Source organism: Gobius niger, assembly GCF_951799975.1.
Source record: "Gobius niger genome assembly, chromosome: 10".
NCBI lineage: Eukaryota > Metazoa > Chordata > Actinopteri > Gobiiformes > Gobiidae > Gobius > Gobius niger.
This window is the reverse complement of record NC_136861.1, coordinates 18,102,378-18,158,598: the sequence shown is the minus strand read 5'-3', so window position 1 is coordinate 18,158,598 and position 56,221 is coordinate 18,102,378. Positions and strand designations below refer to the sequence as shown.

The following is a 56,221-nucleotide window of genomic DNA, read 5'->3' as shown; positions in this document are numbered from 1 at the left end:
ATAAATTATTGCTGTTTAGCCTACTTACAAGCAACCTTAACATCCACATTAGGCCTATACACCAAGCACATGTCTAGTTAGGATCTTTTTCAGTCATAGATAATCATTTCACTCCAGGTCTATCCATGTTTTCGAACTCGTATCGAACGTGTTTTTATCCCGCCCTGAACTTTCTCCATCCGCAGCGCATTGTAATATGCATGAAACCAGACTTTCACTGTTCAGAACATCAAAGGTAGATATTCGCCTGTGGGAGCTGTTTTTCTTTGTCTTACTGTGAGATCAGATATAATCCTAGAGGCTGTTTGAAAAATAAATAAGTCTCCTTTCCACTGGGAACGACTTAGCACAGAAAATCAAAGATGTAGAGAATCCACCTTGACCTGCTTATAGCAACTCAGAGCAAGCGGGCTGACAGATGGAGCATAGCCTGCTTTACTCTCAGCCTCGCTCTGTGTGGATGTACTTGAATCATTATTTGTTATCGCCAACTCCACTCAAAAGAGCCAACCGAGTCACTTTTGTCAAGCTCTCAGTCATACAGGAGTTTTCCATCGTAGAGGGGGTTGTTAAAGCTGTCATCTGCACTGGTTGTTGAGAGAAAGCTACTATATTTAAAGTGCATATAACACATTAGACACGATTTTTTCAAAACATAGTTAACACGATTATATTTAAGATTTTGCTAAAGATTGTACCCAGCTTTCTTTAGTTTGGCCATTTTTGGTGATGTTTATAGTTTCACTTCCTCATTGGACACCGTCAGGAAGTGACATGGAAGAAGGTAAACAAAATTTAGAGGGGGGGTATTATGCAAAATCGACTTTTTCAAGCTTTACATTATGTTATTAAGTCATTCCCTCATTAAAAACATGCCTGGAGTGTTGCCTTGGCACATTCACGTATTTTCGAGTAATCTGTAAAAACTCTGATGGCGGCCATTTTAGGGATAAAACGCCTGATTCCTTCAGGGAACGCCTCGACCTCCAGGATACGCCTCCAACCTTTCGTCACCAGCCGAGAACCCCCTCCCCGCAGTGTCAAGCCCTAAGATGTAAACAGAGTCATCATGGAGGATTAGCTTCATGTGTTGTGAACCGGAGCCACAGCAGACTTTTACAAAGACACACAACAGTGTTTCTGTTACCTAAACACCCAGGATTAAAACCGGTGACAAGAACACTTATTTCAGTGTCTGGTTCTGCGCTGGGCCGTGATGATGCACAGAGCCTCCGGAGAAAGCTAATGCTAAGCTAAACCTCGAGTCATCACGTGAAAACCGAGAAATATGCACACATAAAGTCAATAAAACCACCACACACATAAAGAACCGTTTAACAATGATCACACACGGAGCCTGGCTTGTTGATTTGGAAGTTTATTGCTCACATTTCATCTACAATGGGTCATAGCCGAGTGGCTTTCTCCCGGAGCTAACAAGCTAGCCGCGACAAGCTAACGGGAAAATTCACTGAATACAAGCAGCATATTATGCATTGAAAACGTCACTAAACAGACAACTGCTTGAAGCAGCCTTTATGATGATCACACACTGAGCCGAGCTTGTTGCTTTCGTAGTTTATTGCTCACATTTCATCTACAGTGAGTCGTAGCCGAGTGGTTTTCTCCTGGAGCTAAGGCACTATTAGCCGCGACAAGCTAACAACCTTCACCTTCACAACATTCATTGAAAACAGGCAGCATATTAAGCACAAATAACGTCAATAAAGCAGGCAACTACTCGAAGCAGCCTTTACACATTTGTGGTTTATTGCAGACTTTTCATCAACAATGAGCTGTAGTCGATTATAACAAGCTAACGGGGTAACCTCGAAAAAACATTGTCCACCTGCACAGATAATGTCCGTCTTTTGAGTCGTATGGGCTCCTGCAGATCCTGGTGTCGTCCATGGGGGTATAGTTAGAGATCCATAGGGCATGGCAGATGCAAAGAGAAGCCTCCAAACAGCAGTTATTTCTCAGGCAAGAGCCCCTTCCAAGCGTCCGGTGTGGAAGGTTCGTCTCCAAATAATATCCTGTGTGGCCATTGTTCACAAAGTGATAAACAGTAGCTCCTTTCCAACAATAAAAATTAAAATGCACCGATCGTAGTTTCAATACTGTTGAGACAACGAGTGGAGTGTTATGATGCCACAGACAGCGTGTGGAGGGGGCGTGTCAGAAAGGGTCAGAGGTTCTTAAAGTGACAGAGGCCTATTTCAAGTCATGTGCTACGGCCATTTTGAAAGAGCAATTTTATACAAGGCAGTTATTCTAATTTACTGCATTTACAGACCAACAGAAGGTTTCGTCATCATTGTAGTGTGCTATAGACTGGTGCTATGTGGCTGAAAAAAGCAAATACCCCCTCTTTAAACTGTTGTCGTGCCGACCATGTTAAGTCAAAGGAAAATGAGTCAAACTGCTTGTTAAGTGGTGACGTCACACACAGCTCTACTTCCGGGTCCCGATGGTCCCGAGATGTGCGAAAAACTACAAAAAACTCTTTAATAGCACAATCAATATTTCTGAAACTCAACAGGGAGTTACTGAACATACTTATTTATCAGGCCCATGAGCCAAAAATGCTGTACCTACTGCTATAAAAGTAATATTCACCAAGATCGGTACATCCAGGTTAGTGGAGAAAGATGCTAATGGCAGCAGCTACGCTAACCCCGGAAGTAGTGACTTTATATTACTTTTTTAGCAGCAGGTGCGGCATTTTTGGCTAATGAGTCTGAGAAATAAGTAGCTTCAGTAACTCTCCGTTGAGTTTCAGATATATTGAGGGTTGTTTTTAAGAGTTTTTTTGTTTTGTTTTGTTTTTCTCGCATATTTGCCGGTCTGCTAGTACCAGGAAGCAGAGGACGTCACACTTAACGTATGGAACGCTGCCTTCTTCTATGTCACTTCGTGTCAGTAGCTTAATAATTCAAATAAAAATAACATTACTGATGAAAACTGATGAACTTGATGTTATCCTTCTTAATAAGTCATTTTCAAAAGCATTAAAACCTGCACTTTTCACTACTAATCCATAACCATTTCTTTACTTTTTTTGCTCACTGACCAAACTTATTTTGTATTTTATTGTAATTCAGTTAATCAACCTGCTCACATCATGACTTTAATGAAAACACACTAACATACCATATAATAAAATCCAAATGGCCAAAGTGTCTAGAGAGAGTTAAACATCCAAGCCAAAGTCGGCGACTGTTAATACCTGGCCTTAACCTAAATAACCCAGTTCTTTGTTGAAGCACTGGTCGACCAGAAGCACTTAACAGAGGCTTTAGTGGCATTAGCTGAGGCTTAATTGCAGAAAGTAATTTGTTGTAATTTTGTTCATATTTTGATGCATTTGAAGAGAAACAGCACTCACTCTGGATCCAGTCTGCCATTGTGTACACTGTAACATGTCCATACAGCATTAATCCATTTTTTGAGTTTGGGGCAGTGCACTTTCACTAGATTTGAACAGATTAGTGTGTGCAATGAAAAGAGGCTAACTTGATTATTTTCAAACATTATTTTGAGGGAAAAGATTCTGCTTATTGCTTTAAGATGGCAGTTTTTCTTCTGAGTGACAACATTGGAAGAGTAGCCGGCTGCAAATGCACGTTCCAGCAGCCGTCTGGTGCTGTGAGGAGACAACAGTAGTCATTGTGAGAGGGGTTTTCTGGATGTGACCCGAGCAGCAACAAGACATGAAAGTGTGAAATCTGTTTGAAAGGTAGGCAGCTGATAAAGCCCCTCAACAAAAGCAATATTATTTCTCGTCACTTTTTGTCCCATCTCCTCCCATCTCTTACTTGCATTCATCTATTCAATAATCTAAGAAAATAAGTTTGGATGAAAGCTTTTATTTGTTGCATGTTTCAGACGTGTTCATTACTAATCAGTCAACTCCTTTCTCTTTTGAGTATAAAACAGTTACCTCGCTCATGTCTGTTGAATCTGTAAACGCTGCCATTCTCGTATGGTGCATACAATCATCCGGTCTCTGTTTTGTCCAATAGGGTGGCACTGCTTGAGCTGCATGACAAAGTAAAGATGAGCGGGTTGGGGAAATACTGGAAAGCCCCATTAACATGGGAAAGTGGGCACGAGGATGTCCTGCTGTGTCATGCCAAGGACGGCACCCGATCATGGCAAGCAACGGGAACCTGATCCCAAGACGCACACAGCAGGAGACTGAGGTGAGAGCACCATCCATTTTGAAATCCAACTCTAGCTATTGTTGTCCCGGGTGAGTTTGTCAGGACAGACGTGTGACAATAAGCAAGATATGTCTAGGATGGCTTTGAATTTAGAAGAGTTGTAAGAAGACCAGAAAGGAGATGTCACTTTAAATGTGATGCATTAGTTGGGAAGACAAAGCTCGAGGAGTCCATGTACAATTACTATTCCGAACATGTTCAGAGGCTGCTCAGGTCAAGTCTGGTTTAGGTTTGGTTTGGTCAAAAATCCACTCTCAGATCACAGGCTTTGAGATTTTGAGTTTGAGAGGTTTTAAATAATAGTAAATAAATAAATAATAATTATTATTATTACAAGTATAAAAGAGAGTTAGTTTAAAACAAAAATATATTTGTGCATGGGCATTGATAAGATTTACTTAATTTAATTGAAAACACATTTAAAGATTTTGGCTTCGATAAAAAGGTCATTATTGTACCTGGGCTTAGTACTATGTTTCATAGAGTTGTTTTGAGGAAGGGCTTCAAGAAGCCCAGGGCCTGAAAGATATTTTTTGGAGACAACCCACACAATTCTGGGATAAATAAAAGTGGTCAGTTTGTCTGCGGTTGGAAAAGGACAAGAGCGGATGCAGCATGTCAAAGCTGCTCCCCTACTGGGCGGCCCGTGAGCTGTCGATTTGCTGGTTTGATGTTGGATGGAATATATGAACCCCCACAACAAACTGAGGGCTGGAACAGAGAAAGAGGCTCGAAAGGGAAGAACCATCGACAGATGGACTCTGTAGTGATTAAAGATGGCGGCAGTCTTTACTGCAGACTACGAAGGACTCCACTCGATCCACAGAAAAGCACTGGGAGTTGTCTACCTTTCAGCACAACAAAACCGACAAACAGAGCGTAAGGTAAATCATCAGCTATAATCTGTGTAAACGCGACTCTGGTGATGAAGAACTCTGTTTTCAGTAACTTTCTATTGTACTCTATTGTAGCGCTCCTTTATGTCTGTTATCGTTTTGTCTCAGTGCCATACTGGCATTGTTACGTCTTCCCTTTCATCAGATCCAAACCACATCATTTGATTTGACCACTGGGTACTCATACCAAGACCAAACCAGAAAAAACAACCCAGAAAGAAATAAAAAATGAATTTACGTTTGTAAAAATGGTGACTGCCAGCCAATGCACTTCGTCACTCGGTACGGGGTTGGGTATGTTTCATAGCTATATCGTATCTTGTAAAACCACTCATTTTTTGTATAATTTTCATTCTTTTGGAGATAATGAGCCATGCAATCTTGAGAAAATAAACTTTTATGTGGAAATTGTTAAATCCACGGTGCATAATCCACTAAGTCTTGTTAGTCACATATATTCACTGGGACAAAGAGCACCAGCAGGAGTCCAGAATACATTTTCTGAAAGTCTTGGTCATTTTGCCAACGACCCAGAACATTCCTCTTATAATAGACATTTTCAAAACTATAAAATATCTTTAAATCTTTCCCAGCTCTACTCAATGTGCACTTTAAAAAAAAGTAATACCACTTTGTCCCCTATTGTCAAAGCAGATTTTTTTTGGAGGTTTTACTGAAGTGGTTTTATAGTGAGCGCTGAATCGCTGCTTTTATTCAAACAGTCTAATGGGCTATTGTTCATCAGAGTCTCCTTAGCCGAGATAAGCCTTTTTCAACAGAGGCCTACAAGAAAGTCTAAATCCACACTGACAGGTGGAACAAAGGACAGCTGAATACACCCAGTCTAGAAACATAAAGATGTCCTGTGGCAACACTTAATGCACTGAAACAGTTTTCTCACATTTCCTAAAATATATAGTATAGTATAGTAATAATATGTATAGTATTAACATCTATCAAGATTTTGTACACAAATACTCTTTTTGTGTACAGGTGTCTTCCAGAAAACATTGTTTGTTGTAAAAATGTGTTTCCCAAATCACAGTCTAGACTACTAATTGTATGTTGAGGTTTTCTAAACACATACTTATGCACATTCTAGCTGCATTGGTTTTGAGTCTGTCCTGTGCAAAAGCCACAGTGTGGTGATGTAGAATAATGGTTCCCAACCTTTTTTGTTTCATGTAAACTTGAGTTCTTAATGTGTACTCCTCCTGAGTACCTCTAAACTCAGATTTATCTATGATTTTTAGAGTATTGTGTTCAAAATGAAACCAAAATGCTCTCAAATTCAAACCTTACACAGAAAGCATCATTAAAATTTGCTATTATTTTTAAATACTACTCTCTTCTTTCTTTTTTAACAAGTAGCCCCTGCTAAGTGCTCAAGTCTGGGGGTCCCTGTACCCCAGGTTGGGAAACAATGATGTAGAATACCATTTTATGCTCAAATACGAAGCTTAGTCAAAAGAAAAGAAAAACATTACAAAAACATTACTTAGTGTGATGTATATTTGTAACAAATAAATAATAAACAATGGTAATAGTTACTGTATAAGAAATGTCACACTTTCTTTACACTGCCTTGATACACTGTATCATTGCTACTCAATTTAGTACAATATAGTTTGTTTGTAACAATATGTAATAAGTTGTACCTATGTAGTACATACACAATGGAATAATGTGTTACTTTTGAGGTTCATAATGTAATAAGGGTTAGGGCTTAAGGTTAATGTTAGAGTTGGTGTCTTACATCTTATTACGTCATTATTACCTCCAAAATACACATCCATCGTGTCTCTAATCTAGAAGGTACAAGTTATTACACATAGTTACACATTACATTATACTAAATTTAGCAGGTTAGTATCAAGGGTAGTGTAAAATAAAGTGTTACCTGAGAGGGTCACTGGGCGGCACTGTGGCACAGTGGTTAGTTCTTTCACCTGTCAGTATGACGCTTCTGGGTTCGATCCCCAATTCGGTTGGGGCCCTTCTGAGTGGAGTTTGGATGTTCTCCCCTTGCGAGCACAAGAGAAGCAGTGCCCTGTTTGTAAACACTGTTTTTGCCGGTCATGCAACTTTTATAGAAAAAACTTGATATTTGTGCATAATTGACCTTTTTGTGTATGAGTGGTCAGCATAACGCTCCAGGATCAATTGGTTTATCGGTTTTCTGAAAACCTTCCAAACAATTGACCCTGAAGCGCCCTAGAGACCGCTGTGATGGAAAGTAAAGGCACCATGCTGACCACTCATGCAGCTGCTGGGCTACTGAAAGGTCAAATACAAAAAAATATATATATATTATTGCATTGGAGTCACCACATGCACTTATCCATCTTTATTACTAAAAATTATGATGACTATTATTATTATTATTATTATTATTATTATTATTATTATTATTATTATTATTATTATTATTATTATTATTATTATTATTATTATTATTAATTTATTATTGTTTGTCTTGGTCTGTTTCAGGATATGAGGGCCGGTCGATCTCTCCATCTGGCTTCGGCCAAAATGACCCTCTCAACAGGACGGAGACTGCTATTAGAACTACTGCGGCCTGCCCTGCTAAATAAAGACGCTATGGAGTCGTCAGTGTTAGGGTGCACCGCTGGAGGATGCATGAGGACACAGCACGTCAAGGTAAGAAAGGCTGATTGGCATATAAATGGCTCTGCACTCAAATACCATGGATGGTATTTTTTGTGATTGTGTGATATTAAATACAATATTAAAAGTTTTATATCAATTGACGATGAATCACAAACATTGGAAACTACATCATACAAAATCAAAATTGAGGAAAAAAAACAGTCAAATAACACTAGCTATAGCTTTTTGCTGAGAGTCTTTGGAAACCGTCCATTTGAAAGTAGCCATGCAAAAAAACTGTCTCTTTTTGATATAAATTTATTTACCAACGTCTGCCTGATAACTCATATTATCTAAGACGTGATCGCTGACTGTCACACTTTTTATTTTGATCATCCAAAATTCCAATGGGACTGATTATGTTTTGGAAAACGTATGAGTGAATATAATCTTGTGGCACAATTATTGAAAAGAGGTATACAACTGTCCGATTAATCATTCACTTTCACTTGTGTTTCCTGCTCTGTTGGGCTGATTCCTGTTCAGGGTAGTTCTGGGTAAATTCATTCATGAGAAGATGATTGAAAAGATTACATTTTGATAATAAGACATGATCTGTATTTCTTGCTTTACCTACATTTTTGCCATTAAAAATACATTTGTCACCATGGGCTGTTACTATATTATACTATATACACACTATATATACTATTTGCTATCCAAAGCCGTTTTGCGTGGCAGCTGAAAGTGTTAACAGGCAGGTTATTTCTCTGCTCTGAATATCTTGCTGAGTATAGCATTCACACATTTCCAGATTTCTAGGCTGAGGATTCAATTATGATGCCACATTGTGTATGAAGTGCATCACCTTAGGAAAGTCTGGCACCCTCTGATGTAGTCACTTCATTAAATAATTGACACAGAGACTATACTACCGTCATTTCCAGAGTATAAGACAGCACTTTTTTCACATCCTTTGAACCCTGCGGCCTATATCACGATGCAGCCTTTTTGTGTCATGTTATCAATAATAATGTACCTACTTTTAATCATAGACAGAGTGCTACACATGATTTGATACGAGTGAGTCCCACAACATTCAGCTATTTCTAATGAAATCCTTTTGGACGTCCCCCTCATCTGCACAATAACTCGGACAGGTGGTAAACCCTATCACTGTCCTCCTCCAGCCCTGTCAGTGGCTACAGGATGCCCTCCGGTGCCTGTAACACTAGTATTACCAAGAAGTTTTGTTCAAAAGACATGGTCAAATTAGCAGGGATTAAAATGTTTCCCCCAAAGGAAACTTTAACACTTTAGGTCAGTGTTAGAGAAATAACAATGGTGTTCGAGAGGATAGATGAAAAATAGGCAGCAGTCTGGATGTCTTATACAGGAGAAGTTTATTTACCATTGGTATGGGACTCGGAGAAATGAACTCGAGACATTGCGCTAGTCCTACCTTTCAAGTCTGTCTATGCTTCCACAGAAAAGGGATAAATCCCCTCTCAGAGCGTCATACTGATACGCAAGCAAACATTCCGTAGCTGAGAGTCTGAGCAACACAGTCAAGGCTATGAGATAGTACGACTGTACAGCTTGACCCAGTTTGATAAATAGTTAATGTTATCCTCTAACACTCCTCTCTTTCAAAACTACAGCTTTCTAGTGGTTTTGACTGAGTGAAAAAAATAAATAAACATAAACCTGAATCAACTGCTTAAGTTTCAATTTAAGATTTAACATTTTCTACAATATCACCTTTCATGTGATTATAATTTAGCATGAAGGAATTGATAGTTTTCAGTGGCATCCTTTTGCAGTGCAATGCCTGTTTCCCTCCAGCTCTGACCTTGAGGCAAATACTGTCATTTAAATCTGCCCTTCAATAGAATGTGGAACATGCTGAGAATCAGTTTATATTGAGCCAGGCCAGATTTAGTTTTTCAATCTATTCTGCATAATGAAACAAGTGATATTTAATCATAAGATTCATAGGTTTAATCATATCATACTATTTAAAAACAATTGATTCAGCTTTATGAATAAAAAATCATTGCATCATCATCCTTCCTTTATGTGAAGCACCGGGACATCATTGTGGTACCTCGTTTTAGAAATGCCCCTAAAGTATCTGAAAAACAGGGTTTGATGCCACTACTCTAATGTATGCCCCCTATGCTATTTGCTAATCCAATTTATCTTCTATAATCAGACATTTTACATAATAATAGCTATCATTTGACAACAAAATAGAAGAAGTATAGATATAGTTCTGTAATATCATTTTTTTTTATATAATAAAAAAAAAATCTTAATATGACAAGGATTCGGCTGGTCGCACTGGTGCAACGAAGGAGAACATTTTAGCAAAAGGATTTTTTGCCACATGCATTAATTGTGCCCTTGAGTTGGTCTCACTCTGGAGCCCTGCATATTGATGATAACAAGTAATGTCTTCATTTACATTTCTGAAAATCTCTTTAAATTGTATACAGGCCTGCCCTCTGTAAAGCACTTTTTTTTTTGTCATTGGAGATTCTTTTGCTTACATAACAGAAGAATTGTTTTATATTTAAGAACAAACTAACAATATGAAATTACCCCTGAGTTCATTGAGTTCCTGTAAACTGGCATCATGTCCCATTGGATAAAAGCACAAGCTCAGATATTATCAGGGTACTGTTTTGTGGTGTTGTTGATGTGAAAACCTGCATACTTTGTCCACGTCTAACCCAGTCACTGTGTGTCTATTATCTTTAATGACATGGCATAAACATGTTTGCTCTTCAAAACAAACAAGAAGACTCTAGATTGTTGCTGCAGCAAACTGAAGCTAACAGAGTCTGTCTGAAGTGGATACATCCGCTGAGCCAAACGAGCAGGACCACTGGGTTAGACCTGCTTCATGATTTAATAAAGAAATCAATAGTAATCGACATAGCAGTATTGATGGCCTGTCACGGAAGTGGAAGTAATTTCAAATACATAGATAATGATGTTTGGCCTCACCTTCCCTAAGACGCAAACAAAATCAATCAACAAAAAAATGGTGTTGGCCTAAAACAAATGTATAAGTGTTTGAGCTATGTCTCTTCCTATCTGGCCCACCCCTACACTGTTGTTGTGTTCTTGGCCAAGACGCATCACCCGCCTTGTCTATGTCAATGTATTTGCGTGTTAGTGGTGCCATTGGCGCAGATTGGCAGCCATGTTTCCATCAATCAGACTCACGGCAGGTTGAGTCTTCAGTAGCACAGACACAAAGCAGTGATATAAAGCATATAAATGATACAAATTAAAATGCTTCACTGGGTTCACCTACTCTGTTCCATTAACATGCTTTACAGTGCACTTACCGGATTGACTTTTTAGAACAGTTCGAAGAATGATGTGTGATCCGTTTCTATTTGCTTTAGTGGCAAAATGACATATTGTGGGGCGTGCTTTTATGCCTGCTTTTAGGTCGCGCGTTTTGGAGCGTTGTATCAGAGAGAGAGAGAGATAGAAAGAGAGAGATGGAGATTATCACACGGACTTGTAATGTAAGTAGTGAACGGATGAGGCGCTGTTTAGCCGCCGCCGCCGCCGCTGCTGCTGCTGGGATCTAGCCTTGGATTCACAGACAGTGAGAGACAGCAGACACAGCCATGGAGAGCTGGAGAGCGGACTGATTTCTTTGTTATTTTTAAAGTGTCGCCGCTCGGAACGATGTCGCTGTTGGCCGTGACTTGTGCGTCTTCAAGCGTCCGGCGCACCGCAACGCATCAGGGATATACCCACGGGTGAAGTATTATGCACTTTTCTCATGTCAGCCTTCTCAGAGATTTGGGATTGCGGTATGGTCGGGAGATACTGTAGCCTGTGTGTGCCATCGCTAACTGTTTGTAAATGTGTTTCGCTTGAGCTGCCGCGGGATTCCCGGGGTCCCTTCCCACACGGCGCGGGGACTATCCGCTGTTTCGTGTTATCCGCGGAGTGCAGCGGCTGAAAGGATGAAAAGGCAGCGACGTTAGTGGGTGAAATACAGTGTGACAAAGTTGTGCACTTGTCGGTGGGCTGCTGAAAAGGCCCCGGCGGTGTGTGTCAGTGTGTGTGCGCGCACACGGAGAGTTTGTTTCCAGATCCCCTCCCCCATTCACCGCCGCTGTTCGGGCTCGTTCTGCAAAAGGCCAAGACATGAATGTGATGAAAGGCTCACTTCAGAAAAGCAGCAAATTGAGCCAACCGTGCCCGCCTGTGATTTATTTCAATGGCATTTTCTGAAAGCGGCGTGTTACAATCACGACCCCTAGCCTGCACCGCTAGCTGTCAGGGCGCACACCTGTGACTGTGACATAAAGGCTGAACGAGCATCCGCGTGGTGTCAACTTGGCCTCGGGTCTATTCGGATTCAGAGGTCAACAAACTGATCACATGATTTGGATTTGGAGAGTGTATTTTATATTAGCCCGCAAGTGCGTAAAGGGGAATAACCACGAGGCTATATTTAGTTGGATTTTTTTGTATTCTGGCTATTAAATCCGCCGCACATGTCACACAGCAATTAGGATATAGTAATAATGACGAAATTGTGTCTCTCAAACGCTACACCAATGTTATTTGGTATTAAAAGATTGAGTGTTTCTTTCATTGTCCACCCCCTGTAGCCTATCATGGCCTGGAATGTAGCAGGTACTAGGGTTATACCTTCTCTTATTGAGCTCTATGGGGAGACCGCCTCAGGTCACTGCATTCAGATGTGGCAGCGACACTGACAGCAAAGTGTTTACCAATGGTCTTGGTCACCAGCCTTGTGGAAATGGAAAGTCATTTCCTCAAAGATATGTCCATTCCAAGATTATATTCAAGAATCAAAGTGAAATTGTGTTTATTGTCTACTATTTATTTCTTATGTTGCAATCTAGGCTATGTTTTGACAGTGTTTGCACCAAGGGAATGTGCAATCCCTATAATGGCCTATAGGAAGATAGCCTCAGGTCATTCTCTGCATTAAGAGGTGACACATGACAGCTAACATATACGTCACTGCTCCACTGCTGGGTTGACGGATGTGGCCTTGTAATTATTGTGGCTTATCTGCTTAAGCTGTAGTGTACGGCGTCCGGTTATATGTTTCTAGAAAAGATTGAAAATCACCATAATGCTATACATGTTGGTACAGAAAAGATTGCCTTGCAGATGGAATTATCTCCAGATTAGTATCTTGTAATTGTCTCCCTGTGCACAATTGTACACACGTATTGAAGCTCTTTCTCTTGCAAAATTAATTTTCTACGCATAACCCCCATCATTATTATAAAGAATCAATTACTTACTTATGTTTTTGCATGTTCTCTGTGCTGTTTATGCTTCAGGAGAGGACTTAGATTAATGCCGAATTGGCTCTCGATCACATTATTGTTTTAGCCTGTATTGTTTATCACATGCATTGGATAAGACATGTGTGGGTGTATGGTGCACCCTTAAGCTTAAACAAGATTGACAGTTTCTGCAATAATGTTATTTAGAAAACAGGATGGAAAATATATTTCAATATACATAAATGTGGAAAAGAATCCTGCCCAGGTCAAATAGTGCATTCAAAACACTAGATTATGTTGTGACCATTTCGCCCCATTGCCTTTCCGGTTGTAATGAGATTGGCCGCTCCATATTATAAGCTATTCCTGTTTTCCGACATTCCATTTACTCTGTGATTTGAACACTGATACCGAGGCTGATACCCTTGTCCTTGAACAACATCCCACTCTGAAAATTCAGCTTCCAGCCGACATACGTACATACGGCAGGAGAGAAGAGAGCAGTGGGTCGATACAATAGGGCAGCCAGATTGATTGCAGTCTTATCAAAATTGTGTTTCAAATGGTTGCAATTAGAAAACCTCAAAAGCTACAATTATGGAGGTAATGTCCTCTGCAGAGAACTACTGTATATATACATTAGGTCATATGAAATTTGATCAGACTGTTCTGAAATGTATGAGATGCTTCATTATTTTATCTGTAGCTAAAAATCATATCTCGATATTCATTCAGCTTCACAATACAAATTTAGATTCTGTTCGGTCACATGATAAAACACCCAAGCATAACCAAAATCTTTATAGTCAAACCTCAAATGAACTTGGATCGGATCGAATAGTAATATAGTGATGTAGTAAGTCTAAGTAAGTCACGTAAGCAGGTCACATTTCATGAAGCCTTAACACTGAGACAGCGCTGCAGCTCTGACTCTTGACCTGGATTACTTTGAAAGAAATCTGGGACATTAAGGCGAAAACCAGAAGTGAAGGCAGTGTTACATTATGCCAAACCACATTACACATGGAATGCCTTTACGTGATCGCACTTTATACAGTCATTATGCATGTGTTGTTGTTGTGGTTGTTGAGGCAGGATGATTTGACAGATGCTGAGCTGGTCACTGTGGTCTGTCCATTTGGATTATTAGATTTTGTCTGGGAATGTTATTCCTTAATCAGTTTGTTCTTTGTTCTCTGCTATTGTCACTGCATAGAATGGGGCGGGCGATAAGACAATACCAAATGGTGATTTCACAGTTTGGAGAGATTGTTATATTGTGTTTCTGTGCCTTTCTGTCACATGCCATTTTACTTCTCCCACTCCTCACATCGGTTAGCCTCCATCATGCTTTGAGTAGAAGACTAGAGTCAACAAATCCCAGTGAAGTGTAAACTCTCATGAAGCAGATAGCTTTATTTACCTCTTATATGGCAATATTAACGGTGCACTAAGTAACTTTTTATGCGGGGGAAAAAAAAGACTTGATATTTGCGTGTATTTGACCTTTCATTGACTCAGTGGCTTTATGGGTGCAGCATGACACCTTTGCTTTCCCTCACAGTGGCCTTTATGACACTCAACAATCAATTGTTTTGGGGTTTCAGGTCAGTTTCTGGTACGAACCCCTAAAAACATTTGATCCTGGAGCATCATAGAGGCCACTGTGAGGGAAAACAAAGGTGCCATGCTGCATCCATAAAGCCACTGAGTCATTAAAAGGTCAAATGTGGGCAAATATTAAGATTTTCTTGCATAGTGCACCTTTAAGTGTTTGAGTCGATCATACAAATCATAATGATGGTTTCAAGAGAATTGTGATGCAATGTCTTTTGCCATATTAGATGTCAGATGGGGTGAATATTCATATTAGTGTGATTAGTAATTCTTTTCTTTGTGTCTTTCTTTGCAGGTGTGTTTTTGCTGTGGCCTAAGAGGCGCTGTAGTTACACTGAGGTGGCCCAGAGGGGACGTGGTTTTTGGATGCTGTGACTATGAGCATAAGCGACTCGCGGGACTACTCAGTGGACCTCGGAAGCAGCTTCACTGAGGACGCTCCCAGACCCCCAGTCCCAGGAGAGGAGGGCGAGCTGGTGTGGAGCGATGTCCGCCAGCAGAATAACCTCGTTTTCTCTGCCAAAAACGAGAGCCTTAAGTGCGAGGCGACTGTGGCGACACCGCGCCGCCCCGACCTCGATTTGGGCTACGAACCAGAGGGCAGTGCCTCGCCAACGCCACCGTACCTGAAGTGGGCGGAGTCGCTGCACTCCCTCTTGGACGACAAAGATGGAATCGATCTGTTTCGAATATTTCTTAGCAAGGAGGAGTGTGAGGACATGTTGGATTTCTGGTTGGCATGTAGCGGCTTCCATAAACTTGAAACCAGCAAGGACAAAGAAAAGAATGAAGAAAAGAAAGTTAAAACGGCAAAAGTAATTTATAAGAAATACATATTAGACAACAATGGGATAGTTTCTAGGCAGATTAAACCAGCCACAAAGTCCTTTATCAGAGACTGTATCCTGAAGCTTCACATTGACCCTGCCATGTTTGACCAGGCCCAAACCGAAATACAGGCTATAATTGAGGAGAACACTTACCCCTTATTCCTAAAATCGGACATATACTTGGAGTACACTAGAACCGGTGGAGAGAGCCCAAAGCCGTCCAGCGACCACAAGCTGCTAATGGAGGAGACAGGAGCGCAGCGTGTTACCGGACCCCAAGAGGAACAGGAGAGCAGGTAAATCTCACTTCAGCTGTATCTCTCCACAGGATTTCCCTGTGAACTGCTGAATTAGATATAACCCTGAGAGCCCCCAAACCGGCATGAGTGCTGCCGACAAAGTTTGAAATGAAAAGAGAGTGAATGCGTGACTCCGGAGACCGCTCTGATAAAAGGAATGGGTCTGTGTGAAGCGCTTCTCTGTTTACACCTGTGTTGTTGAGGAGTGTCAGCGGCTTTTGGAGCAGCTCTGCTTTCCGTTTGAAGGTGGAGTTAAAGGGGTTTGAGTTGCAGGTATTGTGCTAAACGACTTTTATCTGGCAGGGTACTGCAGCATTGTAATGTAACATGGGATACCTTTGTGCAAGCAGCGAATTTCTATCTTTTATTTAGCCTGGCTTTACAATAATCCACTTTATAGACTCATAAAATGTGAGTGAGGCCTTTCATTTGAGGCCACAGCAGTTTATTGTTGGCATATAGTGAGACTATAAAGCAATTTGCTGTTTTAAAGTAAGATTGTAGAACTATAGTAGCTTTTTGTGTGTCTCGTGCAGATACGGTATGTTGGCTCAGATTTTTATTTATAAGAAAGGATAAAAGGAAATGTATTGATCCCACACAGCAGGACGACTCTCTCATAAAGAATTCCCACAAACGAGGCAACCAATAGGCAGCACAAAAAGCTGTGGATTGAAAAATGAAAGTGTGCACACTACTATTGAATTGAGGGAATGATATTGCTTGGACATACATGGTTTGCAGCATTTAATTAAGTATGTGTGTTTCTTACTGGCATTAGCTCATACACAGTAAGGTGATACAAATAATCACAAATTGAATGGCCACAATAAGCAAAAGGCTGCCATTATTTTCGTAGTACAAAATGAGTATTCTCTGCAAACACCCAAATCTGCAGTCTCCAGGACGTCTTAATAACCCTGTACTTTCAATCTCTGCAACCGTGTTCTGTAATACACGTCATTCTTGTGTTTCTCAAATGATAGTGTTCCTCGATGTGTATGTTATTTTAGTCAGACAATAGGATTAGAGAGGAGGAAGTTGCTGCCTCCGCGACCTGGCCCCGGATAAAGGGGAAGAAAATGGATGAATGGATGGATGAACAATTTGCTTTTGGCCAGTACTGGTATCAGAGCTTCACATTGGATTCTTAACATACAAAGTAAACACTAGAGGAAAATGGACAGATTAATGGTCAAGTCATGCCATTAAAACGATGTTAATTGCTCACATTAAAGTCTCTCCAATACAGATGATGTTGACACATAAGCACAGCCAAAAGATATCAGCTGTCTGCTCTGATTAATTCACTTAATATCTTTCTCTTTGTTTCCTCCAAATATGTGAAGCACTGCTTTTTCAAACATCACCAGTGGCGCTTAAGCTGGCTATTGATTGTGGCTTGTTGTTTGAAATACAGTATCTTTGTGTGAAACTTAGCCTCACACACCCCCTGTACGTCATCTCTGTGTAAATCCATATAGGAATGAGCGCGGTGCTCCTTCATCTGAGAGACTTAATTAGTCAGAAACGCTTTGAGCTCAAATTTCTATCGTTGTTTCAGCAATCGAGCATTTGGATTATATTACAGAAAGACTGGCTTCATTTTGAAAGAGTCTCTAGTCATTCCCTCATGTGGTGGTTTGACTGAAGCTGAGTTTATCATCTTTAGAGGCATCTATACAGCAGAGACATGCCATGAAAGACTTTAATTGTCATTTAGATCAATGATTCTCAACTGGGGCACCGGAGCCCAAATGGGGGGGGGGGGGGGGGTTCAGGACAATTTTCAACAGATCTTTCTTGCTAACAAGGGCTATTTATAAATTCAATATTTTTTATATTATTTACTGTGAACATGCATAAACAGAGAAACATTTATTATAACATCAACTCAATGTTTTTTGTTTTTGTTTTTCACAACTAGTCATTTTAAGTTGACAGTTGTATAAAGAAAACCCCATTCAGGCCACAAAACGACAATGCAGTGGTACAGGAGTGCTTGGTGATGCAGGCATATGCACAAATGAAAGGTTTTCTCTAAAATGTTTGTATTCATTTGTCTTTTTATATGCTAAATGAACTCAGAAATAAACGTTGTCACCCGCTCATCGTATCCCACTCCTTCATTAGCACACAGGGAGGGCTGAGCGGCCATGACATTAAAGGTCCCCAAAGTGAAGTCTTAAAACTGTAGACGATGCAGTTATTGTGGCATTTTGTCTCCTTCAGCTTCCACAGCTCAAGTCATTTTCCACGCGGCAGATTACGCACTGCTGCTGAATTTAGATGCTAATGAAATGTGTTTGTCAGAAAGGTTAATGCTGAACTTTGGTAGATTCTGCTTCCTTTCCCAATAGTCAGTAAAGCATGTGCCTCAGGGAATTCTAATTTGAATTAAAAAGTTGATGCCTTTGCGTGCATCTATAATTCATGTGGACAATGGCTTGTAAGAAATGTGTTCAGCCAAGTCTTTCTGTGAGGATGTAAATGGTGTCAAATGAAGCCTGCTGCCTGTCTGTAATCCTCCTGGTGGCTCTCGCTCAAGGATGAGCGACGTTAGGACAGCGGCGCTATTACAGTGTAACCGAGACGAGGCACACAATCTGTTAGATATACAGGACATGTAACTAGATGATATTACTAATGAATTTTCCAATCTAAGCACAAACCAAGGCTTCCTTTTCTTTGTTTTGTTGACATTTGTCTGTGAAGAACTCTGCTAATCTATGACATCCTCTGTAATTATGGCAGCACAAATAAATGCAATGAATCAAAACTGCCATTTTATTGATTTCTCTTAGCAAACTGCAAAGACTGCAATTACCAACCTAAGTCTGTCCCCATTTTACATCAGGATTCATCATGTATAAAAACCTGCTACCTCTTAGTTCACTCCTCTACAAACATGTTCTGAAATGCACAGCGTTTGCCACATAGCATAATTGCCAAGTCATTTTGTATTGTTACAATAGCAATAGTAGAATATTGTGTTCCTAAAAATTGTGTTTATTCATGTTTTCCAAAAACGGTGAAATATGAGTGAGGCAATTATGCTATGTGGCTAACAACATGCTTTATATTAGCTTAGTAGGTCAAATTTCAGCCTTCTTTTAAAATGTTAATGCTACTTTAACAATTTACCTGAACTGAGCAAATTTTCTTCAGTTTGAATTGACCCCAAACCTAAAAGCTTTAAAAAGTGCATCAAAATAGCAATGAAAAAGTGACAAAAACAAGGCGAAAACACAACAAAAAAGCAATGATATAAAGCTATGAAAAACCAACAATAAAACCACAAAAACGTAATGAAAACACAACAAAAAGCGACAAAAAAATGCAATGAAAAAGCAACCAAAAAAAACAGACAAAAACACTCCCAAAATGGGACAGCCACGCAGCGACAATGTGACAACAAAGTTACAGTCACTTTTATAGATCTAAGCTTTTTAATCTTAGCTTTTAGATTTGGGTAATACCGAACTGGAAAAAATACACTTGCTTCAGGCGGGGGGTAAGAGGTTACAATGTCCACTGTCAACTGCATCTTTATTCTTTTTTCTGAAACCCAAATCACAAATCTAATCGAAATAGCGATATACAGCTAAATCATATTAGGAAAATCACGATATACTGTATTTGCCAGTATAACCCGATCTACAATGTCTCCAGGTCCCATACATGGTAAACCAACATGACATTCAGAGTGACTTTCTTCAGCCTGGCTCTCTACACTTTCTGGGGTTCCTTGAGAAACACCCACTACATATAACTTTTAAAATGAATAGACAAATTGGACAAATAAGCAGTTTTTGGTCAATCACAAAAATGCTCACATGAACCATAGCAGCACTGTGTGTGTGTTCATTATGGCGTTGTTGATTTGCTAGCATGTTGTTCACTAATAATTCTCACAATAATTGTGAAAATCCTGACCAGCACAGTCCTCACTCATAACCTGTAACAACAATAAATGTAATGTGCCCTAACACGTTGTGTTACCATAGGCCTGATCCTGAATCTGTCCTGAACCTGTACTATGTGAATCCTGCCACCAGCGCCAACGACAGCGAGCAGCAGAGTCTATCCAGCGATGCAGACACTCTCTCACTCACCGACAGCAGCCTGTGAGTAGGAGCTTTGCCACAAAAGCACTGTATTATGCATGTAATAGTTTGCATGGTGTGAGCTCAGCGTAGTATTTAAACCTGGGCACTGTGCGGAAAGACGAAATACTGACCAGCAAAAAGCTTTGAATGGAATAAACCCCATCAAGGAATGTAAGGATCTAAACTCACTCAAAAACTCGGTTGAATATGATTCCGATATGCTGAATGCTGAATCAATTAATATGACAAACGATACTTTTTGCTTCTTAAAGGGACTATACGGAGTTTCAAAATGTTAAAATTATGTATTTTTCTCCCCCATCATGTTCCAGCAATGTCCTCATGTGTAGCATGAGCCCAGATCTATTCACCACAACTGCCTCTAAAATCCTGCACTATCACTCAAAATGGGGGTTAATTCGGGTCCGAAGTGCCGTCATGCACGAGCTTAATATAGAAGCTGCAGTTACACGTAAGACCTGAGATGGCAGTATTGAGCATAAAATGACCAACTTGCATCTAGTCCCTTTAAATGATCAACATGTAAAATTATACAATAACAAGCATTAAATGGAAGTGCTTAAAGAATAAATAAAGTAAATAAGTACATGTTTTGGGTGACAGAGGCACAGATTATAAAGCCTGTCATCTTATAACTGGAAGGTTGGTGATTAGAGTCCTGGATCCCATAGGTGCAGGCTGTCATTGTGTCCTTGGGAAAGACACTCTACCCACCTTGCTTATACTGTATAAACATGTCATGATGAGTGAGTCAATGCTTGGTGAATGCTGGAGGGGACAGTGGGGAAGATTGGCAGCCTCACTTCTGTCAGACTACCCCAGGGTTGTGGTCACGTATTTTCTGGACTATAAGTCGCACCAGCCAAAAAATGCATAATGAAGAAGAAAAAACAACTTACAACTTATGCAACTTATACTTCGGAGCGACTTATATATAAGTTAAGTCGCTCTGAAGTATAAGTTGCACCAGCCTTGGCAACTACCTGGGCATGGAGGCGTAACTGCACCGTTGACAAGCCTCTCCCGGCATCACGTTCAAGCTCTCATTTGGGAAACTTGTTCCGCTAGCTGTGGCCAGTTATATAACCTACGCTTTTCGCCAGTCCCTCACTCACTCGAAACGTTCTTTCTGCTCGATTACAGTTTTTTAAATCTTCAGTGGCACAGGAGTAGCAGATACTGGTACACAAGCCTAGAGCGCCCTCTAGCGACTGTCACTGTGAAAATAACAAACATGTGAAATTATATATTTTGATGTATAAGTCGCACCTGAGTATAAGTCGCACCCCCAGGCAAAATATGAAAAAAAGTGTGACTTCTAGTCCTGGGAAATACGGTAATTGCCTCCCTCCATTGAGCATAGAGTGAACCAATAACAGAATAGTCTTTTCCTTATGCAGGTTTTTCAACAATTAAGAATTTCTATGCAACTTCCAGCGCCTTTGCCTGAGCAAACCCGACATGTAGCCAATACTTTTGTAGTTGCAGAGATGGCACTGGGGAATTCTAATGCACCACAACTGGACATGAAGTGTGTTTACTGCCAAATGGATTAGAGGCGGCTATCTGCTAATTGGTCCAGAGCTACTGACACAAAATACTGTGAAACGCTGCATGACCAGTACCACATTGAAATGAGAGCCTCATCACTGCAACATGTAATGGTAATTTTAGAGGCCGCTTTGTGAGACAGTTTTTTTTTTGTCGTCTTGTGGTTTTTCCCAAAAGGCTGCTGGTGTCTGTCTGAAGCCTATCCCAGCCACTACATCAATACAGAGTAGCAACGGTTCACTTGTTTATTCAGCCTCTAGGGGCAATTAATATTCACCAGTTCATCAAAAAAAAAGAAAGAAAGAAAAAAAAAAGCCCACATTAGAGAGAGCACATGAACAAACACATTAATGAAACACTAAGATTAACCAGATCTAGCCTGTTTTAATCTTGGCCTCAACCTAAACTGGGACCAAACACAAACAATTCGCCAGTATACCGCCAACATGGCCACATTAAAACCACTATGTTTATAAGTTCACTTAGCAGGTTCACGGAATAACATTTGCGAGAAGCTATTCAAATTCAAATTGATGTTTATTTATGAGGATTTCTCGGTTAAAAAGGTCTTTGTGTTTCAGAGATGGCGTCCCGCCCTACAGATACAGAAAGCAGCATCGGCGGAAGATGCAGGAGAGTGTCAACGCGAACGGTTGTGTGCCACTACCTCATATCCCAGTAAGCTATTCCTGACCATCCCCCCCCCCCTCTCCCCTTTCCTATTTGACTGCATGTCTGTCTGCCTCATTTTTTCTGGAGATGTGCATACTTAAGCCGCCGCGTTGTGTCATCGGCGCTGTGATGGCGTATAAGAATAGCTGCTGGTGAAGAGAAGGCTTGTCTAAATGTAGCTTGATGCGTCTCCGCTATAAGCCGCGTGTGTGCCAGAGCCGAGCACTGAGCAGACACCAGTCCTCCCCTGTGACAGCCCGATGCCTCCCGCTGCAGCTCAGCCCTGTCTCTCGCTGAGAAAACCCCAGTCCTAATTAGGCCTTGGAGTAAAAAGTCAAATTAAAAAATCCACACGTAGCGTCCTATTAGAATGCATGGACTATATGGTGAAGCACAAATCCCCCATGTACTGTATATGCATGCGATTCCACATTCATCATGACGGGTCAGCGGTATTGACCATGTTTGGAGAAGTATTGTCTTCATGCTACAGAACAAATGGACCCAGTGAGCAGAATTTTAAAAGCGGTCCCGGGTTCAATTCCAACCTGGACGGAGCCCCACTACTCCTTACGGGTCGTCCCAGTGGCGTCGAAGGATCAGTGCAGAGGACCAATTTTGTTGTGCAGTTGCTGTTTAATGACAAATAATGAACCTTAAAGGGATATTTATGGATTTTTGACATGGGGCATCATTTCCTTGTTATCCAAAGTGTTGTTGATTTCTGGAGATATATATATTTTTTAAATTCATGCAGTCATTATATTTGAAGTTTAGTGGTGCTAGGCTAGTGCTAGGCTAGCGCATGTCTATGGTAACGAGTAGCCTGCATTAAAAACCTCTTCAAAATCATCGGGTAGTCCTCCAAACGTTGCCATATCTGATTTGTAGAAAACTCCTTTCTGAATTCCACATGAAATAGTGCCAGCCGCAGGTAAACAAACTACTGTAGATCCGGTAACCTTGCAGAGCACTCCGCTGCTGCGTAGCTTACAACCAGGAAGCTGGTGCTGCTCAAATTTAAGTTATTTTAAATGCAAAATGGTTATATTTCATACATTATTCAGTCAACACAGACATTTATATCGGTAGTCTGGGGTTATAAGTGATTTGCCTCAGGTGCACTGTGCTTGGGTCCGACTGTTTTTAATGCAGGCTACTAGTTACCATAGACATGCACTAGCCTAGCACTAGCCTGGTGTCACTAAACTCCTCAAACATAAGGACTGCATGAATAAAATGTCAAAAATCCTGAACTATCCCTTTAATCTTAACCTTAAAATGTCTTGTCTCCGAGTGGGCTTATTCTTCATAAAATCTACCCATTTTTTTGATGATGATATTTTAGTTCTTGTTTTCTAAGTTCGGGTTCTCCCGGTATGCAGTGTATTTCTGAGGTGCCAGTCTTGACACATCCTGCTAAATGTATACATGCTGGGGGATGGCCAAAGTGATTAATAGGTTCATATTTACTGTATCGTAATGCCAGCACAATTTAGATCCATCATTTTGTCACCCGCCTTCATTTGTATTCTGGAGACAAATCTTGTTGCAGGCTCATTTAAATTCATTAAATTCGCTCATGTTTTATTCCCTTCGTATCGTCACCGGGGGGCCCAGGTCAAAAGGTGTCAGAAAGTCGCAGTGACAATAAAAACAGGCATTTACTGTGTGGATTTTCTATTGTTAAGTTTAAGTTTATTTCCGTTTCTTTTTTCTTAAGCGCCCGAATCGGATTCCTAAGGATATCCACGTGGATCCGGAGCGGTTTGCAGCAGAGCTCATCAGCAAACTGGAGGCAGTGCTGAAGGAGAGGGAGGCAGAGGAGAAGCTCGACGAGTGGCTCCAGAGAGTGAGATTGGTATGTACAGTACAGTGTACGCACGAGCACAGTGGGGTTAGTGGACTGGGCTGCTGGGTTATGTGCATTTAAATGAGCCTCACTTTGTAAGGTTAACTCAGTGCTGACTATGTGAATGTAGTAACATAACTGTCAGGCAGTTAATAAGGTTGGAAACTAAGGTATGCAAATACATAAACACTCATTTGACTTGTGTTGTCTATAGGGCTGTCACGGTATGAAAATTTTACCTCACGGTTATTGTGACCAAAATTATCACGGTTTTCGGTATTATCGCGGTATTTTTTTTAATGTGTGTTAATATGTTCAGAAAGCATTGATAGTCCTACACAAACTGAAATCGTTTCAAAAAAGTTTAACTGTGCTTGCTACATAAAAAAATACAAACAAAGCCTTTTCACATCAAAGTAAAGGAACTATAACGATGTGTTGTTGATCGTTTCGAGGGTATTACATGGACTATTTATAGTCAGAAACGAAGATAAACCGTCTATATCAGGAAAATTGTTGTTGTCCTTCCAGTGAGCTTTCACTTTGCAGATTTGGGAAAATACCATCATTATTAAATTCATAAAACTGCGGCGAGAGTGAATCTATTGCAATCTGCCACCGCCCACCGGGAGCCCCGTAACGCATTGTGCCATCGTGCGGAGGTGTCCGCGACATGGCTTATGTACTGGCGGTGGCGCTGCAGCCGCACTATGAGGCGACTCGTTACATTTTCCCTCAACCCAAAGTCCCACATCAGCATTTCAGCTAAAACGCCAACGTTAACTTACTGCTATAGAGCTGTGGGAGACGGTCACGCAGGTGAGTCAAGAGGTTCGAAGTATTGCTGCATTTGGAGACACTTTTTCCTGCACGCTCCGCAAACTGAACTCTGAAGGCTGATAGATCCTGCGCGCTGTCGTGTCGGACATGATTCCAGCTTCGAGAAAGTTTTGTTTGGGTTGCAAACAACAAAGTGCGCATGCGCGGACACTGCAGCAGATGAGACGGTGGCTGGTGAGGCTCAACGTGCCTACACCGCGGGTGCGGTTATTCACCGAGACAATAATAAAAACACAAAACAAGACTGTCATTTTCACCGTCAAAAGTTTTACCGGGTTTTACCGCTACACCGGTTACCGTGACATCCCTAGTTGTCTATTGGACTCCAATGCAGCTCCTGCATTGGTGAACACTGGTAAGGCAAGGCAAGTTAATCTGTAAAGCACAATTTGTACACAAAATAATTAAAAGTGCTTCACAGAGTGTTAAAGGGACTATACGGCCATGTCCTAATGTGTAGAATGAGCTCTGACCTGTTTACCACAACTGCCACTAAAATCCTGCACTGTCACTCAAAAAGGTGTTAATTCGGGTCCAAAGTGCCATCATGCACGAGCTTAATATAGAAGGTGCAGTTACGCATAAAACCAGAGGTGGCAGTAGTGAGTATAAAATGACTAACTTGCATCTAGCCCCTTTAAAGCAAATCAATCTGCAATAATAAGGCAAATAAAACCAATTAAACTCATATTTTTAAATTATACTAATTAAAAGAGAAGGCAACAATAAAATACTTGCAGTTGTCATATGCACAATTAAACAGAATTGTTTTCTACCTGGTTATGAACACTGTCAGAATTGAGGCCCGTTTAACATCAAGGAAGACTGTTCCAGATAATAGCTGCATAAAACTCACCGTGTTTAGTCCTGACTCTTGGCACTAGTGGGAGACCAATCCCTCAGGTCCTCAGAGCCCGAGCCGGTTCATACAGCACCAACATGTCAGAGAAGTTTTAAAGTCTTTTCTCCCAGTGACAAGAAGCTGAAACTTGAGACCTGGCTATGGTCCTGTCCTTTCAGCAATGACGTTATGTGTTTAATCTTTGAGTACAAACTTTCACAATGGAATTTACTTTTTCTAATGTGAAGATAATTTCTTTGTTGTCCCTGGTGAATGTTGGGTGAGCGGTCATGTGTCCATGGGATTATCAGTTTAGCTACTGCTTCAGAAAAATGCCCTCCAGTGATCAGTGGAACTCTCACAAGACACACTCCCGTCTTATGGGACACATGTTATTGTTATTTTTTATAAATATGACACCATCTATTTCATAAAGTGATTTCGGAGGAGAGTATTTCTTCAAACATCACTGAACACAATCATCTTAAGAACAATCTGTGCAAAGTATTGCCAAAACACAGGGGAGGGAGGACGCTGTGGCTCTTATTACTCGCATCATGAAAGTAAGATCTGTTTTAAGTGGTCATGTCATCAGAACAAATTTCCCAAAATGAGGAACATTTCACAGCAGCAACAACTAAAAACAGAGTGTTGTTTGTGGAGCAGTTTTTGAACCAAAATAGGGCTGTGTTTTTGGCTGTTTGGCTGAAAGTTTCCTCGAACAAAGGACACTTGAATTGATTTGGCCTCTATGAAAATAATGAGGCCAGCCTTTAAGTGTGTGATTAAAACCATGAGTGACTTGGAGAGGTGCGTCCTTGGCCTGTGTTCGATCTGGCTTTGTCCATAAATCAGATGGTGCACCTGCTCACTCTCCTCTGTGAGGCAGGATCAGTGGGCCGCACGGCTTGATGTCCCTTTAGCGGTGATTAAAAGCTTTCTGAAATACCCCTCAGCACCACGGGCCAAGTCTGTGGTCCCAAAGCAGACACTTCATGTGTTTGGCCACATAAAGAGGCGGCAGGTCCTTTTAAACCCGAAGGAAGCGGTTGTTTGAGGGTGAGAAGTGAGCTTCCCTTTATGGTTTTCTGTAGCAAAATATAGTCTAATTGTCCATACACAAGACTTAACATGTTTTTTATTTAACATTTACTTGTCAAGGTAAATTCCCTTGAGATTAAAAACTCTTTTTGAAGGCAGTGCTGGCTAAGAGGCAGCAAAAGTTACAGAGCTACTACATATGCACACAAGCACAATTAACAGTTTACAGTTAAAGGTACACTACATAACATTTTGGTCTATACTGTTGACATAAGTACAAAACATGCTCCTAGTGACCAGCTCAACACTGAAAATGCTATTACTGCAGTGCATAAGAAAAGAATGGATTTGGATGAGGACCTAACCTGTTTAAATCTCAAATTCTGCTGACTTTAATCACATGTACTGTACATGGAGACGAGCTGAAGACGTACCCACTCCCAGTAACGTTACAGGCGTGTCTTAGGAGAGCTGAGCCGTTCACAGCAAAGGCACGTGTTTTTTGTGCATTTATGATGAAAGTTACTTTGAAGCTTGTACTTCAATTTTATTTATTGGGTAAAATTTTACGCGGCGTGGCTTTAAGTTGTCTCAAGCGCTGTCTGTTTGGATTTAAAGATATTAAAAGAAATAAACTCTGTTTATTCACACTATTTTTTCAACTTGTTCCATACAGAAAGAGCAGCAGAGTAAGCAAATGTTCTTTTCCCCAGTTTCATAGGGGCTGATGGAACAAAGAGCAACTAATTCATCTCAGAGAAGCATGGTAAACATGCTATCTTCAGAATTATGTGAACATTTTTCCGTATTCTAAAATGAATTTAAACATTGAAACATTTGCTGTGACGAGCCGCTTTTCCAACTCAAAAGAAAAACGAAACATTTTTTGAAAGAAAAAGTGCCCAGTGGAGGAAAAAGGCTGTGTAAGTTGAGACAGTTGACTTTTTTTTCTAAACCACATGTCAATCTGACTGGGGATGTGTTCTTGCTCAGTATATTGGCTCCACGTCAAAATTCATAAAATTATTTTGCCATGGCTCCTTCCTGATATTCCTTAAAACAACATTAAATTTTAAACATAAATGTATTATTTAAACGCTGTCATACAGCATCATACTTTCTGCATTTACACCACCCCAGTCTCTCACCACGACATGTAAACAACACTCACGCGAACCTTCTGCTGAGGCAATTCCACGTTGAATGCCTGTTTCATTAAGATGTCCATTGTCTGCCTGAATCAAATCTAAGTGCACAATGAAGGCTTGTGGAAAAGCAAACATGTGCACCATTGTTGCAAGAGGATACAGGCTGTTGTGCCAGGGAAAGACATAGTTGCATTTTTGTAAAGGAAAATAAAACTTCTGCTGTTGCAAAGAGTGTTCCCCTATTATTACGAAATTAGTTACAAACTGCAGATGGGAAGGACTGCCATTATTAAGCATTACATTTTCTGCTCCAGACAAAACAGCCAGTTTCGTCACAGTCTCAGAATCCATATGGCTCAAAGCTGGGAACCTGATTTTTGGAGTTTAATGTTACTTCCAGTCCCAAATCCTTTCTTGCTCTCACGTTATTTGAAACAACTCTTCATGTAAAATGATTTTCAGTATGATGGCGAAGAAAGTGAAATGAAGCCGGTCGGACTCACAGCCAGTTTTTTTTATTTTACACATTTCTGCATTTACAATGTGCCCCATGGTTGAAATGTACTTACTTTACAAGAACAGTGGTTAGGTTAACCCAGCTTTAAAAGGCATGTGGTTTCCTGTGTAGCTTTGGTCTTCTCTCACTAACACTGCTTAAAATGTATTCTTAAACTAAACATAGATTCAGAAATGACTGGATTGCGACTCAAAAATATCACAACTATGCTCAGGATTGATCTCTTTTTTCATTATTAGTTTTCAACTAGTTAGTTTCAATCCTGGCAGATGCTTAAGGTACTGCTCTCTGATCAGTGGTATTTACAGGTCGTCCATAGGCACAGGTTCAGCAGTTGACAAAGTCCTTTTGATCTCTTTCCTCTCATCTCTGCTCCCCGCTTTGCCCTCGGTATAAGTTCAACCCTGGAGCAAATAAAACCTCTTTCTTTCACCACAGCGGGGATCAAACCATGGTGTTTTTGTGAAGAAACTGCCATGTCACATAAATACTCGTCTTCAACGCCGCGCTTAACCATTCCCCCTGAAGATGCCTCTGACAGAAAATGATTGATTTTTCTCTCATTCTGAGGTTTAACTCGTCAATATTAGAAACAACATACATTTATGCATGCACTGAATCCCCAGAAGACTTTCATCTGCAAACCTCTGCAGTGAGGGATTGAACATACAAACCAATGCTGCTGTAACACAGAGACTGGAATGCGCCCTCTGCTGGTTGTAGGAGAACAGAACATGCGTAAAGTTGTAACATCATTGACATATTTGATCAAACGGGAGTCCTACAGGCTCACGGTTTTAATTTGTTTAGTAACTTGGTTAGTCTTGAAATGTCTGCTTTTCTTGAGTCAGGAAGATCCAGCTGCTTTGATTTATTAGATTTTATAGCTATTGCTTAATCTATGGTTTATAATGATATCTATGTATTAGAACTATATCGTCCAAGCTAATAGTGTGAAGTGGAATGAGTTGTTGAGTTGCTGTTGAAAGCCCTATACCCGATTTCATTTTTTTTCTAGTACCATAATAACTTGTGTTTTGTCCTCCTTCAGTTTAATGTAAACTGAGACATTTGTGGGATAAAAATACATTAATTATAAAGCATTTGTGTCAATTTCATGAACTTGTAGGCTACGTTTTGTTCACATTTCTTTGACTTTGGCCCTGAAAAGTAATGAAACATGCTTATGAATTCATCCCTGTGAAAAATTTGATTTATTTTCGCTTTTTTTTTTTTTTTAAAGAATATTAAAGATAACGCACAAAAAAAAAAATCACTATGATTTACAAAGAGCAAAATCTGTTGTTTCACCATACATGGCTTGACACAACCACTGACTATGAGTGAAAAAAAAAAAATTGTCTTATCTTTCATATTCTTTGAAAAATAGTGAACAATATGTAAACTTTTGAGCACAACTGTATGTAAGGAAAATTAATAATGTTAAGAATGTGTTTGGACACAACTGTCAATTTGATTTACTTTCTTAGGTACAGGCTCAAGAATGTTTGTTTGTCGGTCTTTGATGATTAGTAATACAGAACGACTAAATCAATTGTAAATATAACCTACCGGTACCAATCCCTCCATTGCAATGCTGTATTTTATTATGTTGATTATTATGATTATTATAAGTGATACAAAGCGAGCTATATAATGATGTCCCTTGCTGAATTTGTTTGCTTAGTTTATTAATTATTCTTTTCTTTTGAAGGAGGAAGATGGAAATGAACCAAACCCTGGCTGTTCCATGTCTGGTTATAGACCTCCCCCTGGAGGTCACTTACAGAGTTACACCTCCCGCTACGCAGACGTTTACGGCAGTCCTTTTGCAAGAGATGCTCATGAGGAGAACCCCGAGTTGATCCTGGATGACCATGTGCAGCGCGTCATGAGGACCCCCGGGTGCCAGTCTCCAGGCACGGGACGACACTCGCCCAAGTCCCGCTCCCCGGACGGCCTCCCCTCATCAGGCTTCCCATCATCAGGCAGGCACACGGGGCAACCTGGGTGCTCTGCGCAGGGTAAACATCCGCAGAGGCACGCGGCGAAGCACTCTCACCACATCCATCACAGCTACAGCGGGAAGTCTCAGCAGGAGGCCGAGGCAGCCATGAGAGGGCACCCCCACTGGGGCTCAGACGGACATTACGGATCCAAACCTCGCACCTATGCAGACAGTACGGGTTACGGCACTACACAGGAGCACACAGGCTACAGGTACGTGTCACACCGCTCAAGCACCGTTACATTTTAGACTGACAGTAATAAAGAAGTAGTATTAAGAAATAGGGACACACTTTAATATTAAATAGAATATTAAATAAAAAGAATTATAAAATATATCCTACCACAGCTAATGTAGTCTTTTGCATATTTAACATATCATGATCTGTTAATATGGTAATATCATTAAAGTAAAATGAGATGAACAATATTTGTTACATTTATTTAGTATGTGCACAACACACACATTACATGAGGAACATTTACAAAACAAAAAAAATACACATCAGCTTTTCTGATTTGTATTAACCAATGTTTTCAGATGTGACAAGACCAGGGTATTTATGCGATGTTTTAATCAATTAAAATATGCATTTACAAAATGAATAAGGCTATACTACACTGCAAAAAGTAATCTTGAAATAAGCACATTATCCTGGAATAAGTACTTTTGTCCTTGATTTGAGAGTCTGATTTCAAGAAATCTGTCCATGGGGCAGGATATTTACACTTAAATTAAGATAAAAGAAATCACAGCTCTCAAATCTAGATGAAAGATCCTAAAGCAGAAGTAACTCGTGCCCGTAGAGGCCATGCAGGTGTCGTGTTGCATTTTTTACTCGTTAATTGTCCGTGAGAGTAAATACTACGCTGACAGAAAAGACAAAGGGAGAGAGCGATATTGTACATCCAATTACACAATGGAATTTTTTAAAACTCAAACTTGGCTGTAAATACTGTTTAAATGGCGCTAGCCCGCTGTTAGCTTTACCCGTGCCTAGATCATGCAATTATATCCTATTACTATATTCTTTAACTGTTTTTCCACCTCTGTAGTAGGGGAGGTCCATGTAAAAGAGGCTGTAAGAAAGGAGAGGAAGTGCGTGCGTTCGACATGCCAAGCCCCGGAGAGGATGTGGAGAAGAACCAGAAGATCCTGCTGTGGCTGATGGACGGACAGAAAGAGGTGGTTCGACACAAGAGGAGCCCATACGGGTGAGTCTGGACACTGGCTATATATTGGGTAGTGGCCCTCATTAGCGTTAATGTGGACTAACCCAACTTTTTATCTCGTGAGCTGTAGTACTACTTTTACATACTCAGTAGCCAAGATGACACTATATTAGTTCGAGATCCCAGCTGTAAATTATACCTTTATGTATTACTTATAGACTTAAAATAGGGAGTATTTGATGTTTCTTGTTCCATTTGCAGGAGCATCTCTGGGTGCAAAAAGACCACAGCACACGAAGGGTTACATCTGTGCTCGAAGGACCGCTCCAGCTCAGGCCACCTGACCCGGAACAACATCCAGCCGTCCCACCCTTTCATCCAGGACCCCACCATGCCTCCCAACCCTGCCCCGAACCCGCTCACACAGCTGGAGGAGGTGTGCCGGCGCCTGGAGGAGGAGAATATCAAGTCTGGAGTGGTGCAGCCGAAGCAGAGGTGAGCTTAGACTTAACTTTTCTGATCCATGAGGGGAATTGTTTTAATTTTTGTTGTCTTGCAGGTATGTGATGGAGGTGATCCAGAGGGGGCGCTCTGCGGTCAGGCCAACACAGTGCCCTCCCATGAACGTGGTCCCGGCCGTTTCAGACAGCGAGCTTTCTGAGCCCGAGTAAGTCCAGAGCACATTTGCATTCTGACAAAAATAACTCATTATCAGAATTGCTTATTTCCTAAATGAATGAGGTGAATGAGGTTTTGTTTGATGTTGACTGTCATTAGGCCAGAGCTCAAGAGGTTGATGAAAGGCAGGTTACTCGTGATTGTCCCTTTGAAGACCTGTAATGACCCACGCTTGATACATTTCCACATTCATCATGGCTAATTATTAACCTCTTGTCATTTTACATAAGCTAAGAAAAAAAATACACATTGGTTGGTGATGATAACTTGATCTCTGCTAGTGTGGTTTCCTGATTCCAGAAAATTCAGCCACAAAGGGTCACATGTCTAATTAATGTCGATTTGCACAGAATTATGGGCATCTTTTAGCCTGGTCAGCCAGCTACTTCAAATATTTAACGCTCAAATAAGGAAGACTTTTTGTGTACTGTAAATCCTGTGTCATTCAGATCATCATCATTCTGTTTGTCAGTCGTCTGTGGGATTTGTGTTAGTTCTTTTTCATGTCTTTGTACTCGGGTAAGAAAAGCAAAAGCGTATAGTCTGGCAGGACAGGCTTCTTAAGTAACCCCAAGCCAAATCAATATGCAATGCCTTGGAAGATGTTGATGCTTTGCTGTTACAACCTTGTAAGAAAAAAACTTTTTTTTTCTTTGTGGATCAATAAAGTATGTCTGTCCCTAGATTGTCTAAAATAGTTGTGTAACATTACCATTACCACATTTTTAAAGTGCATATGACAGGTTTTAATGCTTTTGAATATATGACTTATTTAAAAGGATAACATCAGCTGCATAATTATCATTTTATTTCAGTGAAGCAGCCATCTTAATGAAGAAATGTTGGCCAGAAAAGTTATTTTTATTTGAATGTTTAAGCTGCTGAAGTGACATAGATGGAGGTAAAGTTCCATAGCAGTTTGACTCACTCATTTCCCAAACATTTGTTAAGTGATGATGTCATCGCTCCACTTCCAGGTCCTATGGAGCCCTATTCTCTATGATGGGCTTAAGCTGATTTTGACCTGCAGTAGAGCCGACTACAATGCTCTTTTGAAACATGTGACTGCAAATTATTACATTTATTCTGGATCTGGCATTACTTATCAATGTTTTTTTCTATACACAATGAAGGCTAATTTATATACATTAAGAATTTCTTCATTTTACCTGGAGAAATGGTGAGCTATATTGTTTGAATTAGGTATAAAACAGTTGTTGGCCTTATACCTGTTGTTATTTCAGCAGGAGATTCAGATAAAGAGTTTTTTGCTGTGTTTATCAGTGGATCTCTCAACAGTTTGGTGCCGAAAGTAGCTTATTATTGTGTGTGATGTCACACTCAACAAACGTATTGACTTGGCAGGGCAACACTTTAAAATTGTTGTCCTTCATCTACAGTATGTTGCGTCCTTTCGGTGTCCAATAAGTAAGTGAAACTATAAACATCACAAAAATGGCCAAACTAAAGAAAGCTGTGTACAATCTTTAGCAAAGTCTTAAATCTAATTGTGCTAACTATGTTTTTGCAAAAATTGGGTCTAATGCTCTGAGTAACTCTGAGTGATGTTCTGGAACGCCGACTGTAACAAGTGAATTTCTCCTTTGTGAGATCAATAAAGGTTTATCTTATCTTATCTTATTTTAATGTGTCATATGCACTTTTAAGCTTAATTGACCTTAAATTAGCTCTATTTGCTTTTATATTGCCAATAGAAAAATCTGTTATGTACTTAATTGGATTTGTGCAGTATTTCTGTCACATTTAAATGAGCTTCTTAAATTCCCAATCTTCAAACCGGCACCTTTGCTTTTTTGAAATGTTTAAACAGGTAATATAAAAGGGCTATTTTGTCTTTTCCTTTGTACATGTACCTTTAGTTTTCCAACGTTTGCTTTTCTTTTTTGTTTTTCTTCAAGGCACAAGGCCAGTAAAAAGCAGCCGAGTGAAAAAATGACTGTCGCCTATTACTTGTGTGAAGAGCCAATCCCATACACGACCAGTGTGGAGCGAGGGAGGGTCGTGACGCTGGGACAGTTCAAGGAGCTGCTCACGAAGAAAGGAAACTACAGGTCAGTCATGAGGAGCTATAGTTTGTAACATGTAGGAGCTGGGATGTTGATTTGCATGAAAAAATTCAGAAATTAATCAAAACTTCCAAGCTAGTGTTGGCAGTAACTGCAGACGTTAACTCTAATTGACTCTGTGCATAACTTCAAATCATAACAACAGCGCCCAAGACGTGACTTCCTGTTTCAATCCAGCACACCAAAATAAAAGCACCATCTTATTCATTAGTTCAGCAGTTCATTAGTTCAACTTTCTTTCTGCCTAATTATTAACAGACAAAACACTTAAAATGGGTGTATTTAATTATATTCTTGTAATGTTGTAAGTACCTGCTGTATTAATCTATGAGTGCTTTTATTTTGGTGTGCTGGATTGATACAGGAAGTCACTTCTTGGGTGGCATTGCTATGATTTGAAGTTAGGCACAGAGTAAATTATCATCCGATATTTAGTGACATTCACTTTTACAGAGTGTCACCATGGTTACGGCACTCTAAAGTGATGTAAATGAAAACTGTCTACTCTAGCCCCCCCTGCGTTATCATCCACGATGCAAGACTGATATAATAATGTTTGTGTTGTAGGTATTATTTTAAGAAAGTCAGTGACGAGTTCGACTGTGGAGTGGTGTTTGAAGAGGTGCGAGAGGACGACGCCGTCTTGCCCATTTTTGAAGAAAAGATCATCGGGAAAGTAGAGAAGATTTATTCTACTGTAAGTTGATGAGAGGAGATTCTGCGCGAGGCTGAGGGTGAAGGAAGTACTGAGATGAAGGAAGCAGCAGGTGAGGTGTTTGGATGTGGCTGATTAAGCACTGCGGAAAAGACTGGACTATTTCTTTCAAGTGGAGTAGCATTGTACAGTTTAGTAGTCAAATGAAAAGAGCGACATATTTTTATATGAAGCACCAGATGGTGTCCTTTCTTAAGCAAGTACCACTTTGTATGTGTATTGTTACCAGATGTGTACAGCTTGTTTAAAGTAAATTTTATATCTATTTAAGTATTTAAAAGGCTTTTTGTTGTTTTAAAGTAGGATTCTTGTTCTGCTGAAGATGATTTCTAGGGTTTTTATCTCTGCCCACTGTCCCAAAAGCCCCCTTTAATCAATTGTAGCTTTTTGCTTGTAAAAGATCAGCCACCACTCCTTATGTTGTGACGTCTTTTGTAGAGTTCTGCCCAGTGTAAAGACTTCAATTTACCTAAAATGTGGATTATGTATAATTATTCCCTGATGGTTTGCCCAACCTAAACACTGTGTTACTGTAGCTGCATTATTCGTCTTCTAATAACGCATTTGTTTTGGGGTTTTGGTCACATGTGTCAATTCAGATTTCTTTTGATGTTTAGTTGACTGATGCGATTAGATCGTGTGTTGCCTTTAGCTTCTCTATTACTACCCTGAAAACGCAAATTGAATGCTAATACTTGAAGTGAAGTGCCCTATTGCTTAGCTTCCACATTTATCTATGAGATAATGAGGGCTATACTCTCACATGTGACAATCCTGTTTACAGTCCAATGTAAGATACTGAAGTGTGTTTGTCCGTTGCCAGGCACTTAATGATACAGTAGCCTTCTATATCTTTGCACGGGTCACGAATCCAGCTCGAGTGAGTCAAGTACAGACAGTTTTAGTAGATCGCATTACACCAAAGATATGAAACAGAGCGCTCTGAAATGCGGTGACCGTCACAGAGGAATATAGTTTGGTTTGTACTTTTACTCATTTTGTAACCAGTTAAAATGTTACAATGCAGCTAGAATGCTTTTTTTGTTGTTGTTGTAGGTCAAAATGACAAAGCCTAAACCAAGAGTTCAGAGGGCTATACTACAAAGCTGGTTGAACTTGTCCTGGATTAGTTCCTCTAACCCAGGTAGACAAATCCAGACATGGAGCCTCTGGCTAAGTAGTTCTACAAAGCCTGTTAATAGTTGGTTTAGTTAAGCCTGGGTTTCTCTGAGGATTTGTGTGCGCGTTCATGTGAAACAGGAGGAAGCAGCGCCAAGCAGTTCATCTGAATATCAAAATCTATCACTAAACTCGTCACTTATACATCATACAGGGTCATGAACGGCTTGTGCCTAAACCAAGCAGCACATAAGGAGTTTGTTCTCATTAACAATCTTTATTAAAACTGAAATGCAACACCCGCACTATTATGTGGACAAGAAATAAGATGTAGTCATCTAAAATCTGCATCAGCCACATACATAGTATGTAGTAAAAGTTAAAAAGTTCCCTGCGCCAATCCAAATAAAGGACTTCTCTCGCCGTTGCTCAAGTCGCTTCCTCCTCTTCCCTCTCTGCTCCCTCCGGTCACCGCAGAGTTTGGATGACGATTGGAGGATTCTTTCCTCTGATTGGTCAAAGAGCTGTTTTCTTATCTAAGCTGGAACTAAACCTGGTCCAGAGCAGGTTTTCTGCTAGGGGCATGTTACCATGGAGACCTACCTTGCTAGAAAGTTATCTAGCTTTGCAGAAACGCAAAACCAGGGTTAACCCAGAACTCACCCTCTAATCCAGCTTCGTAGTTTACCCCTCAGGTCACTAAATCACAAATTAAGAACAACAGAACATGACTGCGTATCTCTGAAACATTGCTGTGTTTGGGTCTTGGTACCGCACAGCAGTACCACTAAGGCGGGCTTGCCCAAACCTTTGGGCCACATACAGAAACATATCTGAATCAGACGGCCTCACAGCACAGTTGACATATTTCACCACATCATAAGAGGAAGTGCAATTTGATATTGAAAATATCCTTGCTCTATGGCAGTGGTCCTCAACCTGTGGCATCCGCAGTTTTAGACTTTCATTTGCTATTTATTTTAAATGAAGATTATATCAATATTATTACAGACACTTTAGACATTATTTAGTCCATTTTTTATTTGTAATTTTTCTAGGCTTTTCTAGGCTATTTTTAGTAGCTTTCCTCCTGATCTGATCTTGATCTCGGCCTAGTGGTGGTACCTGAAAGGTCACATTTTTTTAAGATAAGGTGGTAGTTTAGTGTGAAAAGTTTGAGAACCATTGCTTTATGGTGTTAGTGCTGGTACTAGCATTGATTTTTAATTGGATGCCATATTTTCTGTACATGGTGGATCCTACATACATCCACGCTGTCATGAAACCTTTCTATATGTGAAATGAAAAGCATTTTGCGAAGGCCAAACAGCTCAGACGTAAACACACAGTTGAAGAATGTCCCATGTTCCCTCTGGATTTCCTGTTGTAAAACACTGTATTATTAATGCTAGTAAGCACAGCATCAATGGCCCTTAATGGCACAATTGATGGCTGCAATCTTTAATCCGTCGGGGACATGAATAAACTCCCTGTGCTTAACGCCAACTGAACAAAACAAGTGGACCTTGGAGTATTCACTATGAAATCCTGTTTGACTGAGCACCTTCTTGATATTTATTTATTTACAGCATTTGTTGATTCACATTGATAGATTTAATATATTGCATCTAATGCTATTTTTTATTTTAATATTTATGTTGAATTTGTATTGAATTATTTAAGCATTTGTCAAATTTGCTATCAGAACTACAGATATGTAGATGGAGGGCAGATCATATTTTTTTCAGTTTTTGCTTTGTAACTGTTATAGTGCAAACATTTTGAACTGATTTTTGGTTAATAATTATCTATTGAGCACACTGGTGTGAAACAAAACTGGCACAAAATTGAATGCCGCCTCAGTGTGTTAAAATAAGTGGTTATGCACAAACATGAGCTTGATCATTGTCATTTGCAATAAGATAAAAATGTCAGGTTTGTGGACCTAATCACTAATACATTTGTGAGTTTACGGTTTGAACATTTCTTTATAAAAGCCACGAGTCTGAAACCCGTGAATTGGCGCCTGTCCTCCATCAAATTCTGGAGCCTGAACCCAACCCTATATTCCTGTTTCCATCATGTTCATTATTTGCGTGAAAGTCCTCAAGTTTTATAAGGTCAGTGTTGTACATAAAAAGAGTGCCTTTATTATTGCGTTCATGACATTATTTTTTTTAAACAAGGTTTAGCCTTACTTTGCATTCCTGTTTTGTTTTTCCAAACTGTTTGAGGCTCTTCTGTGTTTTTTTTTGTAAATATGTATAACTTGAATTGTCATCATCAACCAGCACATTCAGAAACTGGACCTGAATCAGCCGACAGACGAGCATGGCTACCATCGAAAGGTACTGGACAATAATAAAAACATGCAATAAACCAATCTTTGACTTTTGGATATTTTTATTATTATTATTGCTGCTGTTAATATTTACATCCGAGTTGCCATGTTTTACTCTGGTCAGATGATGGCGCTGTTGCACTAGGCGATGCCAGCAATACACAATGCAGTAATGATTTTAAGATAAGATAAGTATTGAGCTCACACTGGAGAAATTCACTTGTTACTTCAGCTCTAAAGAAACACTCAGACAGGAAATGTGCAAACAATTAAATAGTAAATAGTGTCTGATGTACAATGAGTAAAAAAGCTTAAACAGGCAAAAAAGTATGAATGATAGGAAATAAAAACCAGAACAATAATATCAAAATGTCAACTTTACTCATGTATTACTTACTCCATGTATTTTCTATTAAAGACTTAGATCATTCAGGTTTAAATCAAAATACTTTCTCACTAAACTTGGTAACATGATATTTACATATCAACCCTTTTCATAATAACTTTATAGAAATGATTACAGCAGTTATTAAAGATAGATCTCACAAAACAATTTTATCATATTTCATAGGGATGGTCTGATAAAGTAAGTAATTATCATTTGTAATATGTTTACCTTAAAATTTGTAAAAAAATAAAATAAAAAATTGTCATGTGTCCAAAGTTTATAAACCCAATGCCATTTGACAGTTATTGAAGTTAGATCGAAAGTGCATTAACACAAAATTTAACAAAGTCCTGTGTAACTGTTACTGGAAAACAAAGGAGTGCAGGATTGCGATACTTGAAAAAGTATTGATACTTGGTGTTGCAGCACAAAGTACTGCAATCCAAATCCGATCCGATATTTTGTCCCAGCCCTAATATTCATTCAGAGTCAATCGTTGGACATACTGTTCACTTTACTGCTTTAATGAATGTGTATAAATAAGCTACTTTTATCTATACATATAATTAGAATATCAGGAAAAAGTGCATTTTCTTCTGTTATTCAACTTAAACTGTGAAACTAATATATGATAATGATGATTTTGATGATGATGATGATGATGATGATGATGATGATGATGATGATGATGATTATGGCTTACAGTCCATTTTTAGATTTTTAATTTGTTTTTTTTTACAAGCTGAGCCATAATAATCAAAATGATAACAAATAAAGGCTATACATATCTCACTTGAGTCTATCACATATTAGTTTCACAGTTTAAGTTGAAACACAGAAGTTAATGCATTTTTTCATGATATTCTAATTATATGACGAGCACCAATAATTCAACATTTGAGACACTCTTTTTTTTAAATATATTTTAATTTTATTTTGACAATAACACAGATATAAAAAGACAAACTAAAATGTGCTACAAAATGACAATCGACAACCATGAGAGAGGAAAGGGGGGGGAAGGTTGGCAAACACTCCTGTCTCCTATGAGATATCTTGCACTCTTCCAGCTGACAGTTTCCAATTTACAAGAGACGAAATGGTTTGTACCTTCATGTCATGAAAGAAATGTACCTGTCATATTTTCATGTTTTCCAAATTATTCAGCAAAACGTCTTTAGTACAATGTGAAAAGGGATGATGAAAGGAGTTCCTGTAGGAAGTCAAGGACACTTGTAAAGATATAAGCAACAACATTGTAATTGGATTTTCTGTTTTATGAATATTCTGTTCCAATCCTCTGCTGTGAAACACGAGTCGTTGGTACAGCTTCGTTCTTACTCCAGCTCTGACAGAAATATCCACTTACCATGAATTGATAGAAACTGACCTCGTCCTAGACTTCAAGTGTCCGCAGTCCAGATGAAGTCCTCTGCTACATAACTGAGCTCTTGCCTTTCTTTCTGTTTGAGTTGAAGATTCCTTTTATAATGACCACCATCAGAAACACACTGACATTTTTGCAATGACGTACCGTTTGTTTTTCTCTAATGACATTTATTTGACTAAACAGTACTTTATACATCAATCGACAAAGCTTCCTATCCAATATAAAAGGAATCTTTTTTGGTAGGAAAATAACAATACAGCCACAGTAACTACCCCTCATCCTGGAAAATGTCTGATGTTCCTGATAAATAACCACTTAAACTACTGCACAGTGTCAGCCTTGGAGCGGTCAGATGTGTCCTTTTAAAGCATTTCACCCTGGAATTGTGACAGTGTGGAGTGAAAAAGTGACTAACATTGTCGATCTTTAAAAAAAAAGAAACATCTTACATAACCTTCCTCACATCCAAGGAGAAATAGACTCAAAGTTCAATATGTCTACTCCAAATAATATATAACTAGCATTGCAAATACTAATCAACCTTCAAAACCTGTTGAATTGCAAGGAAATGGGTTTGTTTGCTGTGTGCTTTTGAGCTTCAATATAAAATAAGAAGATGCAAAAGATGACAAAGAAGATGGTGTGTGCAGCATGTGAGACTGAAGAATGTACAATTCTGACAATCTTCAAATCCTGGCTGAAAACTGTTTTTTCCCCTGTTGTATGAATGGTGCTATACAAATAAGCTTGCTTTGCTTTACAGTATTGAGCTCAAAAGCTCTAGGTCCAACTAGACCAGTGTTTCATTAGAAGGAAAGTTAATTTAAAGGTACACTGCGTAACATTTTGGACTATACATTTTGGACTATATACAAAACATGCTCCTAATGACCAGCTCAACACAGAAAATGCTGTTACTGCAGTGTGTAATAAAAGACTGAATTTGGATGAGAAACTAACCTGTTTAAATCTCAAATAAAAATAAAATTCTACACAGTGTGGCTTTAAAAAAGGTTTGCAGTAAAAGGTTTGAGACTGATTTATTTAGGCATTTCAGCTTTTTTTATTTGAAAGGCGACAGAAAATGGAAAAAAAACAAAGTTGGGAACCACTGAAGTCAATCTCCATACAAATTACAGTGCATCAGCGAGCATTAATAGCTGCACAACCTAAGAGCAGAGAAGACAGAGAAGAGGAAGAAATAATGGACATTTTAAAGTGTGTTGATGATGGTGGTGGGCATTTCTGCAGACAGACTGATTACCCTATGATTAATTTGATTTAGATTGCAAGTCTGTATAGGAATATAAATGAGATGCATGTTTGAGCACTGGGCCATACCACATAATCAAGGTGCTTCCTTTTCTTTCCATTTAAGAAGACTGATTAGAAACTGTGAATGCCCTATTAAATTGTGTTTTTTTTTTCTTCTTTTGTCTTGTGAACCAAAGTTCTTGAACTGTTATCTTCGCTGTAAAATAATGTGCAGCCCACACAAATCTAGGCCTTTGAAATAAACGCTGCATCATTTTGGAGTAAAAAAAAAAACAGTAGGAGAATGTAAAGTTAAAGCAAACTTCTCTCACTGACTCTATACTGCTCCATTCACTTCAGTCTGACTCATCAGCCTCCTGGGGTTGGAGCTCAGCCCCCTAGTCTGACAGCAGCAGTGGTCTCATTCATAAAATATGAGTTATACATCAAGCAGTGTGTGGTTTGTAGGGATAAAAATCACAACATTTTCAGTTTTAGCCTTTTACATTTGAGTATGTGCTGTAATAATAATAATACATTTCAATTAGATCAGGAATACCTGCATTTTTCAGGGCACGACCCCCAAAATAATAACTTCAAATTGGCACGGTGGCTGAGTGGTCAGCATCTTGCCTCACAGCAGGTCCCGGGTCCAATTTCCAAACCGTGACGCTGCATGTTTCTCTCCCTGTGTCTGGATAGGTGCCGCAATTTCCCCCATCAACCAAAAACATGCACAATAGGAGAGTCATATCATATTCCTGTTGGGTGTGATGAGTTTCTGTGCGTCTCTGTGTGCGCTTTTGCTTGGATTTAACCATCCTGTGGAATATTTTGGCCAAATTTTGGTCCTGGACATTGTGTTGGCAAGTACGCGTAAACCCGACCACTGAAGTATTTTTTTAATTGCTTATGCCCATGTAAACAGCGCTGTCAGCCACTGCCGCGCTAACAGCTGATTTTGCTACCAGCCGCTTAGCAGCTGATGATACGCGCTGGCCGACATGGGGCCGAAAAGAAACCCGGCCACCGAAGAAATCGAAGACTTAAAGAAGTCTATTGATTGCCTCGTTGCAGAGGTTTCTGCTGTAAAAAAGCAGCAGGAAGAGATTTTGGAGTTGGTCGCGGACGTCAAAGCGCTGCGGCTATCCAATGAGGAAAAGGACAAACGCATCTCGCAACTAGAAAGCCGGGTGGCGGACCTTGAACAATACACAAGGATGAACGATGTGATTGTTACAGGGTTAAACATCAAGCCCCGGTCGTACGCCCAGGCCGTGGCCACCAACGCGAGCGGAGGGGAGCTTACAGACCTAGTGGCAAGCACTACCGAGCATCAGGTAGTTGCTTACCTTGAGTCCAAAGGCATCTCCATAAACCGTGACAGCATTGAGGCTTGCCACCTACTGCCTAAAAGAAAGACTGAGGCCAAACAAAGCGTGATAATGAGATTCACCAACAGAAAACACAAAGTTGCCTTGCTCAAACAAGGAAGAAAGCTTAAAGGAACCAATGTATTCATAAATGAGCATTTAACAAAGCCCAATGCCGAAATTGCATGCAAAGCCCGGATTCTGAAGAAACAAGGAAAAATTCAAAGCACATGGACCGCAAACTGCAAGATATTTATCAAGTTGAACGGATCACCAGAGGAAGCCAAAATTGTAATCATAAAAAAGGTGGAGGATCTTGACAGCTACGCCTGATCATCTGTTTGACAACATGTAAGGTAACTCACCTACAAAACAGACAACACCATGGCTTACTCGTCTAGGACTAGTCCTTGCAGTCAAACTGTTAACATGAACACTGAACATAGGCTGGAACTGAACAACTCTGGGGATTGTAGAGATCAGGACTTTGATCAATCTATAGATCCGGACAATAATTACTACTCTGCAGACTATAGCTGTGACTACTATACTGTGGATCAGTTCAATCAGACAATTAACATGGAAGGAAAATTGTCCGTTGTGCATTTTAACTGTAGAAGCATGTATGCTAACTTTGTCCATATGAAAGAGTACCTTCACCAATTTCCAAAACATTTCAATGTAATCGCCATCACAGAAACATGGCTGAATGCCGATAGGGGAGTAAATTTCTACCTTGAAGGATATAAACTTCATTACATTAATAGAGAAAACAAAACAGGGGGTGGTGTCGCAATCTTTATTGATTCTTCACTCCATTTTAATGTAATTGATAACATGTCTCTTGTAATTGATAATGTTTTGGAATGCATTTCCATTGAAATTTGTCATCAGAAACAGAAAAACACCATTATTAGCTGTGTTTATCGAAAACCTGGATCTAGTATTGATATTTTTAACACATGGATTGAAGCCACTTTTTCGCTTGTAGCTAACAAGTCAGTTTTAATTTGTGGTGACTTCAACATTGACCCCCTAAACCCAAACAGTCACAAACCTACCACTGATTTCTTACAAACCATGTACTGTCTAAATCTGCGCTCATGCTTCACAGCTAGAAGGTCCGGGTTCGATTCCCAGCAGGGACGGGGCCTTTCTGTGTGGAGTTTGCATGTTCTCCCCGTGTCTGCGTAGGTTTCCTCCGGGTACTCCGGTTTCCCCTACCACTAAAAACATGTACATGATGAATGGGAGTGTGTTTGAGAGTGTGCATGGGGGACGACGGATGGAAATTAGCCCAAGGCTACAATCCGGTGTGGCTTGTTTACATGCATGAGACCCATGTATGTTCATTAACATGCACTGTCCCGACCAAATAAACCAATAAATTAAAAAAAAATATTACAAGACCTACAAGAATAACAACAGGGAGTGCCACTCTGATTGACAATATATTTACAAACAATATAGACTACGTCTCTGCAACTGGAATTTTAGTCAGTGACATCAGTGATCATCTCCCCATATTTACCACTTACAATGCAGATTGCCAAAGTAGGAAATCACACAATAATTCTTACTGGAAGAGAGTTAAGACAATTGTTGCCTTAAATGCACTCAAAGATGACTTGTTGAATCATAACTGGAATGATCTTTATAGCACCAATGATGTTGATACAGCTTATGACTTATTTCTGAGTTACTTCAATTTTTTTTACAACAAAAATTGCCCTTTTACAATGCAAAACGTAGAAATGATCCATGGATTACTAACGGAATAAAAAATGCTTGTAAGAAAAAAAATAAGCTATATCGTGACTTCATAAGGACAAGATCAACGGAGGCCGAAAGCAGGTATAAAAAATACAAAAATAAATTAACATTTATAATTCGGGCGGCTAAGAAAGAACATTACTACAAAATACTTGCAAAGAGTAGAAATAATGTACAGAGTATGTGGGGTATCTTAAATAATATAATAAAAAATCAGGCTACCTGTCCGAAAAATGTACCTCAGTATTTCAAAGTTAACGAGGAAAGTCTTGATGACATGGATGATGTCGTAAATAAATTCAATGAGTACTTTGTAAACATTGGTCCGCAGCTAGCCTCTAAAATCTCTTGTCCTGAAACTCCTGATTATACCTTGATTAATAGAAACCAGAGTTCCATGTTTCTCTCATGTGTAAATGAGAATGAGGTCATTAATACAGTTTTGAAATGTAAAACAAAAGTATCAACTGATTGTGATGACTTAGATATGAAAACACTCAAATGGGTTATTTCTGCAATTTCAAAACCTTTAACTTATATTTGTAACTTGTCATTTGAATCTGGTGTATTTCCAAATAACATGAAAACAGCCAAGGTTATTCCTATATTTAAACATGGTAACAAACACCTCTTCACAAACTACCGACCCATCTCACTCCTCCCACAGTTCTCAAAAATCATAGAAAAAATATTTGACACAAGACTGGACTCATTCCTACAAAAGCACAATACAATTACTGACAATCAATATGGTTTCAGGAAAAAACGATCGACATCCCTGGCAATAATTGATACAGTTGAAGACATAACAAATTCCATTGACTCCAAAAAACATGTAGCCGGGTTATTTATTGATTTGACAAAAGCTTTTGACACTATAGATCATCATATTCTAGTAAATAAATTGGAGAGATACGGTATCAGAGGAGTTGCTTTAAATTGGATCAAAAGTTATTTATGTAATCGTCAACAGTTTGTGAAGATGGGTAATCATACATCTGCGCGCTTGAACGTTGCTTGTGGTGTCCCCCAGGGGTCAGTGTTGGGACCTAAACTGTTTAACTTGTACATAAATGATTTATGTAACGTCTCAAAATGCTTGAAAATGGTCCTCTTCGCAGATGACACCAACATGTTTTGTTCTGGTGATAACCTTGATCAACTAATAGAAGTAATAAGCATAGAATTAAAAAAAATAAAATCGTGGTTTGATTCTAACAAACTCACCCTAAACTTAAGTAAAACTAAATTAATGATATTTGGTCGGCGACGTAAGAAATTAAATGCACAATTGCAAATAAATGGATCAGTGTTAATATTTATTATATGCTCTCAATTATGTGCATCTTTTACTTTGAAAGGTTCTACTTCCTGTTTGTTCGCACTTGATGTTGTTGTATCACTGCGCCTGTTAATAAAAGGAGTTCTAGTCATGCCACAAGACTGACGTCCCACGTAGTTCTTTTCTCCGTGATAAGAGACAAATATTCCGGTTTGCTCATGGGGATTCATGCAAGGCTACTGCGTATTACTCTGACAACAGGTTATGGGCCCAGGAATACCCGGAGACAGAACTGAAGAAAATTTGAAGCCGCTGAGAAGAGCAACGAACTGCGAGCTCGGCGAAGAGTTAGCTTAGCAGTTAGCAGCTAGCTAGAGTGCTACTACACGTGGGCTGCAGAAATGGAGCGGTCAAGTGGTGCAAGCAGATGGTCTCGCCTGGTTTTCAACGGAGATGAAAAAGGGTACGAACTGTGGGAGACTAAATTTTTGGCGCACTTACGTTTGCAAGGGCTCAAGGACACTATATTGTACGAGCCAGAAGAAGGTGATTTAACCGACGATGAGAAAAATGAAGAGGCATACGCCGAATTGATACAGTTTTTGGACGACAAAAGTTTAAGTTTGGTTATGAGAGAAGCACCCGACAATGGAAGAAAAGCTTTGGAGATACTGCGGAAATATTATGCAGGTACAGGAAAGCCACGCATAATTAACCTTTACACTGAACTGACCAATCTACAAAAGGGAAGCAAAGAAAGTGTTACGGACTATGTGATACGAATAGAGGTTATAATAACAGCGCTAAGAAACGCGGAGGAAAGGATGAGTGACGATTTGCTCATTGCCATGGTCTTGAAAGGACTACCGGAGTCGTTCAAACCATTTGCAGTCCATGTGACCCAAAGTGATGACAAAATCACGTTTGCAGACTTTAAAACAAAGTTACGCTCATTTGAAGACACGGAGAAACTGTGCACTCAGACCACAGAGGACAATGTGATGAAGATTAAAGGTAAAGCCTATCAAGCTTCCACAAGAGTGCAAGAACGAGAGAGAAGCATGGCGGACATAGTGTGCTTTAAGTGCGGCGTTAAAGGGCACAAGGCCAGGACATGTCAGAAAAAGCAGTGGTGTAATTTTTGCAAAAGTGCCACACACAGAGATGCAAACTGCCGACGCAGATCACAACAGGACAACGTAAGACAAGTTGCAGAAGAGGAAAGCAACAACAAGTCCTATGCTTTCCTGACTCAGGACAAAGACGGAGACATCCAGCCTGGACGCGGAGTGAAGAAGAAAGGCCTGATGGTGGACGCCGGGGCTACTTCTCACATCGTCACGGATGAATCCATGTTCAGGAGCTTCGATGAGACCTTCAGAGCGGAGACACACTGCGTGGAGCTAGCTGATGGTACCAAGTGCCAAGGTGTGGCCAAGCGACGGGGAGATGCAGAGGTGACCCTGATCGACAGCAAGGGCCATCATCATGCAGCAACACTGAGGAGTGCATTGTTAGTCCCATCCTACCCACAGGACATCTTTTCTGTGAAGGCAGCCACAGCAAGTGGAGCAACTGTAATCTTCAAGGAAGGGCAGGACATCCTCAAAATGACTGATGGTACTGTGTTCCCTATTGATGTGCATAACAAACTTTACTACCTCTCTACAGCAAATGATGAAGGTAATGACAAATGTAATGGGTGTTTTGACTTACAAACATGGCACGAAATACTCGGTCATTGTAATCACGAAGATGTGCAAAAGTTGCCAAAGGTGGTTGAAGGTATGACAATCAAGGGTAAAATCGAGAAACCTGTGCCACCATGTGATGTGTGTATTCAGGGAAAGTTTGTGCAGTCTAGAAACAGAGAGCCTGATGCACGTGCCAAAGAGGTGTTAAGTTTGGTACATACAGATCTCGCAGGGCCAATAGATCCCATTTCCAAAGATGGTCATAGATTTGCAGTGTCATTCACTGATGATTTTTCCAGTGCAGTTTTTGTATATTTTCTTAAAAGCAAGAGTGATACAGTGTGTGCCACAGAGAAATTTCTTGCAGACACTGCCCCCTATGGGAAGATCAAGTGTATCAGATCTGACAACGGTACTGAGTTTATGTCAAAAGAATATCAGTCACTTCTGAACAAAAACAACATTAGACACGAGACATCAGCACCGTACTCACCGCATCAGAACGGTACTGCGGAGAGAAACTGGAGAACGTTGTTTGACATGGCCAGATGCATGTTAATCGAAAGCAACCAACCCAAAACATTGTGGACTTACGCTGTACAGACAGCAGCAGTAGTCAGAAACAGGTGCTTTAATAATCGCACAAAGCAAACACCTTACTTTATGTTGACGGAAAAGAAACCAGATGTTTCAAAAATGAGAAAATTTGGGTCTGTATGCTACGCTTACAAGCATGACAAAAAGAAGCTAGATTCAAGAAGCGAGAAGGGAGTGTTCATCGGATATGACAAAAACAGCCCCGCTTACTTAGTCTATTATCCAGAGAGTGAAAAAGTACAAAAACACAGATTACTGAAGTTTACATCCAAGAAAACTACTGAGCAGCAAACCCAGACTGTGCCACGCTCAGACGATGATGATTATGACACAAACAGAACTAATCCTAGACCTACTCTAGAAGTAGATGTGACCTCAGAGAGTATGCAGGTTGAGCCAGAAGTCAATAGCCCTGTATCAAACAGTGAGGCACAGACAAGTGAAACTAATAATGAGAGATATCCAACCAGAGTCAGAAAGAAGCCAAATTATCTGAGTGAGTATGTAACTGATGAAACTGATGAAAATGATGACCAAGCGCTCACTAACGTTGACTATTGTTATAGACTGGCGTGTGGAATACCACAGACTTTTAAAGAAGCTGTGACTTCACCTGACTCAAACAGCTGGACAAAAGCTATGGACGATGAAATGCAATCCTTAAAAGAGAACAACACATATACCTTGACAAACTTACCCCAAGGCAAGAGTATAGTGGGGGGTAGATGGGTGTACGCCATTAAAAAGAATGAAGATGGTACAGACAAGTACAAAGCACGTTATGTTGCGAAGGGCTATAGTCAAAAGTATGGAGTAGATTATGAAGAAACTTTCTCTCCAACAGCAAATATGACTAGTGTGAGAGTGTTAATGCAGAAAGCAGCTCAAGAGAACTTGCTCTTGCACCAAATGGACGTTAAAACAGCCTATCTTCATGCACCCATAGATTGTGAGCTCTATGTAGAACAGCCAGAAGGGTATGAGATAATGTCACATTCAAAGGAGAAGTTGGTGTTTAGACTTGAAAAGTCACTTTATGGTCTCAAACAGGCAGGTCGTAATTGGAATCAGATGTTACATTCATGTTTGATTGATAACCATTTCATTCAAAATGGAGCAGACCATTGTGTTTATGCAAGAGAAACCCCAAATGACAAAGTCATAATAATAATATGGGTTGATGACTTAATCCTAGCTGCAAGTGATGAGAAAGCACTGAAGACAGTAAAAGAGATGCTTACAGCCAAGTTTAAAATGAAAGATTTGGGAAAACTCAAGTATTTTCTGGGTATTGATTTTGAACAGACAAATGAATGTGTAAAAATGTCTCAAAGAAAATATGTGGAAAAGTTGTTGGTGAGGTTTAATATGCAGGATTGCAAACCCCGAACAACACCATGTGAACAAAAACTAAACTATTCTGTTGATGCAAATGTACTTAGTGATGTTAAAAAGTACAGAGAAGCAGTAGGAAGCCTGATTTACCTTTCTACATGTACACGGCCCGATTTGAGCTTTGTTGTGAGCAGGCTATCCCAATATTTTACAAATCCTACAGAGGAGCATTGGGCTACTGCCAAACAAGTACTGAGATACTTGAAAGGGACTATGGACAAAGAACTATGTTACCGAAAGTCTGATACTGACAAAATGGCGATACAAGCCTACAGCGATGCCGATTGGGCGGCAGATGCCACTGATAGACGAAGCACAACTGGTTATTGTGTATGTCTAAATGAAAATGGGCCTGTCGTATCATGGAAGACTAAAAAGCAGCCAACTGTAGCATTGTCAACTTGCGAGGCAGAATACATGGCATTAGCTGCAACAATCCAGGAATGTTTATATTTGACACAGCTACTACGAGGTATTGACTCAGGTGACTATGCACTACCTAAAGTTTGGGAGGACAACCAGGGTGCCATAGCATTGGCAAAGAACCCAGTAAGCAGGCAAAGGTGCAAGCATGTTGATATAAAGTACCATTTTATAAGGTCAACTGTAAATGAGGGAAAAGTGGTGTTGCAATATTGTCCAACCGAGAAAATGTTGGCAGATGTTATGACAAAGCCAACATCACAGGGTAAATTGTTTAAATTTTCAAGATTAATGTTTGGATGTTAGAAGCAGTGTATACCCTAAGATTGAAAGTGTTTATTTGTTTAATTTGTGCATTGAAGCCATAAATGTGAGAGCAAGTGGGAGTGTTAATATTTATTATATGCTCTCAATTATGTGCATCTTTTACTTTGAAAGGTTCTACTTCCTGTTTGTTCGCACTTGATGTTGTTGTATCACTGCGCCTGTTAATAAAAGGAGTTCTAGTCATGCCACAAGACTGACGTCCCACGTAGTTCTTTTCTCCGTGATAAGAGACAAATATTCCGGTTTGCTCATGGGGATTCATGCAAGGCTACTGCGTATTACTCTGACAACAATCAGTTATTGAAATTGTGAAAAAAAATCAAATTTCTTGGAGTAATAATTGATGATGAAATTCGATGGAAAGGTCACATAGAACATATTGGGAACAAGATATCAAGAAACATTTCTATAATGCAGAAGTCAAAGTACCTTTTAGATCATAAATCACTTCATATATTGTATTGTTCACTGGTACTACCCTATCTAAGCTATTGTGCTGAGATTTGGGGAAATAATTACGAAAGTTCACTGATTTCACTAACTCGTCTACAAAAAAGAGCCGTGAGAATTATCAACAAATCTGGTTATCTTGATCATACCAACATATTGTTCTTGGAATCAAAAGTCATTAAACTCACTGACCTTGTAGATTATCAAACAGCCCAAATAATGTTCAGAGTCCAGCAGAATACTCTACCAAACAACATACAAACACATTTTCTCACACAACAAAATGTGTACAGCCTCAGGAGCACTGATGACCATAAATTTACAATACAAACGTTCAAATCAACTATGAAAAAAAATTATGGAATGATTTAAGCTCAGATCTAAAACTGTGCTCAAGCATGAATCAGTTTAAGAAGAAATATAAAGAAAACATTTTTTTGAAATATGAGACAACAGAACTTACAGATTATAAGTGATTCGTCTCATGTATGTGCCTTGTTACTATTACTACTTAGCAATTTTCTTTTGAGTTTTGAGTAACTATGTAGGAACAGGAAAATGATGATGTTATCAATATGTTTTTGAACTAGGGGGTGGGGTTAAATAAGTTTAACTTCTCCTCACTCCTTTTTGGACATGTGCATTTGTATTTGGCTTTTCAAGGGAACTGACAAGTTTGCTTTGTCTTTTTTGATTTGTAACAGCCTTTACGTTTAAAATTTTGTAAAGGTGTTGTGTTGCTCACATGTTCAAAATAAAATAACGAACGAACGAAAATATTCAGAAACGCAAATATGTAGTAAAAACATAATATATGGAAAATTATTATTACAATTACAAAAAGAAAAATATTTGAAAATCCTGTATCTAATCCAATGTTTTTTATTTTTTATTTACTCTCATTCTAAAAAAGAAAACCCAAACAAACCCAGGTCATTTGTATCTGCTGTAAAGTCATGTTTGTCCCAGTTCCTCTGAGTCGTGATGGGTCATGGTGGACCATGACAGACGTGGACAGGACTGTGGTAGATCTACTTTTGCTTTGGAGTAAATAGTTACTATAGAAACTGTTGAAGAAATGAACCTCAGGAGCTTCTTCTGTCCACATCAGTCCTGCTGCACCACGACTCAGAGGAACTGGGTCAAACATGACTCTACAGCAGATACAGATGACCTGGGTTTTTTTTTATTTTTTAGAATGAGTAAATGAGTAAATTAAAAAAAAAAACTATTTTTTTGATTAGATACATGATTTTCAACTATTTTTCTTTTTGAAATTGTAATAATAATTTTCCATATATTATGTTTTTACTACATATTTGAGTTTCAGAATATGATATGACTCTTACATGCAGCAGAACTCTGAAGTTCTGTCTAAAGCAGAAGCTCCATGACTTCCTTCTTCACTTCTCAGTCTGTGACTGAAGAGCAATGAGGCCTCAGCCTTTTTACTGGAAACAAAGAGCTCACTGTATTTAGCCTCATGTTACTGTCACTCATGGTGTCTGACCTAAAGTCTCACTCTGAAGAAAGTCAACTCACATTTACACTGAGAAGGTACGGGCGCCCCCTTGTGTCACCTTGCATCCAAATTACCAGCAGGTCAAAATGACCCGCGACGCATAACACCTGAGGTGGCAGCAGTGAGCATAAAATGACCAACTTGCATCTAGTCCCTTTAACAGACAGGGGGAGGAGCAGAGAACGTTAATATTTGCAAAAGTAGGCTCAAGACCCACCTTTTTGGCAAAGCTTTTAATATTATTCATCTATCTATTCATCTTGATGTTGATCTTATTATATTTAACAATATTTTTGATATTTATCTGTCTATGTCTAGTTTCTTACACATTTTTTACTTTTCATTTATTTTTAAAAATGTGTTCATGTTTTAATTCTGTTTCTTTCATTTTTAGAAGCTCCAGTGTTTCCTCTCTCTAGCCCTCTACCTCGGGAGCAGTGATTGGCTGTGGCTACTTGCGCAATACCAGAATGCACTGCGCCTTGGGGGGTCGCTTATGTAAACAGTATGGCGTTGTGAGCTGTCATGAAGAGACTTATATTAATCTTCTAAATACAAAAGCACAAAACCAAAGCTTAAAAAATCTGTACCTTTGAAAAGTTATTGGGAAAAAAGCTCTTGTTATCCCCGTGTGCAGTGATTTGTAGTTCCGGATTCTGTTTTCGATTGTTGGAGCAGGTATGAGCACAGCAGCAGTTGTTTTTCATCATTGTTTGGTTGCAGCTTCACTCGCACTCAAAGACCTCCAGCGTTACCCAGCAGAAGGTGGATGCTTGTCCCGGGGCGTCCCCTTTCCTTAGACTCTTGTTCTACACAGGGATAAACTGAAAAAAACTCTACAGGAAAATAAAGTGAAACCTCGAGGATTATAAAGAACAGTGAAAAAATATAAGTCAGTTGTTATAGAAAATTTTGAAATCAACCCACAAACAGCGAGTAACAGCAATAAAATAGCAGTGGGGCCTGTCAGATCTTGAGCTATACTCTTTTGGTCAGTTCAAATAAACTAATATACTAAAACATCAGCACAAGCCAAAGTAACTCTATATTTTGATCTCTTTGTGTGTTGTTAAACCCAAGCGGTAGTTGCTCTAAGGTTAACTCGATCCAGATACGCACCACAATTTTAGTTCAATCCATGGTAGAAATTGTTGAGATGATAAAAGCCTTTCCATCTCCCAGGAACACATAATGCCTATGATTATATACTGCTCTCTGGTACCAGATGTACGTCATTGCACTAAAAGTGGATCCATGATGATGTAACCCACATTTTTCCCACCCTGAGAACTGCTTTTGTGTAACAAACATGGAAGAGAGCTACTTATGTTTCAATGACACATGGGTCACTTAGGTTATCAAAAGCAGAATCACATAGAAAGTTCTTGAGGAGTGACTTGGAGAGGGCTGAAGAGTTCATTTTTTCCTCCTCCTATACTGGTCAGTGTCTTCAGGCTCTCAGTGAGTAACGGGCCAATCTGACCTGTGACAGTGAAGTGTGACCTTTCAGAAGCAGATGATACTGCAGCTTTAATTTACTCTCTTCACCCCCATCTGAACCGAGCACGTTTTCTCCCGTTTGTCATGACCCAAATCAAAAAGCCGCTTGAAAACTGCATCAAAACAGCGACCAAAAAAACAAGATGAAAACAAGGATGAAAGCGCAACAAAAAATAACATTAAAAAAGCGATGAAAATGTGACAAAAAAGCCACAAAAAGAGCAACAAAATAATGACAAAAAGCATTGGAAAATGTGTCAATAATGTGATAAAAATGCAACAAAAAAGCCAAAAAAGAGCAACAAAAAAGCCACAAAAAGAACATAAAAAGACGACAAAACAATGGAAAATGTGTCAAAAAAATGTATTTAAAAAAAAGCTACAAAAGAGCAATGGAAAACGTGTCAAAATGGGATGAATCTTAGCTTTCAAATGAGAAGCTACACTGGCCTATAGCTCTCGAGAGTCAAGAAACTTTGCAATTTGAGTGAGGCCGGCCCAACTGGAGAAAATGCACTTGGTTAAGGTGAGAGTTAAGAGCGTTAAAGCAATATAAAGATACTAAATCATTATCTAGGCTCCAAGAAAATCCTGATCTTTTTTCTTTTTGCTGTTCTATGTTGGAAATGTGTTTCATTTATTGTAACCTGAAAGCCCCTTATGGACAGGTGTTGAAAATGAGATCATCTGGTTCATTCGATCTTGTTGTTTTGTCCATATCCATATCAAATAAATAAATAAAACGAGTTGCATGACACATAGCACAGCATATGTGCGTGCATGGGCTTCCTTGAACTAAATGTCATGTTTATGCTGCATGTGTCCATGACTGACAGTCTCACACGTTTCTGTCTTTGTTGATGCATGACTAGTCTTAGATAAAGCTTTTGGTCTCCTCAGCACAGAGGCGGCGGTGGTCTCCGGGGATCAGCTGTGCTCCTCGGTATGACTAAATTTGTGCTGCACACAAAGCCAACATGAAGCATCCTCTGCAAGATTTATTAGATAGAGTTTAAAATTAATCTCCTATATGAATACAGGCAGTTTCCAGCTATTACCAGACTATAAGCACTGCCACTGAGCCCCATACGCCACTGAGAGACCCACAGAAAAAAACATTGTTGTGCAAATGTCTATTTGATTTTATTCCAATCTATATCAAGACTTGTATTAAATATTATGCTGATTCTGATCCACCTTTTTTTTTTTCATAAATCCTGTTAATTCATGCCTATGAGAGATAGCATAGGCAGAATTAGGAATGACATATTACAGATCTTGTAAACTAATTCTCACATCTCGTATGTAAAGTTCATAAATACAGACATTTTTCTCACTGTCTGACATGAAACCACTATTAGTAGAATTTTAAAAAATATATCTATTTGTTAAATTTCAGAAGTTTCAAGATTCAAGTTTTATGGTTTTGTTTAGCCCAATATCACAACAGAAGTTGCCTCACAGGGCTGCACGGAACATTACGGAAATAAAACAGAGCAATAATTATGACAATGTAAAGTTCAGGTGAATGAAGTATCCAGGCAAACATAATGTCCAATGAGCGTCGGCAGCAGGTGGCGAGGAGTGGCGCGGGTGTCCCCTGTCCTTCGACTCTCCAGCACGGCAAGGAAAAACTCAAAAACCCAGCAGCAGAAAAGAGAAACCTTGGGGAGAACCACAGAAGGAGAGATCCACTCCCATGGATGGATATGCTATAGAGACCCAGCACAAGTCTGGTTCATCCTTGGGTGCAATTTCAAAACACTTGGAGGTTCCACGTTCTTTGGTTAAAACAATGATGGAAATGTCCAGTCATCATACAGATCAGAAAGAAGGCAGGTTCTGTGTCTCAGAGATGAACGTGCTGTGGTCTGAAATGTGAATATCAACCCCAGAACAAATGCAAAAGACCTGGTTAAGATGCTGAACCCGGTAAGAGTTTGTCAGTATCCAGAGTGAAACAAGTTCTGTTCCGACATGGGCTGAGAGGGGCCAGGAAGAAGCTCTTACTCCAAAGGAAACACAGAAAAGCCAGGTTGGGTTTGCAAATAAAAAAGAGGATAAAGACTTAGACATATCCTGTAGTCTGACGAAAATATGAAAATAATATTTTGGCCATGATGACCATCGTCATGTTTGGAAGAAAAAGGGGGAATCTTCCAAGCTTGAGCACACCATCCCAACTGTGAAATAGAGGGTTGGCAGCATCATGCTGCAGGAGGGACTGGTGCGACTTTTTGGAGCTTTTAGCCATGTTGTTATGCTATTTCCTTATCAAAAACACCCCCAGAGTGGTTTGTGGCTTCATTCGCGCAGCTCTCAGTAATCCTCCTGAATCCTGCTATCTGAGCAGCTGCTCT

At 39.6% G+C, this 56,221-nt stretch overlaps 1 protein-coding gene across 3 annotated transcripts; it reads left to right on the top strand.

The window, feature by feature from the left end:
• The first annotated feature begins 4,055 nt into the window (after positions 1-4,055).
• axin1 (axin 1) lies at positions 4,056-35,613 on the top strand. 3 transcript variants are annotated; one of them, XM_079564400.1, is made up of 12 exons: positions 4,056-4,205; positions 7,613-7,783; positions 14,948-15,778; positions 19,789-19,908; positions 22,044-22,140; positions 23,858-23,995; positions 30,088-30,593; positions 31,437-31,595; positions 31,815-32,048; positions 32,113-32,220; positions 34,151-34,303; positions 34,886-35,613. In XM_079564400.1, exons 3-12 carry the CDS (start codon positions 15,030-15,032, stop codon positions 35,022-35,024), a joined length of 2,403 nt encoding a protein of 800 aa, XP_079420526.1. In that variant the 5' UTR covers positions 4,056-4,205; positions 7,613-7,783; positions 14,948-15,029; the 3' UTR covers positions 35,025-35,613. The 3 variants fall into 3 exon arrangements, with proteins under 3 accessions (XP_079420526.1, XP_079420524.1, XP_079420525.1); XM_079564398.1 differs by lacking the exon at positions 4,056-4,205 and adding an exon at positions 4,806-5,110; XM_079564399.1 differs by lacking the exons at positions 4,056-4,205; positions 7,613-7,783 and adding an exon at positions 11,297-11,517.
• Positions 35,614-56,221: the final 20,608 nt, after the last annotated feature.

Coding starts and splice junctions, on each gene's coding strand:
- axin1 (XM_079564400.1), top strand. CDS start 15,030: ATGAGCATAAGCGACTCGCGGGACTACTCAGTGGACCTCGGAAGCAGC. Junction 32,049..32,112: donor GTGGTGCAGCCGAAGCAGAG/GTGAGCTTAGAC, acceptor GTTGTCTTGCAG/GTATGTGATGGAGGTGATCC. Junction 34,304..34,885: donor ACGAAGAAAGGAAACTACAG/GTCAGTCATGAG, acceptor TTTGTGTTGTAG/GTATTATTTTAAGAAAGTCA.